Source organism: Phyllobates terribilis, unplaced genomic scaffold (genome assembly GCF_046119375.1).
Source record: "Phyllobates terribilis strain yellow unplaced genomic scaffold, ASM4611937v1 Scaffold_67__1_contigs__length_7525285, whole genome shotgun sequence".
Lineage (NCBI taxonomy): Eukaryota > Metazoa > Chordata > Amphibia > Anura > Dendrobatidae > Phyllobates > Phyllobates terribilis.
The window spans coordinates 6,658,060-6,730,148 of NW_027362827.1; positions in this window are offsets into that span (position 1 = coordinate 6,658,060).

Here is a 72,089-nt window from a genome sequence, read left to right on the forward strand (position 1 = left end):
CCATGACGACCATTATGACGTTGCCATGACGACTATTATGACGTTGCCATGACGACCATTATGGCATCACCGTTGCCGTGACGACCATTATGGCATCACCGTTGCCGTGACGACCATTATGGCATCACCGTTGCCGTGACGACCATTATGGCATCACCGTTGCCGTGACGACCATTATGGCATCACCGTTGCCGTGACGACCATTATGGCATCACCGTTGCTGTGACGACCATTATGGCATCACCGTTGCCGTGACGACCATTATGGTATCACCGTTGCCGTGACGACCATTATGGCATCACCGTTGCCTTGACGACCATTATGACATCACCGTTGCCATGACGACCATTATGGCATCATCGTCGCCATGACGACCATTATGACATCATCGTCGCCATGACGACCATTATGACATCATTGTTGCCATGACGGCCATTATGACGTTGCCATGACGACCATTATGACATTGCCATGACGACTATTATGACGTTGCCATGACGACCATTATGGCATCACCGTTGCCGTGACGACCATTATGGCATCACCGTTGCCGTGACGACCATTATGGCATCACCGTTGCCGTGACGACCATTATGGCATCACCGTTGCCGTGACGACCATTATGGCATCACCGTTGCAGTGACGACCATTATGGCATCACCGTTGCCGTGACGACCATTATGACATCATTGTTGCCATGACGACCATTATGACATCATTGTTGCCATGACGACCATTATGACATCATTGTTGCCATGACGACCATTATGACATCACCGTTGCCATGACGACCATTATGACGTCGCCATGACGACCATTATGACATCACCATTGCCATGACGACCATTATGACGTTGCCATGACGACCATTATGACGTTGCCATGACGTCCATTATGACGTTGCCATGACGACCATTATGACTTCGCCATGACGTCCATTATGACATCACCGTCGCCATGACGACCATTATGACTTCGCCATGACGACCATTATGACACCACCGTTGCCATGACGACCATTATGACATCACCGTTGCCATGACGACCATTATGACACCACCGTTGCCATGACGACCATTATGACACCACCGTTGCCATGACGACCATTATGACACCACCGTTGCCATGACGACCAATATGACATCACCGTTGCCATGACGACCATTATGACGTCGCCATGACGACCATTATGGCATCATTGTTGCCATGACGACCATTATGACATCATTGTTGCCATGACAACCATTATGACATCATTGTTGCCATGACAACCATTATGACATCACCGTTGCCATGACGACCATTATGACGTTGCCATGACGTCCATTATTACATCATTGTTGCCATGACGACCATTATGACATCACCGTTGCCATGACGACCATTATGACGTCGCCATGACGACCATTATGACATCACCATTGCCATGACGACCAATATGACATCACCGTTGCCATGACGACCATTATGACGTCGTAATGACGACCATTATGGCATCATTGTTGCCATGACGACCATTATGACATCACCGTTGCCATGACGTCCATTATGACATCACCGTTGCCATGATGACCATTATGACATCACCGTTGCCATGACGACCATTATGACGTCGCCATGACGACCATTATGGCATCATTGTTGCCATGACGACCATTATGACATCACCGTTGCCATGACGACCATTATGACATCACCGTTGCCATGACGACCATTATGACGTCGCCGTTGCCATGACGACCATTATGACGTCGCCGTTGCCATGACGACCATTATGGCGTCGCCGTTGCCATGACGACCATTATGGCGTCGCCATGACGACCATTATGGCGTCGCCATGACGAACATTATGACATCACCGTTGCCATGACGTCCATTATGACATCATTGTTGCCATGACGACCATTATGACATCATTGTTGCCATGACGACCATTATGACATCACCGTTGCCATAACGACCATTATGACGTTGCCATGACGTCCATTATGACATCATTGTTGCCATGACGACCATTATGACATCACCATTGCCATGACGAACATTATGACGTCGCCATGACGACCATTATGGCATCATCGTTGCCATGACGACCATTATGACATCATCGTCACCGTGACGACCAATATGACATCGCCGTCGCCATGACGACCATTATGACATCAACGCTGCTATGACGACCATTATGACATCACCGTTGCCATGACGACCATTATGATGTTGCCATGACGACCATTATGACATCATTGTTGCCATGACGATGAAATTGACATCATTGTTGCCATGGCAACCATTATGACATCATTGATGCCATGACAACCATTATGACATCACCGTTGCCATGACGACCATTATGACGTTGGCATGACGACCATTAAGACATCATTGTTGCCATGACGACCATTATGACATCACCGTTGCCATGACGACCATTATGACGTTGCCATGACGTCCATTATGACATCATTGTTGCCATGACGACCAATATGACATCATTGTTGCCATGGCAACCATTATGACATCATTGATGCCATGACAACCATTATGACATCACCGTTGCCATGACGACCATTATGACGTTGCCATGACGTCCATTATGACATCACCGTTGCCATGACGACCAATATGACATCACCGTTGCCATGACGACCATTATGGCATCATTGTTGCCATGACGACCATTATGACATCACCGTTGCCATGACGTCCATTATGACATCACCTTTGCCATGACGTCCATTATGACATCACCGTTGCCATGACGACCATTATGACATCACCGTTGCCATGACGACCATTATGACGTTGCCATGACGTCCATTATGACATCATTGTTGCCATGACGACCATTATGACATCATTGTTGCCATGACAACCATTATGACATCATTGATGCCATGACAACCATTATGACATCACCGTTGCCATGACGACCATTATGACGTTGCCATGACGTCCATTATGACATCATTGTTGCCATGACGACCATTATGACATCATTGTTGCCATGACGACCATTATGACATCACCGTTGCCATGACGACCATTATGACATCACCGTTGCCATGACGACCAATATGACGTCGCCATGACGACCATTATGGCATCATTGTTGCCATGACGACCATTATGACATCACCGTTGCCATGACGTCCATTATGACATCACCGTTGCCATGACGACCATTATGACATCACCGTTGCCATGACGACCATTATGACGTCGTCATGACGACCATTATGGCATCATTGTTGCCATGACGACCATTATGGCATCACCGTTGCCATGACGACCATTATGACATCACCGTTGCCATGACGACCATTATGACATCACCGTTGCCATGACGACCATTATGACGTCGCCGTTGCCATGACGACTATTATGACGTCGCCGTTGCCATGACGACCATTATGGCGTCGCCATGACGACCATTATAACATCACCGTTGCTATGACGACCATTATGACATCATTGTTGCCATGACGACCATTATGACATCACCGTTGCCATGACGACCATTATGACGTTGCCATGACGTCCATTATGACATCATTGTTGCCATGACTACCATTATGACATCACCGTTGCCATGACGACCATTATGACGTCGCCATGACGACCATTATGACATCACCATTGCCATGATGACCAATATGACATCACCGTTGCCATGACGACCATTATGACGTCGCCATGACGACCATTATGACGTCGCCATGACGACCAATATGACATCACCATTGCCATGACGACCAATATGACATCACCGTTGCCATGACGACCATTATGACGTCGCCATGACGTCCATTATGACGTCGCCATGACGTCCATTATGACATCACCGTTGCCATGACGTCCATTATGACATCACCGTTGCCATGACGTCCATTATGACATCACCGTTGCCATGACGTCCAATATGACATCACCGATGCCATGACGACCAATATGACATCACCGTTGCCATGATGACCAATATGACGTCGCCGTTGCCATGACGACCATAATGACGTCGCCGTTGCCATGACGACCAATATGACATCGCCGTCGCCATGACGACCATTATGACGTCGCCATGACAACCATTATGACAGCCCCGTCGCCATGACGACCATTATGACAGCCCCGTCGCCATGACGACCATTATGACAGCCCCGTCGCCATGACGACCATTATGACGTTGCCATGACGACCATTATGACGTTGCCATGACGACCATTATGACAGCACGGTTGCCATGGCGACCATTATGACAGCACCGTCGCCATGACGACCATGACGACCATTATGACGTTGCCATGATGACCATTATGACATCACTGTTGCCATGACGACCATTATGACATCACCGTTGCCATGACAACCATTATGACATCACCGTTGCCATGACGACCATTATGACATCACCGTTGCCATGACGACCATTATGACATCACCGTTGCCATGACGACTATTATTACATCACCGTTGCCATGACGACCATTATGACATCACCGTTGCCATGACGACCATTATGACATCACCGTTGCCATGACGACCATTATGAAGTTGCCATGACGACCATTATGACGTTGCCATGACGACCATTATGACGTTGCCATGACGACCATTATGACGTTGCCATGACGACCATTATGACATCATTGTTGCCATGACGACCATTATGACATCACCATTGCCATGACGACCAATATGACATCACCGTTGCCATGACGACCATTATGACGTCGCCATGACGACCATTATGACATCACCATTGCCATGACGACCAATATGACATCACCGTTGCCATGACGACCATTATGATGTCGCCATGATGACCATTATGGCATCACCGTTGCCATGACGACCATTATGACGTTGCCATGACGTCCATTATGACATCATTGTTGCCATGACGACCATTATGACATCATTGTTGCCATGACGACCAATATGACATCACCGTTGCCATGACGACCATTATGACGTCACCATGACGACCATTATGGCATCATCATTGCCATGACGACCATTATGGAATCATTGTTGCCATGACGACCATTATGACATCACCGTTGCCATGACGACCATTATGACGTCGCCATGACGTCCATTATGACATCATTGTTGCCATGACGACCATTATGACATCACCATTGCCATGACGACCATTATGACGTCGCCATGACGACCATTATGACGTCGCCATGATGACCATTATGACATCATCGTTGCCATGACGACCATAATGGCATCACCGTTGCCATGACGATCATCATGACATCACCGTTGCCATGACGACCAATAAGACGTCGCCATGACGACCAATATGACGTCGCCATGACGACCAATATGACGTCGCCATGACGACCAATATGGCATCATTGTTGCCATGACGACCATTATGACATCATTGTTGCCATGACGACCATTATGACATCATCGTTGCCATGACGACCATTATGACATCATCGTTGTCATGACGACCATTATGGCATCATCGTTGTCATGACGACCATTATGGCATCACCGTTGCCATGACGACCATTATGGCATCACCGTTGCCATGACGACCATTATGGCATCACCGTTGCCATGACGACCATTATGACATAATCGTTGCCATGACGACCATTATGACATCATCGTTGTCATGACGACCATTATGACATCATCGTTGTCATGACGACCATTATGGCATCACCGTTGCCATGACGACCATTATGGCATCACCGTTGCCATGACGACCATTATGGCATCACCGTTGCCATGACGACCATTATGACGTCGCCATGACGACCATTATGGCATCATTGTTGCCATGACGACCATTATGACATCATTGTTGCCATGACAACCATTATGACATCATTGTTGCCATGACAACCATTATGACATCACCGTTGCCATGACGACCATTATGACGTTGCCATGACGTCCATTATTACATCATTGTTGCCATGACGACCATTATGACATCACCGTTGCCATGACGACCATTATGACGTCGCCATGACGACCATTATGACATCACCATTGCCATGACGACCAATATGACATCACCGTTGCCATGACGACCATTATGACGTCGTAATGACGACCATTATGGCATCATTGTTGCCATGACGACCATTATGACATCACCGTTGCCATGACGTCCATTATGACATCACCGTTGCCATGATGACCATTATGACATCACCGTTGCCATGACGACCATTATGACGTCGCCATGACGACCATTATGGCATCATTGTTGCCATGACGACCATTATGACATCACCGTTGCCATGACGACCATTATGACATCACCGTTGCCATGACGACCATTATGACGTCGCCGTTGCCATGACGACCATTATGACGTCGCCGTTGCCATGACGACCATTATGGCGTCGCCGTTGCCATGACGACCATTATGGCGTCGCCATGACGACCATTATGGCGTCGCCATGACGACCATTATGGCGTCGCCATGACGAACATTATGACATCACCGTTTCCATGACGTCCATTATGACATCATTGTTGCCATGACGACCATTATGACATCATTGTTGCCATGACGACCATTATGACATCACCGTTGCCATAACGACCATTATGACGTTGCCATGACGTCCATTATGACATCATTGTTGCCATGACGACCATTATGACATCACCATTGCCATGACGAACATTATGACGTCGCCATGACGACCATTATGGCATCATCGTTGCCATGACGACCATTATGACATCATCGTCACCGTGACGACCAATATGACATCGCCGTCGCCATGACGACCATTATGACATCAACGCTGCTATGACGACCATTATGACATCACCGTTGCCATGACGACCATTATGATGTTGCCATGACGACCATTATGACATCATTGTTGCCATGACGATGAAATTGACATCATTGTTGCCATGGCAACCATTATGACATCATTGATGCCATGACAACCATTATGACATCACCGTTGCCATGACGACCATTATGACGTTGGCATGACGACCATTAAGACATCATTGTTGCCATGACGACCATTATGACATCACCGTTGCCATGGCAACCATTATGACATCATTGATGCCATGACAACCATTATGACATCACCGTTGCCATGACGACCATTATGACGTTGCCATGACGTCCATTATGACATCACCGTTGCCATGACGACCAATATGACATCACCGTTGCCATGACGACCATTATGGCATCATTGTTGCCATGACGACCATTATGACATCACCGTTGCCATGACGTCCATTATGACATCACCTTTGCCATGACGTCCATTATGACATCACCGTTGCCATGACGACCATTATGACATCACCGTTGCCATGACGACCATTATGACGTTGCCATGACGTCCATTATGACATCATTGTTGCCATGACGACCATTATGACATCATTGTTGCCATGACAACCATTATGACATCATTGATGCCATGACAACCATTATGACATCACCGTTGCCATGACGACCATTATGACGTTGCCATGACGTCCATTATGACATCATTGTTGCCATGACGACCATTATGACATCATTGTTGCCATGACGACCATTATGACATCACCGTTGCCATGACGACCATTATGACATCACCGTTGCCATGACGACCAATATGACGTCGCCATGACGACCATTATGGCATCATTGTTGCCATGACGACCATTATGACATCACCGTTGCCATGACGTCCATTATGACATCACCGTTGCCATGACGACCATTATGACATCACCGTTGCCATGACGACCATTATGACGTCGTCATGACGACCATTATGGCATCATTGTTGCCATGACGACCATTATGGCATCACCGTTGCCATGACGACCATTATGACATCACCGTTGCCATGACGACCATTATGATATCACCGTTGCCATGACGACCATTATGACGTCGCCGTTGCCATGACGACTATTATGACGTCGCCGTTGCCATGACGACCATTATGACATCACCGTTGCTATGACGACCATTATGACATCATTGTTGCCATGACGACCATTATGACATCACCGTTGCCATGACGACCATTATGACGTTGCCATGACGTCCATTATGACATCATTGTTGCCATGACTACCATTATGACATCACCGTTGCCATGACGACCATTATGACGTCGCCATGACGACCATTATGACATCACCATTGCCATGATGACCAATATGACATCACCGTTGCCATGACGACCATTATGACGTCGCCATGACGACCATTATGACGTCGCCATGACGACCAATATGACATCACCATTGCCATGACGACCAATATGACATCACCGTTGCCATGACGACCATTATGACGTCGCCATGACGTCCATTATGACGTCGCCATGACGTCCATTATGACATCACCGTTGCCATGACGTCCATTATGACATCACCGTTGCCATGACGTCCATTATGACATCACCGTTGCCATGACGTCCAATATGACATCACCGATGCCATGACGACCAATATGACATCACCGTTGCCATGATGACCAATATGACGTCGCCGTTGCCATGACGACCATAATGACGTCGCCGTTGCCATGACGACCAATATGACATCGCCGTCGCCATGACGACCATTATGACGTCGCCATGACAACCATTATGACAGCCCCGTCGCCATGACGACCATTATGACAGCCCCGTCGCCATGACGACCATTATGACAGCCCCGTCGCCATGACGACCATTATGACGTTGCCATGACGACCATTATGACGTTGCCATGACGACCATTATGACAGCACGGTTGCCATGGCGACCATTATGACAGCACCGTCGCCATGACGACCATGACGACCATTATGACGTTGCCATGATGACCATTATGACATCACTGTTGCCATGACGACCATTATGACATCACCGTTGCCATGACAACCATTATGACATCACCGTTGCCATGACGACCATTATGACATCACCGTTGCCATGACGACCATTATGACATCACCGTTGCCATGACGACTATTATTACATCACCGTTGCCATGACGACCATTATGACATCACCGTTGCCATGACGACCATTATGACATCACCGTTGCCATGACGACCATTATGAAGTTGCCATGACGACCATTATGACGTTGCCATGACGACCATTATGACGTTGCCATGACGACCATTATGACGTTGCCATGACGACCATTATGACATCATTGTTGCCATGACGACCATTATGACATCACCATTGCCATGACGACCAATATGACATCACCGTTGCCATGACGACCATTATGACGTCACCATGACGACCATTATGGCATCATCATTGCCATGACGACCATTATGGAATCATTGTTGCCATGACGACCATTATGACATCACCGTTGCCATGACGACCATTATGACGTCGCCATGACGTCCATTATGACATCATTGTTGCCATGACGACCATTATGACATCACCATTGCCATGACGACCATTATGACGTCGCCATGACGACCATTATGACGTCGCCATGATGACCATTATGACATCATCGTTGCCATGACGACCATAATGGCATCACCGTTGCCATGACGATCATCATGACATCACCGTTGCCATGACGACCAATAAGACGTCGCCATGACGACCAATATGACGTCGCCATGACGACCAATATGACGTCGCCATGACGACCAATATGGCATCACCGTTGCCATGACGACCATTATGACATCATTGTTGCCATGACGACCATTATGACATCATCGTTGCCATGACGACCATTATGACATCATCGTTGTCATGACGACCATTATGGCATCATCGTTGTCATGACGACCATTATGGCATCACCGTTGCCATGACGACCATTATGGCATCACCGTTGCCATGACGACCATTATGGCATCACCGTTGCCATGACGACCATTATGACATAATCGTTGCCATGACGACCATTATGACATCATCGTTGTCATGACGACCATTATGACATCATCGTTGTCATGACGACCATTATGGCATCACCGTTGCCATGACGACCATTATGGCATCACCGTTGCCATGACGACCATTATGGCATCACCGTTGCCATGACGAACATTATGACGTCGCCATGACGACCATTATGGCATCATTGTTGCCATGACGACCATTATGGCATCATCGTCGCCATGACGACCATAATGACATCATCGTCGCCATGACGACCCTATGACATCACATTCGCCATGACGACAATTATGACATCATCGTCGAAATGACGACCAATATGATATCATAGTCTGCATTATGACATCATCGTCGCCATGAGGACCATTATCACATCATAGTCGGAATGACGACCTTTATGACATTATCGTCGCCATGACTACCATTATGACGTCGCCATGACGACCATTATGACAGCATGGTTGCCATGACGACCATTATGACATCATAGTTGCCATGACGACCATTATGACGTTGCCATGACGACCATTATGACGTCACCGTTGCCATGACGACCATTATGACGTCACCGTTGCCATGACGACCATTATGACGTCACCGTTGCCATGACGACCATTATGACGTTGCCATGACGACCATTATGACAGCACCGTCGCCATGACGGCCATTATGACGTCATTGTTGCCATGACGACCATTATGACGTCATTGTTGCCATGACGACCATTATGACGTTATTGTTGCCATGACGATCATTATGACGTCGCCATGACGACCATTATGACAGCACCGTCGCCATGACGACCATTATGACGTTGCCATGACGACCATTATGACGTTGCCATGACGACCATTATGACAGCACCGTCGCCATGACGACCATGACGACCATTATGACGTTGCCATGACGACCATTATGACATCATTGTTGCCATGACGACCATTATGACATCACCATTGCCATGACGACCATTATGACATCACCGTTGCCATGACGACCATTATGACGTTGCCATGACGACCATTATGACGTTGCCATGACGACCATTGTGACAGCACCGTCGCCATGACGACCATTATGACATCATTGTTGCCATGACGACCATTATAACGTCGCCATGACGACCATTATGACAGCACGGTTGCCATGACGACCGTGACGACCATTATGACGTCGCCATGACGACCATTATGACGTCGCCATGACGACCATTATGACAGCACCGTCGCCATGACGACCATTATGACGTCACCATGACGACCATTATGACGTCGCCATGACGACCATTATGACAGCACCGTCGCCATGACGACCATTATGACGTCACCGTTGCCATGACACCATTATGACGTTGCCATGACGACCATTATGACAGCACCGTCGCCATGACGGCCATTATGACGTCATTGTTGCCATGACGACCATTATGACGTCATTGTTGCCATGACGACCATTATGACGTTATTGTTGCCATGACGATCATTATGACGTCGCCATGACGACCATTATGACAGCACCGTCGCCATGACGACCATTATGACGTTGCCATGACGACCATTATGACGTTGCCATGACGACCATTATGACAGCACCGTCGCCATGACGACCATGACGACCATTATGACGTTGCCATGACGACCATTATGACATCATTGTTGCCATGACGACCATTATGACATCACCATTGCCATGACGACCATTATGACATCACCGTTGCCATGACGACCATTATGACGTTGCCATGACGACCATTATGACGTTGCCATGACGACCATTGTGACAGCACCGTCGCCATGACGACCATTATGACATCATTGTTGCCATGACGACCATTATAACGTCGCCATGACGACCATTATGACAGCACGGTTGCCATGACGACCGTGACGACCATTATGACGTCGCCATGACGACCATTATGACGTCGCCATGACGACCATTATGACAGCACCGTCGCCATGACGACCATTATGACGTCACCATGACGACCATTATGACGTCGCCATGACGACCATTATGACAGCACCGTCGCCATGACGACCATTATGACAGCACCGTCGCCTTGACGACCATTATGACAGCACCGTCGCCATGATGACCATTATGACAGCACCGTTGCCATGACGACCATTATGACAGCACCGTCGCCATGACGACCATTATGACATCATTGTTGCCATGACGACCATTATGACATCATTGTTGCCATGACGACCATTGTGACGTCGTCATGACGACCATTATGGCATCACCGTCGCCATGACGACCATTATGACGTTGCCATGACGACCATTATGACAGCACCGTCGCCATGACGACCATTATGACGTCGCCATGACAACCATTATGACAGCCCCGTCGCCATGACGACCATTATGACAGCCCCGTCGCCATGACGACCATTATGACAGCCCCGTCGCCATGACGACCATTATGACGTTGCCATGACGACCATTATGACGTTGCCATGACGACCATTATGACAGCACGGTTGCCATGGCGACCATTATGACAGCACCGTCGCCATGACGACCATGACGACCATTATGACGTTGCCATGATGACCATTATGACATCACCGTTGCCATGACGACCATTATGACATCACCGTTGCCATGACAACCATTATGACATCACCGTTGCCATGACGACCATTATGACATCACCGTTGCCATGACGACCATTATGACATCACCGTTGCCATGACGACCACTATGACATCACCGTTGCCATGACGACCATTATGAAGTTGCCATGACGACCATTATGACGTTGCCATGACGACCATTATGACGTTGCCATGACGACCATTATGACGTTGCCATGACGACCATTATGACATCATTGTTGCCATGACGACCATTATGACATCACCATTGCCATGACGACCAATATGACATCACCGTTGCCATGACGACCATTATGACGTCGCCATGACGACCATTATGACATCACCATTGCCATGACGACCAATATGACATCACCGTTGCCATGACGACCATTATGATGTCGCCATGATGACCATTATGGCATCACCGTTGCCATGACGACCATTATGACGTTGCCATGACGTCCATTATGACATCATTGTTGCCATGACGACCATTATGACATCATTGTTGCCATGACGACCAATATGACATCACCGTTGCCATGACGACCATTATGACGTCACCATGACGACCATTATGGCATCATCATTGCCATGACGACCATTATGGCATCATTGTTGCCATGACGACCATTATGACATCACCGTTGCCATGACGACCATTATGACGTCGCCATGACGTCCATTATGACATCATTGTTGCCATGACGACCATTATGACATCACCATTGCCATGACGACCATTATGACGTCGCCATGACGACCATTATGACGTCGCCATGATGACCATTATGACATCATCGTTGCCATGACGACCATAATGGCATCACCGTTGCCATGACGATCATCATGACATCACCGTTGCCATGACGACCAATAAGACGTCGCCATGACGACCAATATGACGTCGCCATGACGACCAATATGACGTCGCCATGACGACCAATATGGCATCATTGTTACCATGACGACCATTATGACATCATTGTTGCCATGACGACCATTATGACATCATTGTTGCCATGACGACCATTATGACATCATTGTTGCCATGACGACCATTATGACATCACCGTTGCCATGACGACCATTATGACGTCGCCATGACGACCATTATGACATCACCGTTGCCATGACGACCATTATGACGTTGCCATGACGACCATTATGACGTTGCCATGACGACCATTATGACGTTGCCATGACGACCATTATGACTTCGCCATGACGTCCATTATGACATCACCGTCGCCATGACGACCATTATGACTTCGCCATGACGACCATTATGACACCACCGTTGCCATGACGACCATTATGACACCACCGTTGCCATGACGACCATTATGTCACCATCGTTGCCATGACGACCATTATGACACCACCGTTGCCATGACGACCATTATGACACCACCGTTGCCATGACGACCAATATGACATCACCGTTGCCATGACGACCATTATGACGTCGCCATGACGACCATTATGGCATCATTGTTGCCATGACGACCATTATGACATCATTGTTGCCATGACAACCATTATGACATCATTGTTGCCATGACAACCATTATGACATCACCGTTGCCATGACGACCATTATGACGTCCATTATTACATCATTGTTGCCATGACGACCATTATGACATCACCGTTGCCATGACGACCATTATGACGTCGCCATGACGACCATTATGACATCACCATTGCCATGACGACCAATATGACATCACCGTTGCCATGACGACCATTATGACGTCGTAATGACGACCATTATGGCATCATTGTTGCCATGACGACCATTATGACATCACCGTTGCCATGACGTCCATTATGACATCACCGTTGCCATGATGACCATTATGACATCACCGTTGCCATGACGACCATTATGACGTCGCCATGACGACCATTATGGCATCATTGTTGCCATGACGACCATTATGACATCACCGTTGCCATGACGACCATTATGACATCACCGTTGCCATGACGACCATTATGACGTCGCCGTTGCCATGACGACCATTATGACGTCGCCATTGCCATGACGACCATTATGGCGTCGCCGTTGCCATGACGACCATTATGGCGTCGCCATGACGACCATTATGGCGTCGCCATGACGACCATTATGACATCACCGTTGCCATGACGTCCATTATGACATCATTGTTGCCATGACGACCATTATGACATCATTGTTGCCATGACGACCATTATGACATCACCGTTGCCATAACGACCATTATGACGTTGCCATGACGTCCATTATGACATCACTGTTGCCATGACGACCATTATGACATCACCATTGCCATGACGAACATTATGACGTCGCCATGACGACCATTATGGCATCATCGTTGCCATGACGACCATTATGACATCATCGTCACCGTGACGACCAATATGACATCGCCGTCGCCATGACGACCATTATGACATCAACGCTGCTATGACGACCATTATGACATCACCGTTGCCATGACGACCATTATGATGTTGCCATGACGACCATTATGACATCATTGTTGCCATGACGATGAAATTGACATCATTGTTGCCATGGCAACCATTATGACATCATTGATGCCATGACAACCATTATGACATCACCGTTGCCATGACGACCATTATGACGTTGGCATGACGACCATTAAGACATCATTGTTGCCATGACGACCATTATGACATCACCGTTGCCATGATGACCATTATGACGTTGCCATGACGTCCATTATGACATCATTGTTGCCATGACGACCAATATGACATCATTGTTGCCATGGCAACCATTATGACATCATTGATGCCATGACGTCCATTATGACATCACCGTTGCCATGACGACCAATATGACATCACCGTTGCCATGACGACCATTATGGCATCATTGTTGCCATGACGACCATTATGACATCACCGTTGCCATGACGTCCATTATGACATCACCTTTGCCATGACGTCCATTATGACATCACCGTTGCCATGACGACCATTATGACATCACCGTTGCCATGACGACCATTATGACGTTGCCATGACGTCCATTATGACATCATTGTTGCCATGACGACCATTATGACATCATTGTTGCCATGACAACCATTATGACATCATTGATGCCATGACAACCATTATGACATCACCGTTGCCATGACGACCATTATGACGTTGCCATGACGTCCATTATGACATCATTGTTGCCATGACGACCATTATGACATCATTGTTGCCATGACGACCAATATGACATCACCGTTGCCATGACGACCATTATGACGTCGCCATGACGAACATTATGGCATCATTGTTGCCATGACGACCATTATGACATCACCGTTGCCATGACGTCCATTATGACATCACCGTTGCCATGACGACCATTATGACATCACCGTTGCCATGACGACCATTATGACGTCGCCATGACGACCATTATGGCATCACCGTTGCCATGACGACCATTATGGCATCACCGTTGCCATGACGACCATTATGACATCACCGTTGCCATGACGACCATTATGACGTCGCCGTTGCCATGACGACCATTATGATGTCGCCGTTGCCATGACGACCATTATGATGTCGTCGTTGCCATGACGACCATTATGGCGTCGCCATGACGACCATTATGACATCACCGTTGCTATGACGACCATTATGACATCATTGTTGCCATGACGACCATTATGACATCACCGTTGCCATGACGACCATTATGACGTTGCCATGACGTCCATTATGACATCATTGTTGCCATGACTACCATTATGACATCACCGTTGCCATGACGACCATTATGACGTCGCCATGACGACCATTATGACATCACCATTGCCATGATGACCAATATGACATCACCGTTGCCATGACGACCATTATGACGTCGCCATGACGACCATTATGACGTCGCCATGACGACCAATATGACATCACCATTGCCATGACGACCAATATGACATCACCGTTGCCATGACGACCATTATGACGTCGCCATGACGTCCATTATGACGTCGCCATGACGTCCATTATGACATCACCGTTGCCATGACGTCCATTATGACATCACCGTTGCCATGACGTCCATTATGACATCACCGTTGCCATGACGTCCAATATGACATCACCGATGCCATGACGACCAATATGACATCACCGTTGCCATGATGACCAATATGACGTCGCCGTTGCCATGACGACGATAATGACGTCGCCGTTGCCATGACGACCAATATGACATCGCCGTTGCCATGACGACCAATATGACGTCGCATGACGACCATTATGGCATCATTGTTGCCATGACGACCATTATGACATCATTGCTGCCATGACGACCATTATGACATCACCGTTGCCATGACGACCATTATGACATCACCGTTGCCATGACGTCCATTATGACATCACCATTGCCATGACGACCATTATGACGTTGCCATGACGTCCATTATGACATCATTGTTGCCATGACGAACATTATGGCATCATTGTTGCCATGACGACCATTATGACATCACCGTTGCCATGACGACCATTATGACGTTGCCATGACGTCCATTATGACATCACCGTTGCCATGACGACCATTATGACGTCTCCATTACGACCATTATGACATCACCGTTGCCATGACGTCCATTATGACGTCGCCATGACTACCATTATGACATCACCGTTGCCATGACTACCATTATGACGTCGCCATGACTACCATTATGACATCACCGTTGCCATGAATACCATTATGACGTTACCATGACGTCCATTATGACATCACCGTTGCCATGACGACCATTATGACGTCGCCATGACGAACATTATGACATCACCGTCGCCACGACGACCATTATGACGTTGCCACGACGACCATTATGACGTTGCCACGACGACCATGATGGCATCATCGTTGCCATGACGACCATGATGGCATCATCGTTGCCATGACGACCATGATGGCATCATCGTTGCCATGACGACAATGATGGCATCATCGTTGCCATGACGACCATGATGGCATCATCGTTGCCATGACGACCATGATGGCATCATCGTTGCCATGACGACCATGATGGCATCATCGTTGCCATGACGACCATGATGGCATCATCGTTGCCATGACGACCATTATGGCATCATCGTTGCCATGACGACCATTATGGCATCATCGTTGCCATGACGACCATTATGGCATCATCGTTGCCATGACGACCATTATGGCATCATCGTTGCCATGACGACCATTATGGCATCATCGTTGCCATGACGACCATTATGACATCATCGTTGCCATGACGACCATTATGACATCATCGTTGTCATGACGACCATTATGACATCATCGTTGTCATGACGACCATTATGGCATCATCGTTGTCATGACGACCATTATGGCATCACCGTTGCCATGCCGACCATTATGGCATCACCGTTGCCATGACGACCATTATGGCATCATCGTCGCCATGACGACCATTATGACATCATCGTCACCATGACGACCATTATGACATCATTGTTGCCATGACGGCCATTATGACGTTGCCATGACGACCATTATGACGTTGCCATGACGACTATTATGACGTTGCCATGACGACCATTATGGCATCACCGTTGCCGTGACGACCATTATGGCATCACCGTTGCCGTGACGACCATTATGGCATCACCGTTGCCGTGACGACCATTATGGCATCACCGTTGCCGTGACGACCATTATGGCATCACCGTTGCCGTGACGACCATTATGGCATCACCGTTGCTGTGACGACCATTATGGCATCACCGTTGCCGTGACGACCATTATGGTATCACCGTTGCCGTGACGACCATTATGGCATCACCGTTGCCTTGACGACCATTATGACATCACCGTTGCCATGACGACCATTATGGCATCATCGTCGCCATGACGACCATTATGACATCATCGTCGCCATGACGACCATTATGACATCATTGTTGCCATGACGGCCATTATGACGTTGCCATGACGACCATTATGACATTGCCATGACGACTATTATGACGTTGCCATGACGACCATTATGGCATCACCGTTGCCGTGACGACCATTATGGCATCACCGTTGCCGTGACGACCATTATGGCATCACCGTTGCCGTGACGACCATTATGGCATCACCGTTGCCGTGACGACCATTATGGCATCACCGTTGCAGTGACGACCATTATGGCATCACCGTTGCCGTGACGACCATTATGGCATCACCGTTGCCGTGACGACCATTATGGCATCACCGTTGCCGTGACGACCATTATGGCATCACCGTTGCCGTGACGACCATTATGACATCACCGTTGCCATGACGACCATTATGACGTTGCCATGACGACCATTATGACGTTGCCATGACGACCATTATGACAGCACTGTCGCCATGACGACCATTATGACAGCACCGTCGCCATGATGACCATTATGACAGCACCGTCGCCATGATGACCATTATGGCATCACCGTTGCCATGACGACCATTATGACATTTGTATGACGTCCATTATGACATCATTGTTGCCATGACGACCATTATGACATCACCGTTGCCATGACGACCATTATGACATCACCGTTGCCATGACGACCAATATGACGTCGCCATGACGACCATTATGGCATCATTGTTGCCATGACGACCATTATGATGTTGCCATGACAACCATTATGGCATCACCGTTGCCATGACGACCATTATGACGTTGCCATGACGTCCATTATGACATCACTGTTGCCACGACGACCATTATGGCATCATCGTTGCCACGGCGACCATTATGGCATCATCGTTGCCACGGCGACCATTATGGCATCATCATTGCCACGGCGACCATTATGGCATCATCGTTGCCACGGCGACCATTATGGCATCATCGTTGCCACGGCGACCATTATGGCATCATCGTTGCCACGGCGACCATTATGGCATCATCGTTGCCACGGCGACCATTATGGCTTCATCGTTGCCACGGCGACCATTATGGCATCATCGTTGCCACGGCGACCATTATGGCATCATCGTTGCCACGGCGACCATTATGGCATCATCGTTGCCACGGCGACCATTATGACATCATCGTTGCCACGGCGACCATTATGACGTTGGCATGACGACCATTATGACATCATTGTTGCCATGACGACCATTATGACATCACCGTTGCCATGACGACCATTATGACGTTGCCATGACGTCCATTATGACATCATTGTTGCCATGACGACCATTATGACATCACCCTTGCCATGATGACCATTATGCCATCACCGTTGCCATGACGACCATTATGACGTCGCCATGACGACCATTATGGCATCATTGTTGCCATGACGACCATTATGACATCATCGTTGCCATGACGACCATTATGACATCATCGTTGCCATGACGACCATTATGGCATCATCGTTGCCATGACGACCATTATGGCATCATCGTTGCCATGACGACCATTATGGCATCATCGTTGCCATGACGACCATTATGGCATCATCGTTGCCATGACGACCATTATGGCATCATCGTTGCCATGATGACCATTATGGCATCATCGTTGTCATGACGACCATTATGGCATCATCGTTGCCATGACGACCATTATGGCATCATCGTTGCCATGATGACCATTATGGCATCATCGTTGCCATGACGACCATTATGGCATCATCGTTGCCATGACGACCATTATGACATCATCGTTGTCATGACGACCATTATGACATCATCGTTGTCATGACGACCATTATGGCATCACCGTTGCCATGACGACCATTATGGCATCACCGTTGCCATGACGACCATTATGGCATCACCGTTGCCATGACGACCATTATGACATCATCGTTGCCATGACGACCATTATGACATCATCGTTGTCATGACGACCATTATGACATCATCGTTGTCATGACGACCATTATGGCATCACCGTTGCCATGACGACCATTATGGCATCACCGTTGCCATGACGACCATTATAATGTTGCCAGGACGACCATTTTGACATCATCGTCACCATGACGACCATAATGACATCATCGTCGCCATGATGACCCTATGACATCACATTCGCCATGACGACAATTATGACATCATCGTCGAAATGACGACCAATATGATACCATAGTCGGCATTATGACATCATCGTCGCCATGAGGACCATTATCACATCATCGTCGCCATGACGACCATTATGACGTCGCCATGACGACCATTATGACAGCACGGTTGCCATGACGACCATTATGACATCATTGTTGCCATGACGGCCATTATGACGTTGCCATGACGGCCATTATGACGTTGCCATGACGACCATTATGACGTTGCCATGACGACCATTATGGCATCACCGTTGCCGTGACGACCATTATGGCATCACCGTTGCCGTGACGACCATTATGACATCACCGTTGCCATGACGACCATTATGACGTTGCCATGACGACCATTATGACGTTGCCATGACGACCATTATGACAGCACCGTCGACATGACGACCATTATGACAGCACCGTCGCCATGACGAGGATTATGACATCATTGTTGCCATGACGACCATTATGACGTCATTGTTGCCATGACGACCATTATGACGTCATTGTTGCCATGACGACCATTATGACGTCATTGTTGCCATGACGATCATTATGACGTCGCCATGACGACCATTATGACGTCGCCATGACGACCATTATGACGTCGCCATGACGACCATTATGACAGCACCGTCGCCATGACGACCATTATGACGTTGCCATGACGACCATTATGACGTTGCCATGACGACCATTATAACAGCACCGTCGCCATGACGACCATGACAACCATTATGACGTTGCCATGACGACCATTATGACATCATTGTTGCCATGACGACCATTATGACATCACCGTTGCCATGACGACCATTATGACGTCGCCATGACGACCATTATGACGTTGCCATGACGACCATTATGACAGCACCGTCGCCATGACGACCATTATGACATCATTGTTGCCATGACGGCCATTATGACGTTGCCATGACGACCATTATGACGTTGCCATGACGACTATTATGACGTTGCCATGACGACCATTATGGCACCACCGTTGCCGTGACGACCATTATGGCATCACCGTTGCCGTGACGACCATTATGGCATCACCGTTGCCGTGACGACCATTATGGCATCACCGTTGCCGTGACGACCATTATGGCATCACCGTTGCCGTGACGACCATTATGGCATCACCGTTGCCGTGACGACCATTATGGCATCACCGTTGCCGTGACGACCATTATGACATCCATTATGACGTTGCCATGACGACCATTATGACGTTGCCATGACGACCATTATGACAGCACCGTCGCCATGACGACCATTATGACATCATTGTTGCCATGACGACCATTATGACGTCGCCATGACGACCATTATGACAGCACGGTTGCCATGACGACCGTGACGACCATTATGACGTCGCCATGACGACCATTATGACATCATTGTCGCCATGACGACCATTATGACGTCGCCATGACGACCATTATGACAGCACCGCCGCCATGACGACCATTATGACAGCACCGTCGCCATGACGACCATTATGACAGCACCGTCGCCATGACGACCATTATGACGTCGCCATGACGACCATTATGACGTCGCCATGACGACCATTATGACGTCGCCATGACGACCATTATGACGTCGCCATGACGACCATTATGACGTCGCCATGACGACCATTATGACAGCACCGTCGCCGTGACGACCATTATGACAGCACCGTCGCCATGACGACCATAATGACAGCACCGTCGCCATGATGACCATTATGACAGCACCGTCGCCATGATGACCATTATGGCATCACCGTTGCCATGACGACCATTATGACGTTGGCATGACGACCATTATGACATCATTGTTGCCATGACGACCATTATGACATCACCGTTGCCATGACGACCATTATGACGTTGCCATGACGTCCATTATGACATCATTTTTGCCATGACGACCATTATGACATCACCGTTGCCATGACGACCATTATGACATCACCGTTGCCATGACGACCAATATGACGTCGCCATGACGACCATTATGGCATCATCGTTGCCATGACGACCATTATGATGTTGCCATGACAACCATTATGACATCACCGTTGCCATGACGACCATTATGGCATCACCGTTGCCATGACGACGATTATGACGTTGCCATGACGTCCATTATGACATCACTGTTGCCACGGCGACCATTATGACATCATCGTTGCCACGGCGACCATTATGGCATCATCGTTGCCACGGCGACCATTATGGCATCATCGTTGCCACGGCGACCATTATGGCATCATCGTTGCCACTGCGACCATTATGGCATCATCGTTGCCACGACGACCATTATGGCATCATCGTTGCCACGGCGACAATTATGACATTATCGTCGCCATGACGACCATTATGACGTCGCCATGACGACCATTATGACAGCACGGTTGCCTTGACGACCATTATGACATCATTGTTGCCATGACGGCCATTATGACGTTGCCATGACGACCATTATGACGTTGCCATGACGACTATTATGACGTTGCCATGACGACCATTATGACGTCACCGTTGCCATGACAACCATTATGACATCACCGTTGCCATGACGACCATTATGACGTTGCCATGACGACCATTATGACAGCACCGTCGCCATGACGACCATTATGACATCATTGTTGCCATGACGACCATTATGACGTCATTGTTGCCATGTCGACCATTATGACGTCATTGTTGCCATGACGACCATTATGACGTCATTGTTGCCATGACGATCGTTATGACGTCGCCATGACGACCATTATGACGTCGCCATGACGACCATTATGACGTCGCCATGACGACCATTATGACGTTGCCATGACGACCATTATGGCATCACCGTTGCCGTGACGACCATTATGGCATCACCGTTGCCGTGACGACCATTATGGCATCACCGTTGCCGTGTCGACCATTATGGCATCACCGTTGCCGTGACGACCATTATGGCATCACCGTTGCCGTGACGACCAATATGGCATCACCGTTGCCGTGACGACCATTATGGCATCACCGTTGCCATGACGACTATTATGACGTTGCCATGACGTCCATTATGACATCACTGTTACCACGACGACCATTATGACATCATCGTTGCCACGGCGACCATTATGGCATCATCGTTGCCACGGCGACCATTATGGCATCATCGTTGCCACGGCGACCATTATGGCATCATCGTTGCCACGGCGACCAATATGGCATCATCGTTGCCACGGCGACCATTATGGCATCATCGTTGCCACGACGACCATTATGGCATTATCGTCGCCATGACGACCATTATGACGTCGCCATGACGACCATTATGACAGCATGGTTGCCATGACGACCATTATGACATCATTGTTGCCATGACGGCCATTATGACGTTGCCATGACGACCATTATGATGTTGCCATGACGACTATTATGACGTTGCCATGACGACCATTATGACGTCACCGTTGCCATGACGACCATTATGACATCACCGTTGCCATGACGACCATTATGACGTTGCCATGACGACCATTATGACAGCACCGTCGCCATGACGACCATTATGACATCATTGTTGCCATGACGACCATTATGACGTCATTGTTGCCATGACGACCATTATGACGTCATTGTTGCCATGACGACCATTATGACATCATTGTTGCCATGACGACCATTATGGCATCACCGTTGCCGTGACGACCATTATGGCATCACCGTTGCCGTGACGACCATTATGGCATCACCGTTGCCGTGACGACCATTATGGCATCACCGTTGCCATGACGACCATTATGACGTTGCCATGACGTCCATTATGACATCACTGTTACCACGACGACCACTATGACATCATCGTTGCCACGGCGACCATTATGGCATCATCATTGCCACAGCGACCATTATGGCATCATCGTTGCCACGGCGACCATTATGGCATCATCGTTGCCACGGCGACCAATATGGCATCATCGTTGCCACGGCGACCATTATGGCATCATCGTTGCCACGGCGACCATTATGGCATTATCGTCGCCATGACGACCATTATGACGTCGCCATGACGACCATTATGACAGCACGGTTGCCATGACGACCATTATGACATCATTGTTGCCATGACGGCCATTATGACGTTGCCATGACGGCCATTATGACGTTGCCATGACGACCATTATGACGTTGCCATGACGACCATTATGACGTTACCGTTGCCATGACGACCATTATGACATCACCGTTGCCATGACGACCATTATGACATCACCGTTGCCATGACGACCATTATGACGTTGCCATGACGACCATTATGACGTTGCCATGACGACCATTGTGACAGCACCGTCGCCATGACGACCATTATGACATCATTGTTGCCATGACGACCATTATAACGTCGCCATGACGACCATTATGACAGCACGGTTGCCATGACGACCGTGACGACCATTATGACGTCGCCATGACGACCATTATGACGTCGCCATGACGACCAGTATGACAGCACCGTCGCCATGACGACCATTATGACGTCACCATGACGACCATTATGACGTCGCCATGACGACCATTATGACAGCACCGTCGCCATGACGACCATTATGACAGCACCGTCGCCTTGACGACCATTATGACAGCACCGTCGCCATGACGACCATTATGACAGCACCGTTGCCATGACGACCATTATGACATCATTGTTGCCATGACGACCATTATGACATCATTGTTGCCATGACGACCATTGTGACGTCGTCATGACGACCATTATGGCATCACCGTCGCCATGACGACCATTATGACGTTGCCATGACGACCATTATGACAGCACCGTCGCCATGACGACCATTATGACGTCGCCATGACAACCATTATGACAGCCCCGTCGCCATGACGACCATTATGACAGCCCCGTCGCCATGACGACCATTATGACAGCCCCGTCGCCATGACGACCATTATGACGTTGCCATGACGACCATTATGACGTTGCCATGACGACCATTATGACAGCACGGTTGCCATGGCGACCATTATGACAGCACCGTCGCCATGACGACCATGACGACCATTATGACGTTGCCATGATGACCATTATGACATCACCGTTGCCATGACGACCATTATGACATCACCGTTGCCATGACAACCATTATGACATCACCGTTGCCATGACGACCATTATGACATCACCGTTGCCATGACGACCATTATGACATCACCGTTGCCATGACGACCACTATGACATCACCGTTGCCATGACGACCATTATGAAGTTGCCATGACGACCATTATGACGTTGCCATGACGACCATTATGACGTTGCCATGACGACCATTATGACGTTGCCATGACGACCATTATGACATCATTGTTGCCATGACGACCATTATGACATCACCATTGCCATGACGACCAATATGACATCACCGTTGCCATGACGACCATTATGACGTCGCCATGACGACCATTATGACATCACCATTGCCATGACGAAAAATATGACATCACCGTTGCCATGACGACCATTATGATGTCGCCATGATGACCATTATGGCATCACCGTTGCCATGACGACCATTATGACGTTGCCATGACGTCCATTATGACATCATTGTTGCCATGACGACCATTATGACATCATTGTTGCCATGACGACCAATATGACATCACCGTTGCCATGACGACCATTATGACGTCACCATGACGACCATTATGGCATCATCATTGCCATGACGACCATTATGGCATCATTGTTGCCATGACGACCATTATGACATCACCGTTGCCATGACGACCATTATGACGTCGCCATGACGTCCATTATGACATCATTGTTGCCATGACGACCATTATGACATCACCATTGCCATGACGACCATTATGACGTCGCCATGACGACCATTATGACGTCGCCATGATGACCATTATGACATCATCGTTGCCATGACGACCATAATGGCATCACCGTTGCCATGACGATCATCATGACATCACCGTTGCCATGACGACCAATAAGACGTCGCCATGACGACCAATATGACGTCGCCATGACGACCAATATGACGTCGCCATGACGACCAATATGGCATCATTGTTACCATGACGACCATTATGACATCATTGTTGCCATGACGACCATTATGACATCATTGTTGCCATGACGACCATTATGACATCACCGTTGCCATGACGACCATTATGACGTCGCCATGACGACCATTATGACATCACCGTTGCCATGACGACCATTATGACGTTGCCATGACGACCATTATGACGTTGCCATGACGTCCATTATGACGTTGCCATGACGACCATTATGACTTCGCCATGACGTCCATTATGACATCACCGTCGCCACGACGACCATTATGACTTCGCCATGACGACCATTATGACACCACCGTTGCCATGACGACCATTATGACACCACCGTTGCCATGACGACCATTATGACACCATCGTTGCCATGACGACCATTATGACACCACCGTTGCCATGACGACCATTATGACACCACCGTTGCCATGACGACCAATATGACATCACCGTTGCCATGACGACCATTATGACGTCGCCATGACGACCATTATGGCATCATTGTTGCCATGACGACCATTATGACATCATTGTTGCCATGACAACCATTATGACATCATTGTTGCCATGACAACCATTATGACATCACCGTTGCCATGACGACCATTATGACGTTGCCATGACGTCCATTATTACATCATTGTTGCCATGACGACCATTATGACATCACCGTTGCCATGACGACCATTATGACGTCGCCATGACGACCATTATGACATCACCATTGCCATGACGACCAATATGACATCACCGTTGCCATGACGACCATTATGATGTCGTAATGACGACCATTATGGCATCATTGTTGCCATGACGACCATTATGACATCACCGTTGCCATGACGTCCATTATGACATCACCGTTGCCATGATGACCATTATGACATCACCGTTGCCATGACGACCATTATGACGTCGCCATGACGACCATTATGGCATCATTGTTGCCATGACGACCATTATGACATCACCGTTGCCATGACGACCATTATGACATCACCGTTGCCATGACGACCATTATGACGTCGCCGTTGCCATGACGACCATTATGACGTCGCCGTTGCCATGACGACCATTATGGCGTCGCCGTTGCCATGACGACCATTATGGCGTCGCCATGACGACCATTATGGCGTCGCCATGACGAACATTATGACATCACCGTTGCCATGACGTCCATTATGACATCATTGTTGCCATGACGACCATTATGACATCATTGTTGCCATGACGACCAATATGACATCACCGTTGCCATAACGACCATTATGACGTTGCCATGACGTCCATTATGACATCATTGTTGCCATGACGACCATTATGACATCACCATTGCCATGACGAACATTATGACGTCGCCATGACGACCATTATGGCATCATCGTTGCCATGACGACCATTATGACATCATCGTCACCGTGACGACCAATATGACATCGCCGTCGCCATGACGACCATTATGACATCAACGCTGCTATGACGACCATTATGACATCACCGTTGCCATGACGACCATTATGATGTTGCCATGACGACCATTATGACATCATTGTTGCCATGACGATGAAATTGACATCATTGTTGCCATGGCAACCATTATGACATCATTGATGCCATGACAACCATTATGACACCACCGTTGCCATGACGACCATTATGACGTTGGCATGACGACCAATAAGACATCATTGTTGCCATGACGACCATTATGACATCACCGTTGCCATGACGACCATTATGACGTTGCCATGACGTCCATTATGACATCATTGTTGCCATGACGACCAATATGACATCATTGTTGCCATGGCAACCATTATGACATCATTGATGCCATGACGTCCATTATGACATCACCGTTGCCATGACGACCAATATGACATCACCGTTGCCATGACGACCATTATGGCATCATTGTTGCCATGACGACCATTATGACATCACCGTTGCCATGACGTCCATTATGACATCACCTTTGCCATGACGTCCATTATGACATCACCGTTGCCATGACGACCATTATGACATCACCGTTGCCATGACGACCATTATGACGTCCATTATGACATCATTGTTGCCATGACGACCATTATGACATCATTGTTGCCATGACAACCATTATGACATCATTGATGCCATGACAACCATTATGACATCACCGTTGCCATGACGACCATTATGACGTTGCCATGACGTCCATTATGACATCATTGTTGCCATGACGACCATTATGACATCATTGTTGCCATGACGACCATTATGACATCACCGTTGCCATGACGACCAATATGACATCACCGTTGCCATGACGACCATTATGACGTCGCCATGACGACCATTATGGCATCATTGTTGCCATGACGACCATTATGACATCACCGTTGCCATGACGTCCATTATGACATCACCGTTGCCATGACGACCATTATGACATCACCGTTGCCATGACGACCATTATGACGTCGCCATGACGACCATTATGGCATCATTGTTGCCATGACGACCATTATGGCATCACCGTTGCCATGACGACCATTATGACATCACCGTTGCCATGACGACCATTATGACATCACCGTTGCCATGACGACCATTATGACGTCGCCGTTGCCATGACGACCATTATGATGTCGCCGTTGCCATGACGACCATTATGGCGTCGCCATGACGACCATTATGACATCACCGTTGCTATGACGACCATTATGACATCATTGTTGCCATGACGACCATTATGACATCACCGTTGCCATGACGACCATTATGACGTTGCCATGACGTCCATTATGACATCATTGTTGCCATGACTACCATTATGACATCACCGTTGCCATGACGACCATTATGACGTCGCCATGACGACCATTATGACATCACCATTGCCATGATGACCAATATGACATCACCGTTGCCATGACGACCATTATGACGTCGCCATGACGACCATTATGACGTCGCCATGACGACCAATATGACATCACCATTGCCATGACGACCAATATGACATCACCGTTGCCATGACGACCATTATGACGTCGCCATGACGTCCATTATGACGTCGCCATGACGACCATTATGACGTCGCCATGACGACCATTATGACGTCGCCATGACGACCATTATGACGTCGCCATGACGACCAATATGACATCACCGTTGCCATGACGTCCATTATGACATCACCGTTGCCATGACGTCCATTATGACATCACCGTTGCCATGACGTCCAATATGACATCACCGATGCCATGACGACCAATATGACATCACCGTTGCCATGATGACCAATATGACGTCGCCGTTGCCATGACGACGATAATGACGTCGCCGTTGCCATGACGACCAATATGACATCGCCGTTGCCATGACGACCAATATGACGTCGCATGACGACCATTATGGCATCATTGTTGCCATGACGACCATTATGACATCATTGCTGCCATGACGACCATTATGACATCACCGTTGCCATGACGACCATTATGACATCACCGTTGCCATGACGTCCATTATGACATCACCATTGCCATGACGACCATTATGACGTTGCCATGACGTCCATTATGACATCATTGTTGCCATGACGAACATTATGGCATCATTGTTGCCATGACGACCATTATGACATCACCGTTGCCATGACGACCATTATGACGTTGCCATGACGTCCATTATGACATCACCGTTGCCATGACGACCATTATGACGTCACCATTACGACCATTATGACATCACCGTTGCCATGACGTCCATTATGACGTCGCCATGACTACCATTATGACATCACCGTTGCCATGACTACCATTATGACGTCGCCATGACTACCATTATGACATCACCGTTGCCATGAATACCATTATGACGTTACCATGACGTCCATTATGACATCACCGTTGCCATGACGACCATTATGACGTCGCCATGACGAACATTATGACATCACCGTCGCCACGACGACCATTATGACGTTGCCACGACGACCATTATGACGTTGCCACGACGACCATGATGGCATCATCGTTGCCATGACGACCATGATGGCATCATCGTTGCCATGACGACCATGATGGCATCATCGTTGCCATGACGACAATGATGGCATCATCGTTGCCATGACGACCATGATGGCATCATCGTTGCCATGACGACCATGATGGCATCATCGTTGCCATGACGACCATGATGGCATCATCGTTGCCATGACGACCATGATGGCATCATCGTTGCCATGACGACCATTATGGCATCATCGTTGCCATGACGATCATTATGGCATCATCGTTGCCATGACGACCATTATGGCATCATCGTTGCCATGACGACCATTATGGCATCATCGTTGCCATGACGACCATTATGGCATCATCGTTGCCATGACGACCATTATGACATCATCGTTGCCATGACGACCATTATGACATCATCGTTGTCATGACGACCATTATGACATCATCGTTGTCATGACGACCATTATGGCATCATCGTTGTCATGACGACCATTATGGCATCACCGTTGCCATGCCGACCATTATGGCATCACCGTTGCCATGACGACCATTATGGCATCATCGTCGCCATGACGACCATTATGACATCATCGTCACCATGACGACCATTATGACATCATTGTTGCCATGACGGCCATTATGACGTTGCCATGACGACCATTATGACGTTGCCATGACGACTATTATGACGTTGCCATGACGACCATTATGGCATCACCGTTGCCGTGACGACCATTATGGCATCACCGTTGCCGTGACGACCATTATGGTATCACCGTTGCCGTGACGACCATTATGGCATCACCGTTGCCTTGACGACCATTATGACATCACCGTTGCCGTGACGACCATTATGGCATCATCGTCGCCATGACGACCATTATGACATCATCGTCGCCATGACGACCATTATGACATCATTGTTGCCATGACGGCCATTATGACGTTGCCATGACGACCATTATGACATTGCCATGACGACTATTATGACGTTGCCATGACGACCATTATGGCATCACCGTTGCCGTGACGACCATTATGGCATCACCGTTGCCGTGACGACCATTATGGCATCACCGTTGCCGTGACGACCATTATGGCATCACCGTTGCCGTGACGACCATTATGGCATCACCGTTGCCGTGACGACCATTATGGCATCACCGTTGCCGTGACGACCATTATGGCATCACCGTTGCCGTGACGACCATTATGGCATCACCGTTGCCGTGACGACCATTATGGCATCACCGTTGCCGTGACGACCATTATGACATCACCGTTGCCATGACGACCATTATGACGTTGCCATGACGACCATTATGACGTTGCCATGACGACCATTATGACGTTGCCATGACGACCATTATGACAGCACTGTCGCCATGACGACCATTATGACAGCACCGTCGCCATGATGACCATTATGACAGCACCGTCGCCATGATGACCATTATGGCATCACCGTTGCCATGACGACCATTATGACATTTGCATGACGACCATTATGACATCATTGTTGCCATGACGACCATTATGACATCACCGTTGCCATGACGACCATTATGACATCACCGTTGCCATGACGACCAATATGACGTCGCCATGACGACCATTATGGCATCATTGTTGCCATGACGACCATTATGATGTTGCCATGACAACCATTATGGCATCACCGTTGCCATGACGACCATTATGACGTTGCCATGACGTCCATTATGACATCACTGTTGCCACGACGACCATTATGGCATCATCGTTGCCACGGCGACCATTATGGCATCATCGTTGCCACGGCGACCATTATGGCATCATCGTTGCCACGGCGACCATTATGGCATCATCGTTGCCACGGCGACCATTATGGCATCATCGTTGCCACGGCGACCATTATGGCATCATCGTTGCCACGGCGACCATTATGGCATCATCGTTGCCACGGCGACCATTATGGCATCATCGTTGCCACGGCGACCATTATGGCATCATCGTTGCCACGGCGACCATTATGACATCATCGTTGCCACGGCGACCATTATGACGTTGGCATGACGACCATTATGACATCATTGTTGCCATGACGACCATTATGACATCACCGTTGCCATGACGACCATTATGACGTTGCCATGACGTCCATTATGACATCATTGTTGCCATGACGACCATTATGACATCACCCTTGCCATGATGACCATTATGCCATCACCGTTGCCATGACGACCATTATGACGTCGCCATGACGACCATTATGGCATCATTGTTGCCATGACGACCATTATGACATCATCGTTGCCATGACGACCATTATGACATCATCGTTGCCATGACGACCATTATGGCATCATCGTTGCCATGACGACCATTATGGCATCATCGTTGCCATGACGACCATTATGGCATCATCGTTGCCATGACGACCATTATGGCATCATCGTTGCCATGACGACCATTATGGCATCATCGTTGCCATGATGACCATTATGGCATCATCGTTGCCATGACGACCATTATGGCATCATCGTTGCCATGACGACCATTATGGCATCATCGTTGCCATGACGACCATTATGGCATCATCGTTGCCATGACGACCATTATGGCATCATCGTTGCCATGACGACCATTATGACATCATCGTTGTCATGACGACCATTATGACATCATCGTTGTCATGACGACCATTATGGCATCACCGTTGCCATGACGACCATTATGGCATCACCGTTGCCATGACGACCATTATGGCATCACCGTTGCCATGACGACCATTATGACATCATCGTTGCCATGACGACCATTATGACATCATCGTTGTCATGACGACCATTATGACATCATCGTTGTCATGACGACCATTATGGCATCACCGTTGCCATGACGACCATTATGGCATCACCGTTGCCATGACGACCATTATAATGTTGCCAGGACGACCATTTTGACATCATCGTCACCATGACGACCATAATGACATCATCGTCGCCATGATGACCCTATGACATCACATTCGCCATGACGACAATTATGACATCATCGTCGAAATGACGACCAATATGATACCATAGTCGGCATTATGACATCATCGTCGCCATGAGGACCATTATCACATCATCGTCGCCATGACGACCATTATGACGTCGCCATGACGACCATTATGACAGCACGGTTGCCATGACGACCATTATGACATCATTGTTGCCATGACGGCCATTATGACGTTGCCATGACGGCCATTATGACGTTGCCATGACGACCATTATGACGTTGCCATGACGACCATTATGGCATCACCGTTGCCGTGACGACCATTATGGCATCACCGTTGCCATGACGACCATTATGACATCACCGTTGCCATGACGACCATTATGACGTTGCCATGACGACCATTATGACGTTGCCATGACGACCATTATGACAGCACCGTCGCCATGACGACCATTATGACAGCACCGTCGCCATGACGAGGATTATGACATCATTGTTGCCATGACGACCATTATGACGTCATTGTTGCCATGACGACCATTATGACGTCATTGTTGCCATGACGACCATTATGACGTCATTGTTGCCATGACGATCATTATGACGTCGCCATGACGACCATTATGACATCGCCATGACGACCATTATGACGTCGCCATGACGACCATTATGACAGCACCGTCGCCATGACGACCATTATGACGTTGCCATGACGACCATTATGACGTTGCCATGACGACCATTATAACAGCACCGTCGCCATGACGACCATGACGACCATTATGACGTTTCCATGACGACCATTATGACATCATTGTTGCCATGACGACCATTATGACATCACCGTTGCCATGACGACCATTATGACGTCGCCATGACGACCATTATGACGTTGCCATGACGACCATTATGACAGCACCGTCGCCATGACGACCATTATGACATCATTGTTGCCATGACGGCCATTATGACGTTGCCATGACGACCATTATGACGTTGCCATGACGACTATTATGACGTTGCCATGACGACCATTATGGCACCACCGTTGCCGTGACGACCATTATGGCATCACCGTTGCCGTGACGACCATTATGGCATCACCGTTGCCGTGACGACCATTATGGCATCACCGTTGCCGTGACGACCATTATGGCATCACCGTTGCCGTGACGACCATTATGGCATCACCGTTGCCGTGACGACCATTATGGCATCACCGTTGCCGTGACGACCATTATGACATCCATTATGACGTTGCCATGACGACCATTATGACGTTGCCATGACGACCATTATGACAGCACCGTCGCCATGACGACCATTATGACATCATTGTTGCCATGACGACCATTATGACGTCGCCATGACGACCATTATGACAGCACGGTTGCCATGACGACCGTGACGACCATTATGACGTCGCCATGACGACCATTATGACATCATTGTCGCCATGACGACCATTATGACGTCGCCATGACGACCATTATGACAGCACCGCCGCCATGACGACCATTATGACAGCACTGTCGCCATGACGACCATTATGACAGCACCGTCGCCATGACGACCATTATGACGTCGCCATGACGACCATTATGACGTCGCCATGACGACCATTATGACGTCGCCATGACGACCATTATGACGTCGCCATGACGACCATTATGACGTCGCCATGACGACCATTATGACGTCGCCATGACGACCATTATGACGTCGCCATGACGACCATTATGACAGCACCGTCGCCGTGACGACCATTATGGCATCACCGTTGCCATGACGACGATTATGACGTTGCCATGACGTCCATTATGACATCACTGTTGCCACGACGACCATTATGACATCAACGTTGCCACGGCGACCATTATGGCATCATCGTTGCCACGGCGACCATTATGGCATCATCGTTGCCACGGCGACCATTATGGCATCATCGTTGCCACTGCGACCATTATGGCATCATCTTTGCCACGACGACCATTATGGCATCATCGTTGCCACGGCGACAATTATGACATTATCGTCGCCATGACGACCATTATGACGTCGCCATGACGACCATTATGACAGCACGGTTGCCTTGACGACCATTATGACATCATTGTTGCCATGACGGCCATTATGACGTTGCCATGACGACCATTATGACGTTGCCATGACGACTATTATGACGTTGCCATGACGACCATTATGACGTCACCGTTGCCATGACAACCATTATGACATCACCGTTGCCATGACGACCATTATGACGTTGCCATGACGACCATTATGACAGCACCGTCGCCATGACGACCATTATGACATCATTGTTGCCATGACGACCATTATGACGTCATTGTTGCCATGTCGACCATTATGACGTCATTGTTGCCATGACGACCATTATGACGTCATTGTTGCCATGACGATCGTTATGACGTCGCCATGACGACCATTATGACGTCGCCATGACGACCATTATGACGTCGCCATGACGACCATTATGACGTTGCCATGACGACCATTATGGCATCACCGTTGCCGTGACGACCATTATGGCATCACCGTTGCCGTGACGACCATTATGGCATCACCGTTGCCGTGACGACCATTATGGCATCACCGTTGCCGTGACGACCATTATGGCATCACCATTGCCGTGACGACCAATATGGCATCACCGTTGCCGTGACGACCATTATGGCATCACCGTTGCCATGACGACTATTATGACGTTGCCATGACGTCCATTATGACATCACTGTTACCACGACGACCATTATGACATCATCGTTGCCACGGCGACCATTATGGCATCATCGTTGCCACGGCGACCATTATGGCATCATCGTTGCCACGGCGACCATTATGGCATCATCGTTGCCACGGCGACCAATATGGCATCATCGTTGCCACGGCGACCATTATGGCATCATCGTTGCCACGGCGACCATTATGGCATTATCGTCGCCATGACGACCATTATGACGTCGCCATGACGACCATTATGACAGCACGGTTGCCATGACGACCATTATGACATCATTGTTGCCATGACGGCCATTATGACGTTGCCATGATGACCATTATGACGTTGCCATGACGACTATTATGACGTTGCCATGACGACCATTATGACGTCACCGTTGCCATGACGACCATTATGACATCACCGTTGCCATGACGACCATTATGACGTTGCCATGACGACCATTATGACAGCACCGTCGCCATGACGACCATTATGACATCATTGTTGCCATGACGACCATTATGACGTCATTGTTGCCATGACGACCATTATGACGTCATTGTTGCCATGACGACCATTATGACATCATTGTTGCCATGACGACCATTATGGCATCACCGTTGCCGTGACGACCATTATGGCATCACCGTTGCCGTGACGACCATTATGGCATCACCGTTGCCGTGACGACCATTATGGCATCACCGTTGCCATGACGACCATTATGACGTTGCCATGACGTCCATTATGACATCACTGTTACCACGACGACCATTATGACATCATCGTTGCCACGGCGACCATTATGGCATCATCATTGCCACGGCGACCATTATGGCATCATCGTTGCCACGGCGACCATTATGGCATCATCGTTGCCACGGCGACCAATATGGCATCATCGTTGCCACGGCGACCATTATGGCATCATCGTTGCCACGGCGACCATTATGGCATTATCGTCGCCATGACGACCATTATGACGTCGCCATGACGACCATTATGACAGCACGGTTGCCATGACGACCATTATGACATCATTGTTGCCATGACGGCCATTATGACGTTGCCATGACGACCATTATGACGTTACCGTTGCCATGACGACCATTATGACATCACCGTTGCCATGACGACCATTATGACGTTGCCATGACGACCATTATGACAGCACAGTCGCCATGACGACCATTATGACATCATTGTTGCCATGACGACCATTATGACGTCATTGTTGCCATGACGACCATTATGACGTCATTGTTGCCATGACGACCATTATGACGTCATTGTTGCCATGACGACCATTATGACATCATTGTTGCCATGACGACCATTATGACGTCATTGTTGCCATGACGACCATTATGACGTCATTGTTGCCATGACGACCATTATGACGTCATTGTTGCCATGACGACCATTATGACGTCATTGTTGCCATGACGACCATTATGACGTCGCCATGACGACCATTATGACGTCGCCATGACGACCATTATGACGTCGCCATGACGACCATTATGACGTTGCCATGACGACTATTATGACGTTGCCATGACAACCATTATGGCATCACCGTTGCCATGACGACCATTATGGCATCACCGTTGCCATGACGACCATTATGACATCATCGTTGCCATGACGACCATTATGACATCATCGTTGTCATGACGACCATTATGACATCATCGTTGTCATGACGACCATTATGGCATCACCGTTGCCATGACGACCATTATGGCATCACCGTTGCCATGACGACCATTATAATGTTGCCAGGACGACCATTTTGACATCATCGTCACCATGACGACCATAATGACATCATCGTCGCCATGACGACCCTATGACATCACATTCGCCATGACGACAATTATGACATCATCGTCGAAATGACGACCAATATGATACCATAGTCGGCATTATGATATCATCGTCGCCATGAGGACCATTATCACATCATCGTCGCCATGACGACCATTATGACGTCGCCATGACGACCATTATGACAGCACGGTTGCCATGACGACCATTATGACATCATTGTTGCCATGACGGACATTATGACGTTGCCATGACGACCATTATGACGTTGCCATGACGACCATTATGACGTTGCCATGACGACCATTATGGCATCATCGTTGCCGTGACGACCATTATGGCATCACCGTTGCCATGACGACCATTATGACATCACCGTTGCCATGACGACCATTATGACGTTGCCATGACGACCATTATGACGTTGCCATGACGACCATTATGACAGCACCGTCGCCATGACGACCATTATGACAGCACCGTCGCCATGACGACCATTATGACAGCACCGTCGCCATGACGACCATTATGACATCATTGTTGCCATGACGACCATTATGACGTCATTGTTGCCATGACGACCATTATGACGTCATTGTTGCCATGACGATCATTATGACGTCGCCATGACGACCATTATGACGTCGCCATGACGACCATTATGACGTCGCCATGACGACCATTATGACAGCACCGTCGCCATGACGACCATTATGACGTTGCCATGACGACCATTATGACGTTGCCATGACGACCATTATAACAGCACCGTCGCCATGACGACCATGACGACCATTATGACGTTGCTATGACGACCATTATGACATCATTGTTGCCATGACGACCATTATGACATCACCGTTGCCATGATGACCATTATGACATCACCGTTGCCATGACGACCATTATGACGTTGCCATGACGACCATTATGACAGCACCGTCGCCATGACGACCATTATGACATCATTGTTGCCATGACGGCCATTATGACGTTGCCATGACGACCATTATGACGTTGCCATGACGACTATTATGACGTTGCCATGACGACCATTATGGCATCACCGTTGCCGTGACGACCATTATGGCATCACCGTTGCCGTGACGACCATTATGGCATCACCGTTGCCATGACGACCATTATGACGTTGCCATGACGTCCATTATGACATCACTGTTACCACGACGACCATTATGACATCATCGTTGCCACGGCGACCATTATGGCATCATCGTTGCCACGGCGACCATTATGGCATCATCGTTGCCACGGCGACCATTATGGCATCATCGTTGCCACGGCGACCAATATGGCATCATCGTTGCCACGGCGACCATTATGGCATCATCGTTGCCACGGCGACCATTATGGCATTATCGTCGCCATGACGACCATTATGACGTCGCCATGACGACCATTATGACAGCACGGTTGCCATGACGACCATTATGACATCATTGTTGCCATGACGGCCATTATGACGTTGCCATGACGACCATTATGGCATCATCGTTGCCGTGACGACCATTATGGCATCACCGTTGCCATGACGACCATTATGACATCACCGTTGCCATGACGACCATTATGACGTTGCCATGACGACCATTATGACGTTGCCATGACGACCATTATGACAGCACCGTCGCCATGACGACCATTATGACAGCACCGTCGCCATGACGACCATTATGACAGCACCGTCGCCATGACGACCATTATGACATCATTGTTGCCATGACGACCATTATGACGTCATTGTTGCCATGACGACCATTATGACGTCATTGTTGCCATGACGATCATTATGACGTCGCCATGACGACCATTATGACGTCGCCATGACGACCATTATGACGTCGCCATGACGACCATTATGACAGCACCGTCGCCATGACGACCATTATGACGTTGCCATGACGACCATTATGACGTTGCCATGACGACCATTATAACAGCACCGTCGCCATGACGACCATGACGACCATTATGACGTTGCTATGACGACCATTATGACATCATTGTTGCCATGACGACCATTATGACATCACCGTTGCCATGATGACCATTATGACATCACCGTTGCCATGACGACCATTATGACGTTGCCATGACGACCATTATGACAGCACCGTCGCCATGACGACCATTATGACATCATTGTTGCCATGACGGCCATTATGACGTTGCCATGACGACCATTATGACGTTGCCATGACGACTATTATGACGTTGCCATGACGACCATTATGGCATCACCGTTGCCGTGACGACCATTATGGCATCACCGTTGCCGTGACGACCATTATGGCATCACCGTTGCCATGACGACCATTATGACGTTGCCATGACGTCCATTATGACATCACTGTTACCACGACGACCATTATGACATCATCGTTGCCACGGCGACCATTATGGCATCATCGTTGCCACGGCGACCATTATGGCATCATCGTTGCCACGGCGACCATTATGGCATCATCGTTGCCACGGCGACCAATATGGCATCATCGTTGCCACGGCGACCATTATGGCATCATCGTTGCCACGGCGACCATTATGGCATTATCGTCGCCATGACGACCATTATGACGTCGCCATGACGACCATTATGACAGCACGGTTGCCATGACGACCATTATGACATCATTGTTGCCATGACGGCCATTATGACGTTGCCATGACGACCATTATGACGTTGCCATGACGACTATTATGACGTTGCCATGACGACCATTATGACGTCACCGTTGCCATGACGACCATTATGACGTTGCCATGACGACCATTATGACAGCACCGTCGCCATGACGACCATTATGACATCATTGTTGCCATGACGACCATTATGACGTCATTGTTGCCATGACGACCATTATGACGTCATTGTTGCCATGACGACCATTATGACGTCATTGTTGCCATGACGGCCATTATGACATCATTGTTGCCATGACGACCATTATGACGTCATTGTTGCCATGACGACCATTATGACGTCATTGTTGCCATGACGACCATTATGACGTCATTGTTGCCATGACGATCATTATGACGTCGCCATGACGACCATTATGACGTCGCCATGACGACCATTATGACGTCGCCATGACGACCATTATGACGTCGCCATGACGACCATTATGACGTTGCCATGACGACTATTATGACGTTGCCATGACGACCATTATGGCATCACCGTTGCCGTGACGACCATTATGGCATCACCGTTGCCGTGACGACCATTATGGCATCACCGTTGCCATGACGACCATTATGGCATCACCGTTGCCGTGACGACCATTATGGCATCACCGTTGCCGTGACGACCATTATGGCATCACCGTTGCCGTGACGACCATTATGGCATCACCGTTGCCATGACGACCATTATGACATCCATTATGACGTTGCCATGACGACCATTATGACGTTGCCATGACGACCATTATGACAGCACCGTCGCCATGACGACCATTATGACATCATTGTTGCCATGACGGCCATTATGACGTCGCCATGACGACCATTATGACGTTGCCATGACGACTATTATGACGTTGCCATGACGACCATTATGACGTCACCGTTGCCATGACGACCATTATGACATCACCGTTGCCATGACGACCATTATGACGTTGCCATGACGACCATTATGACAGCACCGTTGCCATGACGACCATTATGACATCATTGTTGCCATGACGACCATTATGACGTCATTGTTGCCATGACGACCATTATGACGTCATTGTTGCCATGACGACCATTATGACGTCATTGTTGCCATGACGATCATTATGACGTCGCCATGACGACCATTATGGCATCACCGTTGCCGTGACGACCATTATGGCATCACCGTTGCCGTGACGACCATTATGGCATCACCGTTGCCATGACGACTATTAAGACGTTGCCATGACGTCCATTATGACATCACTGTTACCACGACGACCATTATGACATCATCGTTGCCACGGCGACCATTATGGCATCATCGTTGCCACGGCGACCATTATGGCATCATCGTTGCCACGGCGACCATTATGGCATCATCGTTGCCACGGCGACCAATATGGCATCATCGTTGCCACGGCGACCATTATGGCATCATCGTTGCCACGGCGACCATTATGGCATTATCGTCGCCATGACGACCATTATAACGTCGCCATGACGACCATTATGACAGCACGGTTGCCATGACGACCATTATGACATCATTGTTGCCATGACGGCCATTATGACGTTGCCATGACGACCATTATGACGTTGCCATGACGACTATTATGACGTTGCCGTGACGACCATTATGACGTCACCGTTGCCATGACGACCATTATGACATCACCGTTGCCATGACGACCATTATGACGTTGCCATGACGACCATTATGACAGCACAGTCGCTATGACGACCATTATGACATCATTGTTGCCATGACGACCATTATGACGTCATTGTTGCCATGACGACCATTATGACGTCATTGTTGCCATGACGACCATTATGACGTCATTGTTGTCATGACGACCATTATGACATCATTGTTGCCATGACGACCATTATGACGTCATTGTTGCCATGACGACCATTATGACGTCATTGTTGCCATGACGACCATTATGACGTCATTGTTGCCATGACGACCATTATGACGTCATTGTTGCCATGACGACCATTATGACGTCGCCATGACGGCCATTATGACGTCGCCATGACGACCATTATGACGTCGCCATGACGACCATTATGACGTCGCCATGACGACCATTATGACGTTGCCATGACGACTATTATGACGTTGCCATGACAACCATTATGGCATCACCGTTGCCGTGACGACCATTATGGCATCACCGTTGCCGTGACGACCATTATGGCATCACCGTTGCCGTGACGACCATTATGGCATCACCGTTGCCGTGACGACCATTATGGCATCACCGTTGCCGTGACGACCATTATGGCATCACCGTTGCCGTGACGACCATTATGGCATCACCGTTGCCGTGACGACCATTATGGCATCACCGTTGCCATGACGACCATTATGACATCCATTATGACGTTGCCATGACGACCATTATGACGTTGCCATGACGTCCATTATGACATCACTGTTGCCACGACGACCATTATGACATCAACGTTGCCACGGCGACCATTATGGCATCATCGTTGCCACGGCGACCATTATGGCATCATCGTTGCCACGGCGACCATTATGGCATCATCGTTGCCACTGCGACCATTATGGCATCATCTTTGCCACGACGACCATTATGGCATCATCGTTGCCACGGCGACAATTATGACATTATCGTCGCCATGACGACCATTATGACGTCGCCATGACGACCATTATGACAGCACGGTTGCCTTGACGACCATTATGACATCATTGTTGCCATGACGGCCATTATGACGTTGCCATGACGACCATTATGACGTTGCCATGACGACTATTATGACGTTGCCATGACGACCATTATGACGTCACCGTTGCCATGACAACCATTATGACATCACCGTTGCCATGACGACCATTATGACGTTGCCATGACGACCATTATGACAGCACCGTCGCCATGACGACCATTATGACATCATTGTTGCCATGACGACCATTATGACGTCATTGTTGCCATGTCGACCATTATGACGTCATTGTTGCCATGACGACCATTATGACGTCATTGTTGCCATGACGATCGTTATGACGTCGCCATGACGACCATTATGACGTCGCCATGACGACCATTATGACGTCGCCATGACGACCATTATGACGTTGCCATGACGACCATTATGGCATCACCGTTGCCGTGACGACCATTATGGCATCACCGTTGCCGTGACGACCATTATGGCATCACCGTTGCCGTGACGACCATTATGGCATCACCGTTGCCGTGACGACCATTATGGCATCACCATTGCCGTGACGACCAATATGGCATCACCGTTGCCGTGACGACCATTATGGCATCACCGTTGCCATGACGACTATTATGACGTTGCCATGACGTCCATTATGACATCACTGTTACCACGACGACCATTATGACATCATCGTTGCCACGGCGACCATTATGGCATCATCGTTGCCACGGCGACCATTATGGCATCATCGTTGCCACGGCGACCATTATGGCATCATCGTTGCCACGGCGACCAATATGGCATCATCGTTGCCACGGCGACCATTATGGCATCATCGTTGCCACGGCGACCATTATGGCATTATCGTCGCCATGACGACCATTATGACGTCGCCATGACGACCATTATGACAGCACGGTTGCCATGACGACCATTATGACATCATTGTTGCCATGACGGCCATTATGACGTTGCCATGATGACCATTATGACGTTGCCATGACGACTATTATGACGTTGCCATGACGACCATTATGACGTCACCGTTGCCATGACGACCATTATGACATCACCGTTGCCATGACGACCATTATGACGTTGCCATGACGACCATTATGACAGCACCGTCGCCATGACGACCATTATGACGTCATTGTTGCCATGACGACCATTATGACGTCATTGTTGCCATGACGACCATTATGACATCATTGTTGCCATGACGACCATTATGGCATCACCGTTGCCGTGACGACCATTATGGCATCACCGTTGCCGTGACGACCATTATGGCATCACCGTTGCCGTGACGACCATTATGGCATCACCGTTGCCATGACGACCATTATGACGTTGCCATGACGTCCATTATGACATCACTGTTACCACGACGACCATTATGACATCATCGTTGCCACGGCGACCATTATGGCATCATCATTGCCACGGCGACCATTATGGCATCATCGTTGCCACGGCGACCATTATGGCATCATCGTTGCCACGGCGACCAATATGGCATCATCGTTGCCACGGCGACCATTATGGCATCATCGTTGCCACGGCGACCATTATGGCATTATCGTCGCCATGACGACCATTATGACGTCGCCATGACGACCATTATGACAGCACGGTTGCCATGACGACCATTATGACATCATTGTTGCCATGACGGCCATTATGACGTTGCCATGACGACCATTATGACGTTGCCATGACGACCATTATGACGTTACCGTTGCCATGACGACCATTATGACATCACCGTTGCCATGACGACCATTATGACGTTGCCATGACGACCATTATGACAGCACAGTCGCCATGACGACCATTATGACATCATTGTTGCCATGACGACCATTATGACGTCATTGTTGCCATGACGACCATTATGACGTCATTGTTGCCATGACGACCATTATGACGTCATTGTTGCCATGACGACCATTATGACATCATTGTTGCCATGACGACCATTATGACGTCATTGTTGCCATGACGACCATTATGACGTCATTGTTGCCATGACGACCATTATGACGTCATTGTTGCCATGACGACCATTATGACGTCATTGTTGCCATGACGACCATTATGACGTCGCCATGACGACCATTATGACGTCGCCATGACGACCATTATGACGTCGCCATGACGACCATTATGACGTTGCCATGACGACTATTATGACGTTGCCATGACAACCATTATGGCATCACCGTTGCCATGACGACCATTATGGCATCACCGTTGCCATGACGACCATTATGACATCATCGTTGCCATGACGACCATTATGACATCATCGTTGTCATGACGACCATTATGACATCATCGTTGTCATGACGACCATTATGGCATCACCGTTGCCATGACGACCATTATGGCATCACCGTTGCCATGACGACCATTATAATGTTGCCAGGACGACCATTTTGACATCATCGTCACCATGACGACCATAATGACATCATCGTCGCCATGACGACCCTATGACATCACATTCGCCATGACGACAATTATGACATCATCGTCGAAATGACGACCAATATGATACCATAGTCGGCATTATGATATCATCGTCGCCATGAGGACCATTATCACATCATCGTCGCCATGACGACCATTATGACGTCGCCATGACGACCATTATGACAGCACGGTTGCCATGACGACCATTATGACATCATTGTTGCCATGACGGACATTATGACGTTGCCATGACGACCATTATGACGTTGCCATGACGACCATTATGACGTTGCCATGACGACCATTATGGCATCATCGTTGCCGTGACGACCATTATGGCATCACCGTTGCCATGACGACCATTATGACATCACCGTTGCCATGACGACCATTATGACGTTGCCATGACGACCATTATGACGTTGCCATGACGACCATTATGACAGCACCGTCGCCATGACGACCATTATGACAGCACCGTCGCCATGACGACCATTATGACAGCACCGTCGCCATGACGACCATTATGACATCATTGTTGCCATGACGACCATTATGACGTCATTGTTGCCATGACGACCATTATGACGTCATTGTTGCCATGACGATCATTATGACGTCGCCATGACGACCATTATGACGTCGCCATGACGACCATTATGACGTCGCCATGACGACCATTATGACAGCACCGTCGCCATGACGACCATTATGACGTTGCCATGACGACCATTATGACGTTGCCATGACGACCATTATAACAGCACCGTCGCCATGACGACCATGACGACCATTATGACGTTGCTATGACGACCATTATGACATCATTGTTGCCATGACGACCATTATGACATCACCGTTGCCATGATGACCATTATGACATCACCGTTGCCATGACGACCATTATGACGTTGCCATGACGACCATTATGACAGCACCGTCGCCATGACGACCATTATGACATCATTGTTGCCATGACGGCCATTATGACGTTGCCATGACGACCATTATGACGTTGCCATGACGACTATTATGACGTTGCCATGACGACCATTATGGCATCACCGTTGCCGTGACGACCATTATGGCATCACCGTTGCCGTGACGACCATTATGGCATCACCGTTGCCATGACGACCATTATGACGTTGCCATGACGTCCATTATGACATCACTGTTACCACGACGACCATTATGACATCATCGTTGCCACGGCGACCATTATGGCATCATCGTTGCCACGGCGACCATTATGGCATCATCGTTGCCACGGCGACCATTATGGCATCATCGTTGCCACGGCGACCAATATGGCATCATCGTTGCCACGGCGACCATTATGGCATCATCGTTGCCACGGCGACCATTATGGCATTATCGTCGCCATGACGACCATTATGACGTCGCCATGACGACCATTATGACAGCACGGTTGCCATGACGACCATTATGACATCATTGTTGCCATGACGGCCATTATGACGTTGCCATGACGACCATTATGACGTTGCCATGACGACTATTATGACGTTGCCATGACGACCATTATGACGTCACCGTTGCCATGACGACCATTATGACGTTGCCATGACGACCATTATGACAGCACCGTCGCCATGACGACCATTATGACATCATTGTTGCCATGACGACCATTATGACATCATTGTTGCCATGACGACCATTATGACGTCATTGTTGCCATGACGACCATTATGACGTCATTGTTGCCATGACGACCATTATGACGTCATTGTTGCCATGACGGCCATTATGACATCATTGTTGCCATGACGACCATTATGACGTCATTGTTGCCATGACGACCATTATGACGTCATTGTTGCCATGACGACCATTATGACGTCATTGTTGCCATGACGATCATTATGACGTCGCCATGACGACCATTATGACGTCGCCATGACGACCATTATGACGTCGCCATGACGACCATTATGACGTCGCCATGACGACCATTATGACGTTGCCATGACGACTATTATGACGTTGCCATGACGACCATTATGGCATCACCGTTGCCGTGACGACCATTATGGCATCACCGTTGCCGTGACGACCATTATGGCATCACCGTTGCCATGACGACCATTATGGCATCACCGTTGCCGTGACGACCATTATGGCATCACCGTTGCCGTGACGACCATTATGGCATCACCGTTGCCGTGACGACCATTATGGCATCACCGTTGCCATGACGACCATTATGACATCCATTATGACGTTGCCATGACGACCATTATGACGTTGCCATGACGACCATTATGACAGCACCGTCGCCATGACGACCATTATGACATCATTGTTGCCATGACGGCCATTATGACGTCGCCATGACGACCATTATGACGTTGCCATGACGACTATTATGACGTTGCCATGACGACCATTATGACGTCACCGTTGCCATGACGACCATTATGACATCACCGTTGCCATGACGACCATTATGACGTTGCCATGACGACCATTATGACAGCACCGTTGCCATGACGACCATTATGACATCATTGTTGCCATGACGACCATTATGACGTCATTGTTGCCATGACGACCATTATGACGTCATTGTTGCCATGACGACCATTATGACGTCATTGTTGCCATGACGATCATTATGACGTCGCCATGACGACCATTATGGCATCACCGTTGCCGTGACGACCATTATGGCATCACCGTTGCCGTGACGACCATTATGGCATCACCGTTGCCATGACGACCATTAAGACGTTGCCATGACGTCCATTATGACATCACTGTTACCACGACGACCATTATGACATCATCGTTGCCACGGCGACCATTATGGCATCATCGTTGCCACGGCGACCATTATGGCATCATCGTTGCCACGGCGACCATTATGGCATCATCGTTGCCACGGCGACCAATATGGCATCATCGTTGCCACGGCGACCATTATGGCATCATCGTTGCCACGGCGACCATTATGGCATTATCGTCGCCATGACGACCATTATAACGTCGCCATGACGACCATTATGACAGCACGGTTGCCATGACGACCATTATGACATCATTGTTGCCATGACGGCCATTATGACGTTGCCATGACGACCATTATGACGTTGCCATGACGACTATTATGACGTTGCCGTGACGACCATTATGACGTCACCGTTGCCATGACGACCATTATGACATCACCGTTGCCATGACGACCATTATGACGTTGCCATGACGACCATTATGACAGCACAGTCGCTATGACGACCATTATGACATCATTGTTGCCATGACGACCATTATGACGTCATTGTTGCCATGACGACCATTATGACGTCATTGTTGCCAAGACGACAATTATGACGTCATTGTTGTCATGACGACCATTATGACATCATTGTTGCCATGACGACCATTATGACGTCATTGTTGCCATGACGACCATTATGACGTCATTGTTGCCATGACGACCATTATGACGTCATTGTTGCCATGACGACCATTATGACGTCATTGTTGCCATGACGACCATTATGACGTCGCCATGACGACCATTATGACGTCGCCATGACGACCATTATGACGTCGCCATGACGACCATTATGACGTCGCCATGACGACCATTATGACGTTGCCATGACGACTATTATGACGTTGCCATGACAACCATTATGGCATCACCGTTGCCGTGACGACCATTATGGCATCACCGTTGCCGTGACGACCATTATGGCATCACCGTTGCCATGACGACCATTAAGACGTTGCCATGACGTCCATTATGACATCACTGTTACCACGACGACCATTATGACATCATCGTTGCCACGGCGACCATTATGGCATCATCGTTGCCACGGCGACCATTATGGCATCATCGTTGCCACGGCGACCATTATGGCATCATCGTTGCCACGGCGACCAATATGGCATCATCGTTGCCACGGCGACCATTATGGCATCATCGTTGCCACGGCGACCATTATGGCATTATCGTCGCCATGACGACCATTATAACGTCGCCATGACGACCATTATGACAGCACGGTTGCCACGACGACCATTATGACATCATCGTTGCCACGGCGACCATTATGGCATCATCGTTGCCACGGCGACCATTATGGCATCATCGTTGCCACGGCGACCATTATGGCATCATCGTTGCCACGGCGACCAATATGGCATCATCGTTGCCACGGCGACCATTATGGCATCATCGTTGCCACGGCGACCATTATGGCATTATCGTCGCCATGACGACCATTATAACGTCGCCATGACGACCATTATGACAGCACGGTTGCCATGACGACCATTATGACATCATTGTTGCCATGACGGCCATTATGACGTTGCCATGACGACCATTATGACGTTGCCATGACGACTATTATGACGTTGCCGTGACGACCATTATGACGTCACCGTTGCCATGACGACCATTATGACATCACCGTTGCCATGACGACCATTATGACGTTGCCATGACGACCATTATGACAGCACAGTCGCTATGACGACCATTATGACATCATTGTTGCCATGACGACCATTATGACGTCATTGTTGCCATGACGACCATTATGACGTCATTGTTGCCAAGACGACAATTATGACGTCATTGTTGTCATGACGACCATTATGACATCATTGTTGCCATGACGACCATTATGACGTCATTGTTGCCATGACGACCATTATGACGTCATTGTTGCCATGACGACCATTATGACGTCATTGTTGCCATGACGACCATTATGACGTCATTGTTGCCATGACGACCATTATGACGTCGCCATGACGACCATTATGACGTCGCCATGACGACCATTATGACGTCGCCATGACGACCATTATGACGTCGCCATGACGACCATTATGACGTTGCCATGACGACTATTATGACGTTGCCATGACAACCATTATGGCATCACCGTTGCCGTGACGACCATTATGGCATCACCGTTGCCGTGACGACCATTATGGCATCACCGTTGCCGTGACGACCATTATGGCATCACCGTTGCCGTGACGACCATTATGGCATCACCGTTGCCGTGACGACCATTATGGCATCACCGTTGCCGTGACGACCATTATGGCATCACCGTTGCCATGACGACCATTATGACATCCATTATGACGTTGCCATGACGACCATTATGACGTTGCCATGACGACCATTATGACAGCACCGTCGCCATGACGACCATTATGACATCATTGTTGCCATGACGGCCATTATGACGTCGCCATGACGACCATTATGACGTTGCCATGACGACTATTATGACGTTGCCATGACGACCATTATGACGTCACCGTTGCCATGACGACCATTATGACATCACCGTTGCCATGACGACCATTATGACGTTGCCATGACGACCATTATGACAGCACCGTCGCCATGACGACTATTATGACATCATTGTTGCCATGACGACCATTATGACGTCATTGTTGCCATGACGACCATTATGACGTCATTGTTGCCATGACGATCATTATGACGTCATTGTTGCCATGACGACCATTATGACGTCGCCATGACGACCATTATGACGTCGCCATGACGACCATTATGACGTCGCCATGACGACCATTATGACGTCGCCATGACGACCATTATGACGTTGCCATGACGACTATTATGACGTTGCCATGACGACCATTATGGCATCACCGTTGCCGTGACGACCATTATGGCATCACCGTTGCCGTGACGACCATTATGGCATCACCGTTGCCGTGACGACCATTATGGCATCACCGTTGCCGTGACGACCATTATGGCATCACCGTTGCCGTGACGACCATTATGGCATCACCGTTGCCATGACGACCATTATGACGTTGCCATGACGTCCATTATGACATCACTGTTACCACGACGACCATTATGACATCATCGTTGCCACGGCGACCATTATGGCATCATCGTTGCCACGGCGACCATTATGGCATCATCGTTGCCACGGCGACCATTATGGCATCATCGTTGCCACGGCGACCAATATGGCATCATCGTTGCCACGGCGACCATTATGGCATCATCGTTGCCACGGCGACCATTATGGCATTATCGTCGCCATGACGACCATTATGACGTCGCCATGACGACCATTATGACAGCACGGTTGCCATGACGACCATTATGACATCATTGTTGCCATGACGGCTATTATGACGTTGCCATGACGACTATTATGACGTTGCCATGACGACCATTATGACGTCACCGTTGCCATGACGACCATTATGACATCACCATGACGACCATTATGACATCATTGTTGCCATGACGACCATTATGACGTCATTGTTGCCATGACGACCATTATGACGTCATTGTTGCCATGACGACCATTATGATGTCATTGTTGCCATGACGACCATTATGACATCATTGTTACCATGACGACCATTATGGCATCACCGTTGCCGTGACGACCATTATGGCATCACCGTTGCCGTGACGACCATTATGGCATCACCGTTGCCGTGACGACCATTATGGTATCACCGTTGCCGTGACGACCATTATGACGTTGCCATGACGTCCATTATGACATCACTGTTACCACGACGACCATTATGACATCATCGTTGCCACGGCGACCATTATGGCATCATCGTTGCCACGGCGACCATTATGGCATCATCGTTGCCACGGCGACCATTATGGCATCATCGTTGCCACGGCGACCAATATGGCATCATCGTTGCCACGGCGACCATTATGGCATCATCGTTGCCACGGCGACCATTATGGCATTATCGTCGCCATGACGACCATTATGACGTCGCCATGACGACCATTATGACAGCACGGTTGCCATGACGACCATTATGACATCATTGTTGCCATGACGGCCATTATGACGTTGCCATGACGACCATTATGACGTTGCCATGACGACTATTATGACGTTGCCATGACGACCATTATGACGTCACCGTTGCCATGACGACCATTATGACGTTGCCATGACGACCATTATGACAGCACCGTCGCCATGACGACCATTATGACATCATTGTTGCCATGACGACCATTATGACGTCATTGTTGCCATGACGACCATTATGACGTCATTGTTGCCATGACGACCATTATGACGTCATTGTTGCCATGACGACCATTATGACATCATTGTTGCCATGACGACCATTATGACGTCATTGTTGCCATGACGACCATTATGACGTCATTGTTGCCATGACGACCATTATGACGTCATTGTTGCCATGACGACCATTATGACGTCGCCATGACGACCATTATGACGTCGCCATGACGACCATTATGACGTCGCCATGACGACCATTATGACGTCGCCATGACGACCATTATGACGTTGCCATGACGACTATTATGACGTTGCCATGACAACCATTATGGCATCACCGTTGCCGTGACGACCATTATGGCATCACCGTTGCCGTGACGACCATTATGGCATCACCGTTGCCGTGACGACCATTATGGCATCACCGTTGCCGTGACGACCATTATGGCATCACCGTTGCCATGACGACCATTATGACGTTGCCATGACGTCCATTATGACATCACTGTTACCACGACGACCATTATGACATCATCGTTGCCACGGCGACCATTATGGCATCATCGTTGCCACGGCGACCATTATGGCATCATCGTTGCCACGGCGACCATTATGGCATCATCGTTGCCACGGCGACCATTATGGCATCATCGTTGCCAAGGCGACCAATATGGCATCATCGTTGCCACGGCGACCATTATGGCATCATCGTTGCCACGGCGACCATTATGGCATTATCGTCGCCATGACGACCATTATGACGTCGCCATGACGACCATTATGACAGCACGGTTGCCATGACGACCATTATGACATCATTGTTGCCATGACGGCCATTATGACGTTGCCATGACGACCATTATGACGTTGCCATGACGACTATTATGACGTTGCCATGACGACCATTATGACGTCACCGTTGCCATGACGACCATTATGACATCACCGTTGCCATGACGACCATTATGACGTTGCCATGACGACCATTATGACAGCACCGTCGCCATGACGACCATTATGACATCATTGTTGCCATGACGACCGTTATGACGTCATTGTTGCCATGACGACCATTATGACGTCATTGTTGCCATGACGACCATTATGACGTCATTGTTGCCATGACGACCATTATGACATCATTGTTGCCATGACGACCATTATGGCATCACCGTTGCCGTGACGACCATTATGGCATCACCGTTGCCGTGACGACCATTATGGCATCACCGTTGCCGTGACGACCATTATGGCATCACCGTTGCCATGACGACCATTATAACGTTGCCATGACGTCCATTATGACATCACTGTTACCACGACGACCATTATGACATCATCGTTGCCACGGCGACCATTATGGCATCATCGTTGCCACGGCGACCATTATGGCATCATCGTTGCCACGGCGACCATTATGGCATCATCGTTGCCACGGCGACCAATATGGCATCATCGTTGCCACGGCGACCATTATGGCATCATCGTTGCCACGGCGACCATTATGGCATTATCGTCGCCATGACGACCATTATGACGTCGCCATGACGACCATTATGACAGCACGGTTGCCATGACGACCATTATGACATCATTGTTGCCATGACGGCCATTATGACGTTGCCATGACGACCATTATGACGTTGCCATGACGACTATTATGACGTTGCCATGACGACCATTATGACGTCACCGTTGCCATGACGACCATTATGACATCACCGTTGCCATGACGACCATTATGACGTTGCCATGACGACCATTATGACAGCACAGTCGCTATGACGACCATTATGACATCATTGTTGCCATGACGACCATTATGACGTCATTGTTGCCATGACGACCATTATGACGTCATTGTTGCCATGACGACCATTATGACGTCATTGTTGTCATGACGACCATTATGACATCATTGTTGCCATGACGACCATTATGACGTCATTGTTGCCATGACGACCATTATGACGTCATTGTTGCCATGACGACCATTATGACGTCATTGTTGCCATGACGACCATTATGACGTCATTGTTGCCATGACGACCATTATGACGTCGCCATGACGACCATTATGACGTCGCCATGACGACCATTATGACGTCGCCATGACGACCATTATGACGTCGCCATGACGACCATTATGACGTTGCCATGACGACTATTATGACGTTGCCATGACGACCATTATGGCATCACCGTTGCCGTGACGACCATTATGGCATCACCGTTGCCGTGACGACCATTATGGCATCACCGTTGCCGTGACGACCATTATGGCATCACCGTTGCCGTGACGACCATTATGGCATCACCGTTGCCGTGACGACCATTATGGCATCACCGTTGCCGTGACGACCATTATGGCATCACCGTTGCCATGACGACCATTATGACATCCATTATGACGTTGCCATGACGACCATTATGACGTTGCCATGACGACCATTATGACAGCACCGTCGCCATGACGACCATTATGACATCATTGTTGCCATGACGGCCATTATGACGTCGCCATGACGACCATTATGACGTTGCCATGACGACTATTATGACGTTGCCATGACGACCATTATGACGTCACCGTTGCCATGACGACCATTATGACATCACCGTTGCCATGACGACCATTATGACGTTGCCATGACGACCATTATGACAGCACCGTCGCCATGACGACCATTATGACATCATTGTTGCCATGACGACCATTATGACGTCATTGTTGCCATGACGATCATTATGACGTCATTGTTGCCATGACGACCATTATGACGTCGCCATGACGACCATTATGACGTCGCCATGACGACCATTATGACGTCGCCATGACGACCATTATGACGTCGCCATGACGACCATTATGGCGTTGCCATGACGACTATTATGACGTTGCCATGACGACCATTATGGCATCACCGTTGCCGTGACGACCATTATGGCATCACCGTTGCCGTGACGACCATTATGGCATCACCGTTGCCGTGACGACCATTATGGCATCACCGTTGCCGTGACGACCATTATGGCATCACCGTTGCCGTGACGACCATTATGGCATCACCGTTGCCATGACGTCCATTATGACGTTGCCATGACGTCCATTATGACATCACTGTTACCACGACGACCATTATGACATCATCGTTGCCACGGCGACCATTATGGCATCATCGTTGCCACGGCGACCATTATGGCATCATCGTTGCCACGGCGACCATTATGGCATCATCGTTGCCACGGCGACCAATATGGCATCATCGTTGCCACGGCGACCATTATGGCATCATCGTTGCCACGGCGACCATTATGGCATTATCGTCGCCATGACGACCATTATGACGTCGCCATGACGACCATTATGACAGCACGGTTGCCATGACGACCATTATGACATCATTGTTGCCATGACGGCCATTATGACGTTGCCATGACGACTATTATGACGTTGCCATGACGACCATTATGACGTCACCGTTGCCATGACGACCATTATGACATCACCATGACGACCATTATGACATCATTGTTGCCATGACGACCATTATGACGTCATTGTTGCCATGACGACCATTATGACGTCATAGTTGCCATGACGACCATTATGACGTCATTGTTGCCATGACGACCATTATGACATCATTGTTACCATGACGACCATTATGGCATCACCGTTGCCGTGACGACCATTATGGCATCACCGTTGCCGTGACGACCATTATGGCATCACCGTTGCCGTGACGACCATTATGGCATCACCGTTGCCATGACGACCATTATGACGTTGCCATGACGTCCATTATGACATCACTGTTACCACGACGACCATTATGACATCATCGTTGCCACGGCGACCATTATGGCATCATCGTTGCCACGGCGACCATTATGGCATCATCGTTGCCACGGCGACCATTATGGCATCATCGTTGCCACGGCGACCAATATGGCATCATCGTTGCCACGGCGACCATTATGGCATCATCGTTGCCACGGCGACCATTATGGCATTATCGTCGCCATGACGACCATTATGACGTCGCCATGACGACCATTATGACAGCACGGTTGCCATGACGACCATTATGACATCATTGTTGCCATGACGGCCATTATGACGTTGCCATGACGACCATTATGACGTTGCCATGACGACTATTATGACGTTGCCATGACGACCATTATGACGTCACAGTTGCCATGACGACCATTATGACATCACCGTTGCCATGACGACCATTATGGCGTTGCCATGACGACCATTATGACAGCACCGTCGCCATGACGACCATTATGACATCATTGTTGCCATGACGACCATTATGACGTCATTGTTGCCATGACGACCATTATGACGTCATTGTTGCCATGACGACCATTATGACGTCATTGTTGCCATGACGACCATTATGACATCATTGTTGCCATGACGACCATTATGACGTCATTGTTGCCATGACGACCATTATGACGTCATTGTTGCCATGACGACCATTATGACGTCATTGTTGCCATGACGATCATTATGACGTCGCCATGACGACCATTATGACGTCGCCATGACGACCATTATGACGTCGCCATGACGACCATTATGACGTTGCCATGACGACTATTATGACGTTGCCATGACGACCATTATGACAGCACCGTCGCCATGACGACCATTATGACATCATTGTTGCCATGACGACCATTATGACGTCATTGTTGCCATGACGACCATTATGACGTCATTGTTGCCATGACGACCATTATGACGTCATTGTTGCCATGACGACCATTATGACATCATTGTTGCCATGACGACCATTATGACGTCATTGTTGCCATGACGACCATTATGACGTCATTGTTGCCATGACGACCATTATGACGTCATTGTTGCCATGACGATCATTATGACGTCGCCATGACGACCATTATGACGTCGCCATGACGACCATTATGACGTCGCCATGACGACCATTATGACGTCGCCATGACGACCATTATGACGTTGCCATGACGACTATTATGACGTTGCCATGACGACCATTATGGCATCACCGTTGCCGTGACGACCATTATGGCATCACCGTTGCCGTGACGACCATTATGGCATCACCGTTGCCGTGACGACCATTATGGCATCACCGTTGCCGTGACGACCATTATGGCATCACCGTTGCCGTGACGACCATTATGGCATCACCGTTGCCGTGACGACCATTATGGCATCACCGTTGCCATGACGACCATTATGACATCCATTATGACGTTGCCATGACGACCATTATGACGTTGCCATGACGACCATTATGACAGCACCGTCGCCATGACGACCATTATGACATCATTGTTGCCATGACGGCCATTATGACGTCGCCATGACGACCATTATGACGTTGCCATGACGACTATTATGACGTTGCCATGACGACCATTATGACGTCACCGTTGCCATGACGACCATTATGACATCACCGTTGCCATGACGACCATTATGACGTTGCCATGACGACCATTATGACGTCACCGTTGCCATGACGACCATTATGACATCACCGTTGCCATGACGACCATTATGACGTTGCCATGACGACCATTATGACAGCACCGTCGCCATGACGACTATTATGACATCATTGTTGCCATGACGACCATTATGACGTCATTGTTGCCATGACGACCATTATGACGTCATTGTTGCCATGACGATCATTATGACGTCATTGTTGCCATGACGACCATTATGACGTCGCCATGACGACCATTATGACGTCGCCATGACGACCATTATGACGTCGCCATGACGACCATTATGACGTCGCCATGACGACCATTATGACGTTGCCATGACGACTATTATGACGTTGCCATGACGACCATTATGGCATCACCGTTGCCGTGACGACCATTATGGCATCACCGTTGCCGTGACGACCATTATGGCATCACCGTTGCCGTGACGACCATTATGGCATCACCGTTGCCGTGACGACCATTATGGCATCACCGTTGCCGTGACGACCATTATGGCATCACCGTTGCCATGACGACCATTATGACGTTGCCATGACGTCCATTATGACATCACTGTTACCACGACGACCATTATGACATCATCGTTGCCACGGCGACCATTATGGCATCATCGTTGCCACGGCGACCATTATGGCATCATCGTTGCCACGGCGACCATTATGGCATCATCGTTGCCACGGCGACCAATATGGCATCATCGTTGCCACGGCGACCATTATGGCATCATCGTTGCCACGGCGACCATTATGGCATTATCGTCGCCATGACGACCATTATGACGTCGCCATGACGACCATTATGACAGCACGGTTGCCATGACGACCATTATGACATCATTGTTGCCATGACGGCCATTATGACGTTGCCATGACGACTATTATGACGTTGCCATGACGACCATTATGACGTCACCGTTGCCATGACGACCATTATGACATCACCATGACGACCATTATGACATCATTGTTGCCATGACGACCATTATGACGTCATTGTTGCCATGACGACCATTATGACGTCATTGTTGCCATGACGACCATTATGATGTCATTGTTGCCATGACGACCATTATGACATCATTGTTACCATGACGACCATTATGGCATCACCGTTGCCGTGACGACCATTATGGCATCACCGTTGCCGTGACGACCATTATGGCATCACCGTTGCCGTGACGACCATTATGGCATCACCGTTGCCGTGACGACCATTATGACGTTGCCATGACGTCCATTATGACATCACTGTTACCACGACGACCATTATGACATCATCGTTGCCACGGCGACCATTATGGCATCATCGTTGCCACGGCGACCATTATGGCATCATCGTTGCCACGGCGACCATTATGGCATCATCGTTGCCACGGCGACCAATATGGCATCATCGTTGCCACGGCGACCATTATGGCATCATCGTTGCCACGGCGATCATTATGGCATTATCGTCGCCATGACGACCATTATGACGTCGCCATGACGACCATTATGACAGCACGGTTGCCATGACGACCATTATGACATCATTGTTGCCATGACGGCCATTATGACGTTGCCATGACGACCATTATGACGTTGCCATGACGACTATTATGACGTTGCCATGACGACCATTATGACGTCACCGTTGCCATGACGACCATTATGACGTTGCCATGACGACCATTATGACAGCACCGTCGCCATGACGACCATTATGACATCATTGTTGCCATGACGACCATTATGACGTCATTGTTGCCATGACGACCATTATGACGTCATTGTTGCCATGACGACCATTATGACGTCATTGTTGCCATGACGACCATTATGACATCATTGTTGCCATGACGACCATTATGACGTCATTGTTGCCATGACGACCATTATGACGTCATTGTTGCCATGACGACCATTATGACGTCATTGTTGCCATGACGACCATTATGACGTCGCCATGACGACCATTATGACGTCGCCATGACGACCATTATGACGTCGCCATGACGACCATTATGACGTCGCCATGACGACCATTATGACGTTGCCATGACGACTATTATGACGTTGCCATGACAACCATTATGGCATCACCGTTGCCGTGACGACCATTATGGCATCACCGTTGCCGTGACGACCATTATGGCATCACCGTTGCCGTGACGACCATTATGGCATCACCGTTGCCGTGACGACCATTATGGCATCACCGTTGCCATGACGACCATTATGACGTTGCCATGACGTCCATTATGACATCACTGTTACCACGACGACCATTATGACATCATCGTTGCCACGGCGACCATTATGGCATCATCGTTGCCACGGCGACCATTATGGCATCATCGTTGCCACGGCGACCATTATGGCATCATCGTTGCCACGGCGACCATTATGGCATCATCGTTGCCACGGCGACCAATATGGCATCATCGTTGCCACGGCGACCATTATGGCATCATCGTTGCCACGGCGACCATTATGGCTTTATCGTCGCCATGACGACCATTATGACGTCGCCATGACGACCATTATGACAGCACGGTTGCCATGACGACCATTATGACATCATTGTTGCCATGACGGCCATTATGACGTTGCCATGACGACCATTATGACGTTGCCATGACGACTATTATGACGTTGCCATGACGACCATTATGACGTCACCGTTGCCATGACGACCATTATGACATCACCGTTGCCATGACGACCATTATGACGTTGCCATGACGACCATTATGACAGCACCGTCGCCATGACGACCATTATGACATCATTGTTGCCATGACGACCGTTATGACGTCATTGTTGCCATGACGACCATTATGACGTCATTGTTGCCATGACGACCATTATGACGTCATTGTTGCCATGACGACCATTATGACATCATTGTTGCCATGACGACCATTATGGCATCACCGTTGCCGTGACGACCATTATGGCATCACCGTTGCCGTGACGACCATTATGGCATCACCGTTGCCGTGACGACCATTATGGCATCACCGTTGCCATGACGACCATTATGACGTTGCCATGACGTCCATTATGACATCACTGTTACCACGACGACCATTATGACATCATCGTTGCCACGGCGACCATTATGGCATCATCGTTGCCACGGCGACCATTATGGCATCATCGTTGCCACGGCGACCATTATGGCATCATCGTTGCCACGGCGACCATTATGGCATCATCGTTGCCACGGCGACCAATATGGCATCATCGTTGCCACGGCGACCATTATGGCATCATCGTTGCCACGGCGACCATTATGGCTTTATCGTCGCCATGACGACCATTATGACGTCGCCATGACGACCATTATGACAGCACGGTTGCCATGACGACCATTATGACATCATTGTTGCCATGACGGCCATTATGACGTTGCCATGACGACCATTATGACGTTGCCATGACGACTATTATGACGTTGCCATGACGACCATTATGACGTCACCGTTGCCATGACGACCATTATGACATCACCGTTGCCATGACGACCATTATGACGTTGCCATGACGACCATTATGACAGCACCGTCGCCATGACGACCATTATGACATCATTGTTGCCATGACGACCGTTATGACGTCATTGTTGCCATGACGACCATTATGACGTCATTGTTGCCATGACGACCATTATGACGTCATTGTTGCCATGACGACCATTATGACATCATTGTTGCCATGACGACCATTATGGCATCACCGTTGCCGTGACGACCATTATGGCATCACCGTTGCCGTGACGACCATTATGGCATCACCGTTGCCGTGACGACCATTATGGCATCACCGTTGCCATGACGACCATTATAACGTTGCCATGACGTCCATTATGACATCACTGTTACCACGACGACCATTATGACATCATCGTTGCCACGGCGACCATTATGGCATCATCGTTGCCACGGCGACCATTATGGCATCATCGTTGCCACGGCGACCATTATGGCATCATCGTTGCCACGGCGACCAATATGGCATCATCGTTGCCACGGCGACCATTATGGCATCATCGTTGCCACGGCGACCATTATGGCATTATCGTCGCCATGACGACCATTATGACGTCGCCATGACGACCATTATGACAGCACGGTTGCCATGACGACCATTATGACATCATTGTTGCCATGACGGCCATTATGACGACCATTATGACGTTGCCATGACGACTATTATGACGTTGCCATGACGACCATTATGACGTCACCGTTGCCATGACGACCATTATGACATCACCGTTGCCATGACGACCATTATGACGTTGCCATGACGACCATTATGACAGCACAGTCGCTATGACGACCATTATGACATCATTGTTGCCATGACGACCATTATGACGTCATTGTTGCCATGACGACCATTATGACGTCATTGTTGCCATGACGACCATTATGACGTCATTGTTGTCATGACGACCATTATGACGTCATTGTTGCCATGACGACCATTATGACGTCATTGTTGCCATGACGACCATTATGACGTCATTGTTGCCATGACGACCATTATGACGTCATTGTTGCCATGACGACCATTATGACGTCATTGTTGCCATGACGACCATTATGACGTCGCCATGACGACCATTATGACGTCGCCATGACGACCATTATGACGTCGCCATGACGACCATTATGACGTCGCCATGACGACCATTATGACAGCACGGTTGCCATGACGACCATTATGACATCATTGTTGCCATGACGGCCATTATGACGTTGCCATGACGACCATTATGACGTTGCCATGACGACTATTATGACGTTGCCATGACGACCATTATGACGTCACCGTTGCCATGACGACCATTATGACATCACCGTTGCCATGACGACCATTATGACGTTGCCATGACGACCATTATGACAGCACAGTCGCTATGACGACCATTATGACATCATTGTTGCCATGACGACCATTATGACGTCATTGTTGCCATGACGACCATTATGACGTCAATGTTGCCATGACGACCATTATGACGTCATTGTTGTCATGACGACCATTATGACATCATTGTTGCCATGACGACCATTATGACGTCATTGTTGCCATGACGACCATTATGACGTCATTGTTGCCATGACGACCATTATGACGTCATTGTTGCCATGACGACCATTATGACGTCATTGTTGCCATGACGACCATTATGACGTCGCCATGACGACCATTATGACGTCGCCATGACGACCATTATGACGTCGCCATGACGACCATTATGACGTCGCCATGACGACCATTATGACGTTGCCATGACGACTATTATGACGTTGCCATGACAACCATTATGGCGTCACCGTTGCCGTGACGACCATTATGGCATCACCGTTGCCGTGACGACCATTATGGCATCACCGTTGCCGTGACGACCATTATGGCATCACCGTTGCCGTGACGACCATTATGGCATCACCGTTGCCGTGACGACCATTATGGCATCACCGTTGCCGTGACGACCATTATGGCATCACCGTTGCCATGACGACCATTATGACATCCATTATGACGTTGCCATGACGACCATTAAGACGTTGCCATGACGACCATTATGACAGCACCGTCGCCATGACGACCATTATGACATCATTGTTGCCATGACGGCCATTATGACGTCGCCATGACGACCATTATGACGTTGCCATGACGACTATTATGACGTTGCCATGACGACCATTATGACGTCACCGTTGCCATGACGACCATTATGACATCACCGTTGCCATGACGACCATTATGACGTTGCCATGACGGCCATTATGACAGCACCGTCGCCATGACGACCATTATGACATCATTGTTGCCATGACGACCATTATGACGTCATTGTTGCCATGACGATCATTATGACGTCATTGTTGCCATGACGACCATTATGACGTCGCCATGACGACCATTATGACGTCGCCATGACGACCATTATGACGTCGCCATGACGACCATTATGACGTCGCCATGACGACCATTATGGCGTTGCCATGACGACTATTATGACGTTGCCATGACGACCATTATGGCATCACCGTTGCCGTGACGACCATTATGGCATCACCGTTGCCGTTACGACCATTATGGCATCACCGTTGCCGTGACGACCATTATGGCATCACCGTTGCCGTGACGACCATTATGGCATCACCGTTGCCGTGACGACCATTATGGCATCACCGTTGCCATGACGTCCATTATGACGTTGCCATGACGTCCATTATGACATCACTGTTACCACGACGACCATTATGACATCATCGTTGCCACGGCGACCATTATGGCATCATCGTTGCCACGGCGACCATTATGGCATCATCGTTGCCACGGCGACCATTATGGCATCATCGTTGCCACGGCGACCAATATGGCATCATCGTTGCCACGGCGACCATTGTGGCATCATCGTTGCCACGGCGACCATTATGGCATTATCGTCGCCATGACGACCATTATGACGTCGCCATGACGACCATTATGACAGCACGGTTGCCATGACGACCATTATGACATCATTGTTGCCATGACGGCCATTATGACGTTGCCATGACGACTATTATGACGTTGCCATGACGACCATTATGACGTCACCGTTGCCATGACGACCATTATGACATCACCATGACGACCATTATGACATCATTGTTGCCATGACGACCATTATGACGTCATTGTTGCCATGACGACCATTATGACGTCATAGTTGCCATGACGACCATTATGACGTCATTGTTGCCATGACGACCATTATGACATCATTGTTACCATGACGACCATTATGGCATCACCGTTGCCGTGACGACCATTATGGCATCACCGTTGCCGTGACGACCATTATGGCATCACCGTTGCCGTGACGACCATTATGGCATCACCGTTGCCATGACGACCATTATGACGTTGCCATGACGTCCATTATGACATCACTGTTACCACGACGACCATTATGACATCATCGTTGCCACGGCGACCATTATGGCATCATCGTTGCCACGGCGACCATTATGGCATCATCGTTGCCACGGCGACCATTATGGCATCATCGTTGCCACGGCGACCAATATGGCATCATCGTTGCCACGGCGACCATTATGGCATCATCGTTGCCAAGGCGACCATTATGGCATTATCGTCGCCATGACGACCATTATGACGTCGCCATGACGACCATTATGACAGCACGGTTGCCATGACGACCATTATGACATCATTGTTGCCATGACGGCCATTATGACGTTGCCATGACGACCATTATGACGTTGCCATGACGACTATTATGACGTTGCCATGACGACCATTATGACGTCACAGTTGCCATGACGACCATTATGACATCACCGTTGCCATGACGACCATTATGACGTTGCCATGACGACCATTATGACAGCACCGTCGCCATGACGACCATTATGACATCATTGTTGCCATGACGACCATTATGACGTCATTGTTGCCATGACGACCATTATGACGTCATTGTTGCCATGACGACCATTATGACGTCATTGTTGCCATGACGACCATTATGACATCATTGTTGCCATGACGACCATTATGACGTCATTGTTGCCATGACGACCATTATGACGTCATTGTTGCCATGACGACCATTATGACGTCATTGTTGCCATGACGATCATTATGACGTCGCCATGACGACCATTATGACGTCGCCATGACGACCATTATGACTTCGCCATGACGACCATTATGACGTCGCCATGACGACCATTATGACGTTGCCATGACGACTATTATGACGTTGCCATGACGACCATTATGGCATCACCGTTGCCGTGACGACCATTATGGCATCACCGTTGCCGTGACGACCATTATGGCATCACCGTTGCCGTGACGACCATTATGGCATCACCGTTGCCGTGACGACCATTATGGCATCACCGTTGCCGTGACGACCATTATGGCATCACCGTTGCCGTGACGACCATTATGGCATCACCGTTGCCATGACGACCATTATGACATCCATTATGACGTTGCCATGACGACCATTATGACGTTGCCATGACGACCATTATGACAGCACCGTCGCCATGACGACCATTATGACATCATTGTTGCCATGACGGCCATTATGACGTCGCCATGACGACCATTATGACGTTGCCATGACGACTATTATGACGTTGCCATGACGACCATTATGACGTCACCGTTGCCATGACGACCATTATGACATCACCGTTGCCATGACGACCATTATGACGTTGCCATGACGACCATTATGACAGCACCGTTGCCATGACGACCATTATGACATCATTGTTGCCATGACGACCATTATGACGTCATTGTTGCCATGACGACCATTATGACGTCATTGTTGCCATGACGACCATTATGACGTCATTGTTGCCATGACGATCATTATGACGTCGCCATGACGACCATTATGACGTCGCCATGACGACCATTATGACGTCGCCATGACGACCATTATGATGTTGCCATGACGACTATTATGACGTTGACATGACGACCATTATGGCATCACCGTTGCCGTGACGACCATTATGGCATCACCGTTGCCGTGACGACCATTATGGCATCACCGTTGCCGTGACGACCATTATGGCATCACCGTTGCCGTGACGACCATTATGGCATCACCGTTGCCGTGAAGACCATTATGGCATCACCGTTGCCATGACGACCATTATGACGTTGCCATGACGTCCATTATGACATCACTGTTACCACGACGACCATTATGACATCATCGTTGCCACGGCGACCATTATGGCATCATCGTTGCCACGGCGACCATTATGGCATCATCGTTGCCACGGCGACCATTATGGCATCATCGTTGCCACGGCGACCGATATGGCATCATCGTTGCCACGGCGACCATTATGGCATCATCGTTGCCACGGCGACCATTATGGCATTATCGTCGCCATGACGACCATTATGACGTCGCCATGACGACCATTATGACAGCACGGTTGCCATGACGACCATTATGACATCATTGTTGCCATGACGGCCATTATGACGTTGCCATGACGACCATTATGACGTTGCCATGACGACTATTATGACGTTGCCATGACGACCATTATGACGTCACCGTTGCCATGACGACCATTATGACATCACCGTTGCCATGACGACCATTATGACGTTGCCATGACGACCATTATGACAGCACCGTCGCCATGACGACCATTATGACATCATTGTTGCCATGACGACCGTTATGACGTCATTGTTGCCATGACGACCATTATGACGTCATTGTTGCCATGACGACCATTATGACGTCATTGTTGCCATGACGACCATTATGACATCATTGTTGCCATGACGACCATTATGGCATCACCGTTGCCGTGACGACCATTATGGCATCACCGTTGCCGTGACGACCATTATGGCATCACCGTTGCCGTGACGACCATTATGGCATCACCGTTGCCATGACGACCATTATAACGTTGCCATGACGTCCATTATGACATCACTGTTACCACGACGACCATTATGACATCATCGTTGCCACGGCGACCATTATGGCATCATCGTTGCCACGGCGACCATTATGGCATCATCGTTGCCACGGCGACCATTATGGCATCATCGTTGCCACGGCGACCAATATGGCATCATCGTTGCCACGGCGACCATTATGGCATCATCGTTGCCACGGCGACCATTATGGCATTATCGTCGCCATGACGACCATTATGACGTCGCCATGACGACCATTATGACAGCACGGTTGCCATGACGACCATTATGACATCATTGTTGCCATGACGGCCATTATGACGTTGCCATGACGACCATTATGACGTTGCCATGACGACTATTATGACGTTGCCATGACGACCATTATGACGTCACCGTTGCCATGACGACCATTATGACATCACCGTTGCCATGACGACCATTATGACGTTGCCATGACGACCATTATGACAGCACAGTCGCTATGACGACCATTATGACATCATTGTTGCCATGACGACCATTATGACGTCATTGTTGCCATGACGACCATTATGACGTCATTGTTGCCATGACGACCATTATGACGTCATTGTTGTCATGACGACCATTATGACATCATTGTTGCCATGACGACCATTATGACGTCATTGTTGCCATGACGACCATTATGACGTCATTGTTGCCATGACGACCATTATGACGTCATTGTTGCCATGACGACCATTATGACGTCATTGTTGCCATGACGACCATTATGACGTCGCCATGACGACCATTATGACGTCGCCATGACGACCATTATGACGTCGCCATGACGACCATTATGACGTCGCCATGACGACCATTATGACGTTGCCATGACGACTATTATGACGTTGCCATGACAACCATTATGGCATCACCGTTGCCGTGACGACCATTATGGCATCACCGTTGCCGTGACGACCATTATGGCATCACCGTTGCCGTGACGACCATTATGGCATCACCGTTGCCGTGACGACCTTTATGGCATCACCGTTGCCGTGACGACCATTATGGCATCACCGTTGCCGTGACGACCATTATGGCATCACCGTTGCCATGACGACCATTATGACATCCATTATGACGTTGCCATGACGACCATTATGACGTTGCCATGACGACCATTATGACAGCACCGTCGCCATGACGACCATTATGACATCATTGTTGCCATGACGGCCATTATGATGTCGCCATGACGACCATTATGACGTTGCCATGACGACTATTATGACGTTGCCATGACGACCATTATGACGTCACCGTTGCCATGACGACCATTATGACATCACCGTTGCCATGACGACCATTATGACGTTGCCATGACGACCATTATGACAGCACCGTCGCCATGACGACCATTATGACATCATTGTTGCCATGACGACCATTATGACGTCATTGTTGCCATGACGATCATTATGACGTCATTGTTGCCATGACGACCATTATGACGTCGCCATGACGACCATTATGACGTCGCCATGACGACCATTATGACGTCGCCATGACGACCATTATGACGTCGCCATGACGACCATTATGGCGTTGCCATGACGACTATTATGACGTTGCCATGACGACCATTATGGCATCACCGTTGCCGTGACGACCATTATGGCATCACCGTTGCCGTGACGACCATTATGGCATCACCGTTGCCGTGACGACCATTATGGCATCACCGTTGCCATGACGTCCATTATGACGTTGCCATGACGTCCATTATGACATCACTGTTACCACGACGACCATTATGACATCATCGTTGCCACGGCGACCATTATGGCATCATCGTTGCCACGGCGACCATTATGGCATCATCGTTGCCACGGCGACCATTATGGCATCATCGTTGCCACGGCGACCAATATGGCATCATAGTTGCCACGGCGACCATTATGGCATCATCGTTGCCACGGCGACCATTATGGCATTATCGTCGCCATGACGACCATTATGACGTCGCCATGACGACCATTATGACAGCACGGTTGCCATGACGACCATTATGACATCATTGTTGCCATGACGGCCATTATGACGTTGCCATGACGACTATTATGACGTTGCCATGACGACCATTATGATGTCACCGTTGCCATGACGACCATTATGACATCACCATGACGACCATTATGACATCATTGTTGCCATGACGACCATTATGACGTCATTGTTGCCATGACGACCATTATGACGTCATTGTTGCCATGACGACCATTATGACGTCATTGTTGCCATGACGACCATTATGACATCATTGTTACCATGACGACCATTATGGCATCACCGTTGCCGTGACGACCATTATGGCATCACCGTTGCCGTGACGACCATTATGGCATCACCGTTGCCGTGACGACCATTATGGCATCACCGTTGCCATGACGACCATTATGACGTTGCCATGACGTCCATTATGACATCACTGTTACCACGACGACCATTATGACATCATCGTTGCCACGGCGACCATTATGGCATCATCGTTGCCACGGCGACCATTATGGCATCATCGTTGCCACGGCGACCATTATGGCATCATCGTTGCCACGGCGACCAATATGGCATCATCGTTGCCACGGCGACCATTATGGCATCATCGTTGCCACGGAGACCATTATGGCATTATCGTCGCCATGACGACCATTATGACGTCGCCATGACGACCATTATGACAGCACGGTTGCCATGACGACCATTATGACATCATTGTTGCCATGACGGCCATTATGACGTTGCCATGACGACCATTATGACGTTGCCATGACGACTATTATGACGTTGCCATGACGACCATTATGACGTCACAGTTGCCATGACGACCATTATGACATCACCGTTGCCATGACGACCATTATGACGTTGCCATGACGACCATTATGACAGCACCGTCGCCATGACGACCATTATGACATCATTGTTGCCATGACGACCATTATGACGTCATTGTTGCCATGACGACCATTATGACGTCATTGTTGCCATGACGACCATTATGACGTCATTGTTGCCATGACGACCATTATGACATCATTGTTGCCATGACGACCATTATGACGTCATTGTTGCCATGACGACCATTATGACGTCATTGTTGCCATGACGACCATTATGACGTCATTGTTGCCATGACGATCATTATGACGTCGCCATGACGACCATTATGACGTCGCCATGACGACCATTATGACGTCGCCATGACGACCATTATGACGTCGCCATGACGACTATTATGACGTTGCCATGACGACCATTATGGCATCACCGTTGCCGTGACGACCATTATGGCATCACCGTTGCCGTGACGACCATTATGGCATCACCGTTGCCGTGACGACCATTATGGCATCACCGTTGCCGTGACGACCATTATGGCATCACCGTTGCCATGACGACCATTATGACATCCATTATGACGTTGCCATGACGACCATTATGACGTTGCCATGACGACCATTATGACAGCACCGTCGCCATTACGACCATTATGACATCATTGTTGCCATGACGGCCATTATGACGTCGCCATGACGACCATTATGACGTTGCCATGACGACTATTATGACGTTGCCATGACGACCATTATGACGTCACCGTTGCCATGACGACCATTATGACATCACCGTTGCCATGACGACCATTATGACGTTGCCATGACGACCATTATGACAGCACCGTTGCCATGACGACCATTATGACATCATTGTTGCCATGACGACCATTATGACGTCATTGTTGCCATGACGACCATTATGACGTCATTGTTGCCATGACGACC